This window comes from Ptychodera flava, chromosome 22, assembly GCF_041260155.1.
Source record: "Ptychodera flava strain L36383 chromosome 22, AS_Pfla_20210202, whole genome shotgun sequence".
Lineage (NCBI taxonomy): Eukaryota > Metazoa > Hemichordata > Enteropneusta > Ptychoderidae > Ptychodera > Ptychodera flava.
In genome coordinates, this window is record NC_091949.1 from 35,582,463 (window position 1) to 35,654,551 (window position 72,089).

General features: G+C 38.3%; 3 protein-coding genes and 1 long non-coding RNA gene across 5 annotated transcripts; all 4 read left to right on the top strand.

Annotated features, from left to right (window-relative positions):
- The first annotated feature begins 22,656 nt into the window (after window positions 1-22,656).
- Window positions 22,657-26,899, top strand: LOC139123291 (uncharacterized). Its single transcript, XM_070689434.1, has 3 exons — window positions 22,657-22,745; window positions 24,016-24,338; window positions 25,109-26,899. Exons 2-3 carry the CDS (start codon window positions 24,017-24,019, stop codon window positions 26,113-26,115), a joined length of 1,329 nt encoding a protein of 442 aa, XP_070545535.1. The 5' UTR covers window positions 22,657-22,745; window position 24,016; the 3' UTR covers window positions 26,116-26,899.
- Window positions 26,900-30,387: 3,488 nt separating this feature from the next.
- LOC139123292 (uncharacterized) lies at window positions 30,388-33,006 on the top strand. Its single transcript, XR_011549636.1, has 3 exons — window positions 30,388-30,467; window positions 31,350-31,687; window positions 32,430-33,006. It is a non-coding gene; the product is annotated as an uncharacterized lncRNA (long non-coding RNA).
- An 8,653-nt stretch (window positions 33,007-41,659) lies between these two features.
- LOC139123293 (uncharacterized) lies at window positions 41,660-54,435 on the top strand. 2 transcript variants are annotated; one of them, XM_070689435.1, is made up of 3 exons: window positions 41,688-41,757; window positions 43,821-43,972; window positions 48,793-54,435. In XM_070689435.1, exons 2-3 carry the CDS (start codon window positions 43,908-43,910, stop codon window positions 49,802-49,804), a joined length of 1,077 nt encoding a protein of 358 aa, XP_070545536.1. In that variant the 5' UTR covers window positions 41,688-41,757; window positions 43,821-43,907; the 3' UTR covers window positions 49,805-54,435. The 2 variants fall into 2 exon arrangements, with proteins under 2 accessions (XP_070545537.1, XP_070545536.1); XM_070689436.1 differs by lacking the exon at window positions 43,821-43,972 and having other exon boundaries at window positions 41,660-41,757.
- Window positions 54,436-60,340: 5,905 nt separating this feature from the next.
- LOC139123294 (uncharacterized) lies at window positions 60,341-65,241 on the top strand. Its single transcript, XM_070689437.1, has 2 exons — window positions 60,341-62,598; window positions 63,341-65,241. Exons 1-2 carry the CDS (start codon window positions 62,451-62,453, stop codon window positions 64,345-64,347), a joined length of 1,155 nt encoding a protein of 384 aa, XP_070545538.1. The 5' UTR covers window positions 60,341-62,450; the 3' UTR covers window positions 64,348-65,241.
- Window positions 65,242-72,089: the final 6,848 nt, after the last annotated feature.

Consider the following 72,089-nt stretch of genomic DNA (forward strand, 5'->3'; position numbering starts at 1 on the left):
CTCTCTCTCTCTCTCTCTCTCTCTCTCTCCCGAGAATGACCCACAAGACGCAACGTGTATAAGTAGAAGAGGCATGACCTGGGTCTAGATAGCGTCTGTTGCTCAAAATATAGTGTGCATAAAAGAGCGAACTTCGACGGTTATCCCGAGCTTGTTTTCACCTTTACGATTTTCCTTGTTAAATTTAGCGAAAGAAAACAAACGGAAGCCTTTGGACTATGTCATGACATCGAAGCAATATGGTATAATTGGGAAAAAATCCATTATGCCACAAACGGCTGTGTGTATGCAACTCTAGACATTCAAGATGTGCTGCGGCATTTTGTAATATGACGCATTTTGTAACAACTCACGCAAAATGTAATAAGGGTATCAGCATTTTGTAATAAAATGGTCTACGCATTTTGTAATAAGGGTATCAGCATTTTGTAATAAAATATTGTTTACGCGATTTGTAATAAGGGTATCAGCGTTTTGTAATAAACGCGTTTTGTAACATTATTAACGCATTTTGTAATAATTATAAACATCCGCTGATATTATATGTATTTCAAAATGCAAAAATGTAATAGCATATAATGACGTCGAGATTATATCTCACTACGTGCTAGGTTATCATAATAATGCCAGATAAGGGGGTCTGAGTTCAACTGATTCCCAGTATTAGTCCAACAATTATGAGTGTAATTGTCAGTAAAATAATCGTCCATTGACGTTGGTTTCCTTATTTATTGCTTATTCCATTATTTTCACATATATGAAGCGCGATGTCACGACATTTTGTTAGAAAAAGTTAATTTGACATAAAACGGCCGATTAAAGTGGACAAGAAACGAACGAAAGGTTGAAGTATTCTAAGCAACTTCTATTCGTATGATATGTGTTTCTCTAAAGTTGATTTTCGATAATTTACAGTAATAAGAGGTGAGGGGCACGTTAATATGTCAATGATGACAGCTGATATTTATCAAAATATACTGAAATAAACACTGACGTGAAGCAGTCAATTATAATACTGAATGATAATTTATTTTTAATCATCCCATAGATAAGAACAAAATAAAGCTCTATCGACAGACATGCCACTTTTTCTTGTATGTAAAAGGTGACAATTCATATCTACTGAGCCATGGATTTGTTTTCTCAGATCAATTTCTTTCCCATTGTGTTCCTCCTTTGAATCTACGCTATCGCCCAATGGTAAATTTGTCTAGCCAACGAGCTAGGATAAGCTGCCCTGCAATACTGTAATTAAGCTAAATTTGACTCGCTATCCTATTGGTTATACCTGCCAAATATCTGCCATTATCATTAAATGATAACAGCCATAGAAAGACAGACAGACAGACAGACAGACAGACAGACAGACAGACAGACAGACAGACCGATAGATAGATAGACAGGCATACTCAGGCACTCTTTCCTCCCTCCCTCCCTCTATCCCTACCTAGACATAGATGCTGAGATACATACATAGGCCTACATACATACATACATACATACATACATACATACATACATACATACATACATACATACATACATGCATGCATGCATGCATGCATGCATGCATGCATGCATGCATGCATACATACATACATACATACATACATACATACATACATACATACATACATACATACATACATACATACATACATACATACATAGTCAACAGGTCAGATATGCATGCATACATACATACATACATACATACATACATACATACATACATACATACATACATACATACATACATACATACATACATACATACATACATACATACATACATACATACATACATAGTCAACAGGTCAGATATACTTCCGCTTTTAATAGTAGCTAAACAAGTCAAATCACTATAACATGAGATTATTCTGACTATTGTAGTTTAGTTTTGTTTACTTTACTTTACTTTAGATTACTTCAGTATAGTTAAGGTTACGAAAATAACGCAAAGAATGTATAAAAGCACATGCATGTGGTCATTAGCCCGCGTTTATCGTGTCGGGCGATGCGTTGAACTGATGTCTGAGTGCTTACTTTGAGGTATTTTCGTAATTATTATTATTATAATTATACATCTCCTTTCTTATCAAGAATATATGCACCCCTCGTTTCCGATGCATTATTCCATACACATTAGAGGCATATTATGCATCGCTTTCTTAACTGCGAGCGGTAAAGGGTAAACGCCATCTTTGTTTGCGCGCTCATCCAACATTCGATGCACTAGCCGAGTAGCGATGTCGTGCCATATTTGTACAGTGCCGTCTCGATGAACAATTTCGTTATTACCTCATAATATTTTTCACCTTCAAACAGTCGTAAAACATTTACTTCTGTTTCTTTTATCAGAAATTATTTTCAAAGTACAGTATGGAGTTTCGTTCACAACAAGGAGGTGCCTGCCGGTGACAGACGTCGCGCTGGTGGTTTCCTCCGTGTAAGCGATTCCATGACGCAATGTTTATCATCAAATATGAAAATAAAGGGGTAATCGCATGCCCGTTACGTGCCCGCTTTTACGGAAGCTCGATTCTATTGTTTGCGAAGGCAGATGTATAATAATTTATTTTATGTTATTATATTTTATTTTATCAGAGTATCTGTTGATTGCTGGTTGTCTGCCATACATCAGAAACAATGTCGTTATCCTCTATTTAATAAATCAACTGAGTGTGTATACCAATGATTCTCTCAAATATATGACAATAAAGCAGTCAAAATCTGGTAGTTACCTGCCTCAGATGATCAGTCGGTAAAAATATCGATTGACAGCCATCTAAAATTAAGTCTTTCTAATTTGGAATGGAAGTCAGGGAGCAATCAATTTTTTGCACTTACTTACCGAGTAAACACACACTTTGTAATACCATTCCAAAATCAATAAAATATTCGTTAATGCTTTAAAACTTGGAAAAGTTTTTAAATTATTAAAAAATGCGTAAACTGTTATTACAAACTGCTAACAGCCTTGTTACATTTTGCGTAGACAATTTTTTATTACAAAATGCTGATACCCTTGTTACAAAACGCGTAGACTGGTTTATTACAAATTACTGCAGACGTTATTACAAAATGCGTCAGTTATTACAAAATGCGTTAACTGTTATTACAAAGTGCGATTTATTACAAAATGCTGATACCCTTGTTACATCATGCGTAGACAATTTTTTATTACAAAATGCTGATACCCTTGTTACAAAACGCGTAGACTGGTTAATTACAAAATACTGCAGACGTTATTACAAAATGCGTCAGTTATTACAAAATGCTGATACCCCTTATTACATTTTCCGTAAGTTATTACAAAACACGTCAGTATTACAAAATGCCGCAGCACAAGGCCAAACAATTGTTAGCGAGCGTATATGTACCAAGTTTAGCACACGACCTTCGCTCTAGGCTTAAAGTTCAAAGTCGCAGAATGCGTATCTCTGCAATTAGAAGTTCATGATCAGTAAGGATATGCTCTGTGCTAAAATGTGCTTGCCATTTGTAGACCAACAGCGACGGTAAGTACTGGTTCCCGAATATACGAGCTGAATGTAAGCATATCATGATTAAAACTATACACAATGCGGTGTTGTTTTCCTAAATACATGGAGTTGATGACAAAAACCATGGTTGAACTGGGCCTCGAGTGCCATTTTCATAGATTGGTAATTCAGACGAATTCTCTTCGGGATCGGACAGCGATTTTCCCAAATCCCTGTCAAAATAACGGTGGGCGTCCTATTACGATATGCAGCTGTTCCACAACGGAACGCTGCCACAGTCGGTGTTCGCAAAAGGTCAGTGCCCCTTTGTTGTCTGGCAGTGCCTATCTCCGCCGGTTAAAACTCCCGCTTTCGCTCTACAAACTATTTTTTCATTAACAAAATCGTTCAATATTTATTTCATTTCAAAACCACACTATGTGATTATTAGTTTTCCCCGACAGCACTGTGTTGAACATGTCGACAGACATATCATGTAAAACAACCCTGGACGCCCATTGTCTGAGTGTACAAAAAGCATATTTTAAAATCGGTCATTCATGTAAAAATAGAAGAAAACTAATATAGCAAAGTACCTGGAGGTTCTTTATAATACACAGTTTTTTTTGATCGTCAACAAGCTAACGTGTTTGCACACAGAGGGGCAAACCAAAAATTAAGTTTGTCTACAAGTAATCGTTATTTTATGCACTCCATGGGACTGTCTTACTGCCACCGACGGCTAAAATCGTTCGCCGCGATGCCTTTCACTTCAAAAGCGCCTGTCAAACGAGAAATTCGACCCGCATACATACATCACATAATAATGACACAATATGTCGCTGATTTGAGTCTATTCCAGACAGGCAATTGAAAAACACCACATGAATAACTTACCCTTATTTGTAACCCTGTAGCAATACGGACAAACCGACCTCGTTTCACGGTAATAGATGCACAATACCTCCGAATTTCCTTTCAGTACCGTATGTGATGTGTACTAATCCGAACTGAACTAGTTCATTGACAATTTTCCAATATCATCACTAGGCAGCTGCACCCTTTGGTTTACACGAAATTCAAGTGGGCTCCCTAGTTCAGGTAAAATGGCATCTGTCGCAATAGCACTGGCTTAGGGTGACAAAAAACTAAGGCACTGCAAAACGGATGACAGTGGAAAGCCAAGGTGAATAGGGGACTTGTCGTCCAACTTGAAGATAACCATCAAATTGAAAAATAAATGTGAAAAATGTATAGTTTTTGTTTTTGGGTTTCTTTGTTTCTTTGTGTTGTGTTGGTTAGGGTTAGGGTTATTGGGATTCAAAAATAGTGGTTGGTAGATTTTTTATTCACCGTATGAACTGTTATGAAAACTACCTATCCCTTTGCCCTTCATATCCCTCGGCTTTCCCCACAAAATCATGGTACTGTCCAAGAGTACAATTTATTTGAAGTTTGAGTAATCTTTCAAAATTTTTGGTTGTGTGTTTGGGTGTTTGATGATTTCTTTGGCAAGAGGAAGCACTTGGCTCAGTAAGAGTATCATGATATTGGTATAGGTGTAACCTGGAAAAGTTCAAGTACAAGGCATAAAATCTAAGAAAGCGTGTTTCTTCATGGGAAGGGGGATGTCACAAGTATTCATTTTTGACCAAAGACTGATATAAAATCACATCATTTTCTACAAAAATGAGTGATCAAACCACAGTGTCCTCAGACTTAATAAAAATAAGTGAACAAACAAACAAAAAACGTATGGATGAGAAAAATGAGAAAAAATGATAGAAATAATATGAGTAAACAAGCATAACTTCAAATAAACAAAAACACTAACATGCAGACTTATGGAAAAAATATATAATAAATGTGTCTTGGAGAGCAATTATTGGACTTTAAATCAAGGTGTATAAATTACCTTTCAATGGAACGGTCGTCTTTTCTAAATTCTCAAGAAAAGTAGAAACTTGACAGGGACCAGTCAGCTTTCCAGCACTCAATCTTGTGGGTTCCAAGGGATGCCCTCATTCAAATGAAAGCAACTTATTATCAGTGAAAACTCCTTATTACTCAAGATTCTTTAATATTCTATTCATAGCTGCAATTATCTGTTGCAAAAATCACCTAAACATAACCCTATTCTATGTGTCATCAGGCTCTGATTTAGTTTTTTTCACAAAGTCATATTTTTAGAATATTACTCACATGTAATTTCAAACAGTCCAAATCATCTGGCTTTAATCCATTTTCATTTTTTTGCAACATCACAGCAGAGCTATATTGATTTAAACATATTTGTTCAATGAATTAATATTGAATATTGACACAAAACCTATGGGACAGAAGAGCGAATGGGAAAACAATAACTTGGCATTATAAATGTAGCTAAGTGCCTGCTCAATAAAAATGTCAAAGTCCACCTGACTGCTATCACTCTATGTGCTCACTCTATTTTAGTAACATGATGGAGCAATTTCTCAGGGTTTTTTTTCAGAAGATTATATCTTCCATAAAATGTTAGTACTACACTTTCAGATGAGGTTCACAGGTTCACGGGGCTGACTTGATGAAATTTACACAATACCGGCCGGCCTTTAATTTCTCCTTAAACCATATATCGTCACGACATACCAATTTGCCAGTGACGAGGACGTGTTCTAGAAAAAATCTCGTTGGGTTGTATTATGAACCCTCTGATTATTTTAGTAAATTGTGACAGCTCTACACTGGAGCAGGCAACAAGAGACCATTGGATTTTATGTTGTTCTGGTTTTCAGGAATACCAGATAATGATATATATGCTTGTCCAGTAACATACATGTAAATGCTGCAAATGGCAGTTGCGTTTTCCTTTACGATAAAAATCAAGTGCTGACAAACTTTTATGCCAAAGCTAAACTAGATATCACAAGGAGGGGAAATGACCCGTAAAACTGTGTAAGAATAAAAGAATAATCGATCGCTACAACTGTGAAGTTATCTTCTGAGTGTCCAGGACTATTATAATGAGGTGCAACTAGTGGACTTGTAATGTATTGCTGTCTTCTGATACAGCTACGATGACCATTGATACGCTGTTTGAGGATATTAGTTGTATGGGGCGCCGAATGTAAAATAATTAGTTTACACATTTATAACGTGCATACTGCCTAGATACATACACACACACACATATACACACACACACATATAACACGTATACATACATACACTTGATACACACACACACATACAACATACATACATACATACATACATACATACATACGTACATACATACATACATACATACATACATACATACATACATACATACATGCATGCATACATACATACATACATACATACATACATACATACATACATACGTACGTACGTACGTAGGTACATATGTACACATCACACATACATACATGTTTGTATATGTAGACACATACGGACATAGATATATATATATATATATATACGAGCTAATGTACACATGGTATGTGTGAGAATACACGAGCACATATACATTCAGTACAGGACATCCAGACGACATTGGTGGAAGGTCGGCTCATGAGACATACCAACACAGGACGCACAATACACAAACACATTCCCACAATTACTGCACACTGTTAACGTTGGCGACGATACGTATCACGGAGACACATAGTGCATGCAGATTTCTCAAACACACGAGTGAGTTCAGCTTCGCGACACACATGTGAGCTTCGCTACACAAGTGAGCCGATACACACACAATTCAAAGATACAGATATCACTGAGACTGAATGCGCATGCGTTGAAACAGCGACGCATACAAGTGAATTTTCTCAAACACACAAGTGACTTCAGACACACAGGTGACGGGGGGTCCCACTCATATTCTAGGAAAACTGCAAAACACAAGTGACTTCAGACACACAGGTGACGGGGGGTCCCATTCATATTCTAGGAAAACTGCAAAACACACAAGTGACTTCAGACACTCAGGTGACGGGGGGTCCCGCTCATATTCTAGGAAAATGCTCTCCATAACATGCAAGTGAATTCAGACACACGAGTGACAGGGGTCCCACTCATATCGTAGGAAAATGCTCAGCCTGTTTATGTCACCGAAATTGAATACATTTGCGTCTTTGTGAACAGTGGCGTACGAGTGAGATTACTCAAACACACAATTATTGCAAGTGAGTTTCACAATATATGAGTATCCGAGGGCCTACTCATGGTTCTTGGATCCGGGAAATGTCTTACATCTGTGTCGTTCATCTACTGTCTATGATTTAAGTGGACGAAGAAATAATAACAATCGCCTGAACTTAACAAATGTCTATGTGTCGATGTGAAAGTAAACACTATGTTTTGTCACAGAGCTCCGGATGGTGGTACGCATAATTAAGACCGCGTTCAAAAAATGGTTAGGGGGCTGGAGGAATTCAGGGGGATTCGAAAATTTATGGGGTAGTCGAGGGGGGACTTGAAAGTTTTGCTCTGCCTATAGGGGGGACCTGAAAATATTTTGATTCCCAACAGTTTGATGTCGTCCAGTGGTTCTAATGTTAGTATAATTAAACAAAATCTAGAACCGTTTTTTTTTTGCATTTTATGTCTTTAATCAAAATGCACGTCACACATAGGGTGTGTTGGCAAACTGAATACTGGACAACTCAACATGCTGTAGGGAGTAGAACAAGAACGCAATTGTATGAACTAAACAAAATATTGTCAAAATAAAAAGTTAATACAACTACTGCCCTGCTACTACATACTGGCAGTGACAGTGATATATGTAGCTCTGACTCTGATGTAGTAGAAAAAGAAAATCCTCCCTGGAAGTAAATTCTGAACAGTCCCTAAAAATAACTTTGTTTCAAAGGTCGAATGTCGAAAGTCGAATGTGGCTAACAATAAACAGGAAATCTGGTCACATCGCAAACACAGTTCGCTACACGCGAATTTCATGGTACGGCATTCTTAATCGAGGAAACATCTTTGCCCCAACAGATCTTCGCCACCGACGCGCTCTAGGGCAGGACCAGGCAAAGGCGTACGGAACGGTTTCGTAGATCGTCGTCGGATGGCAAGTGACTGACACTGTGAGGCCGAAGGCCGAACTTCGGTACTGTATAAGGGAATATTATACAGTACCGAGGTTCGGCCTTCGGCCTCATAGTGTCAGTCACTTCCAATCCGACGACGATCTACGAAACATTCCGTACGCCTGTGGGACCAGGCATGTACGCGAAGGACTGGTTTTGTGTGCGAAGGTCAACGGACCACAGTGACCCTGCGATTGCAGACGCTCATATCAATTTGAAAGAACTCTACACAATCGTATACTGTTTGCTTGCAGGCCAGTGGATCAACTCTACATTGTAGTATATATGGACAATACTACGACGATGTATATGATAAACTCCGGCACGTCCCGCAATACTATAGCCACGTCCTGGCTAAGCGAACTGTTCTGGCTTTCGGCCCTTTCGAAAATCTATATGACAGCAAGATACGTCAACATGAACATTAATCTTGCGGACTCGCTATCGCACTTACGCGAAGTCAAACATTACTTCAAGGCCGTGGATATTCCACGTACTCGTGCACTCCACCCAGTACTCAGGCTACACCCCATTACTCAACTGGCTACACTAATTACGCAACTAGAACACCAGCTAACAAACGAAGAAACACACCAGTGTTCCCAACAAAGCCAGTATATGAGAACACAAGCTATAAAAACAACAATGTGCAAAAAGTGTAAACACATAGAAAGGACAAAACCTATGGAAACTATTCCCAAAATAATAGATAATCGCATACAGAAGAAATCCAAACATACGCGATGCACTGATACAGGCCAAAGTCCACGGCATTTTTGTATTAGGAACATGACGATCCAAACATAAATATTCTGGCTTCATTGCTAGAAGAACAGGAGATCAACAATATCGACGTGACATAAAACAAAAAAGATATACATATATCTTAGGCGACTGAGGAAGAGACCGCTCTGGTTTCGAAACGTGGGGATAAAAAAGAGTCAAGGTTGTCAAAGATGCATCTAACTACGCCCACGTCTCGCCATGGCTTATTTTAAAATTAACGATTCGTTTGTTAATTTTCACACTAACAGCCAAAACATTTAAGACACTAAACACACCAAAGCACATACAAGACGAGATGAGTGATGTGTGAAGCCACTTTCCCTTTATTACACTTCAATTTCGGTAACATAAATAGCTAAGCATTTCCCTACGATATGAGTGGGACCCCTGTCACTTGTGTGTCTGAATTCACTTCTATGTTATGCAGAGCATTTTCCTAGAATATGAGTAGGACCCCCCGTCACCTGTGTGTCTGAAGTCACTTGTGTGTTTTGCAGTTTTCCTAGAATATGAGTGGGACCCCCGTCACCTGTGTGTCTGAAGTCACTTGTGTGTTTGAGAAACTTCACTTGTATGCGTCGCTGTTTCAACGCATGCGCATTCAGTCTCAGTGATATCAGTACTTTGAATTGTATGTGTGTCGGCTCACTTGTGTAGCGAAGCTCACATGTGTGTCGCGAAGCTGAACTCACTCGTGTGTTTGAGAAATCTGCATGTACTATGAATCTCCGTGATACGTATCGTCGCCAACGTTGACAGTGTTCAGTAATTGTGGGAATGTGTTTGTGTATAAGTTTGTGCGTCCTTTGTTGGTATGTATCATGAGCAGACCTTCCACCACGGTCCCTCCAGGAGGGACTGTTCTTCCACCAATGTCTTCTATATGTCCTGTACTGAATGTATATGTGCTCGTGTATTCTCACAGATACTGTGTGTACGTTAACTCGTATATATGTGTCTACATATACAGACATGTATATGTATGTATGTTTGTGTGTAAGTATGTATGTGTGATATATGAACGTACGTATATGTATGTATGTATGTATGTATGTATGTATGTATGTATGTATGTATGTATGCATGTATGCATGTATGTATGTATGTATGTATGTATGTATGTACATGTATGTGTGTGTATCAATTGTATGTGTGCACGTGTTATGTGTGTGTGTGTGTGTGTGTGTGTGTGTGTGTGTGCGTGTGTGTGTGTGTGTGTGTGTGTGTGTGTGTCCAGGCAGAGACTATGATGTGATGTGTAACTAATTATTTTACATTCGGCGCCCCATATAGTTGTCTGTCCGACGTACATTTGTTTACATTTACTACAAATTATGCAATAAACTACCCATGATGACTTGCAGGTGAGATCGCCTATATATTATATACATATATATATATATATATATATATATATATATATATATATATATATATATATATATATATATAATTATCTATGATAGGGAAAGGACTAGGCAATCTCTACACAGAGATTGAAGCGCCGTGTGGCAGCTGTGCGGCGGGGATAATTCTAACCAAGCAAGAGAGTCTCTGAGTCGTTGACAGCGCCCCCACCAGTCTCTGCTGCTGGCAAATTTAAATTATTTCAAACCGGGATTTCATTCGGTCCTGCGCGTGCCCACGATGTGGCGGACACTGATTTTGATAGGAGCTGTCCCGCTGGAGATCGCACTTTCCGTACACTGGTACAATGATACATTTATATAAACTAGTAAAAATAATAGATAATCTGCTAACACTTTGACAATCGCTTCTGCAAAGCTGACATCCGTTGAGCCATAGATTTTGGATCATCAATTCACATCCATGTAATCTAGAGCAGGGTGTATGTTTCGCAGAGTTCACTGAATCGAGGATTGATATTGAAACCGGCGTATTCTTCATTTATCTAATTTTTTTTGTTCGAAACATTATATATAAAAAGACAGAAAATGTATATTTTCGAAAACGCACAATACCCAAAACAAGGTGTAAAATGTCCGATCCTGTGGCAGACTGGTGTGGCTTCTGCTGAGACTTTAAAGCTAGGTTATAACTATCCACGCCGCGCTACAATCTCTGTGCAGAGACTGGGGGTGACTGAATACATGGGGGTGCTCTCGCAGCAGGAGACAATTTACGCTCCTGGTGTCGGGCAAACTATCACCTGCTCTTGGACACATAAACCCGTGTATTCAAGCAATAATATACTATTATATTAGTCAGAATTTACGTTGATTTAGTTATCTGAAAGCAATTCAAAGTCTGATCATGAGCTACTGCTGGCCTTTCCAGTTCCTTCCTTACAGGACGGAATGTTGACTGAGCGAGGTGTAGTCTATATTGAGCGGCTGTAATTTTATAGAGATTCGTTCAAAAAGGTAGTGTGGCCAGATTTTGAAATATCCTTCTTTGATTACTACAGAAAAGAATGATTGTGCTCATAATGCCACGGATTCTGGGATCATTCCTTTATTATGTGTCCTAACAAAGGCAAACCACAAACAATATTTAATTAAAACTCTTACACCTTCTGGAAAGGAAAGGGAGGGATATCGATTTATTTTTCCACCTTCTAGCAGTACCCAGGGGTTGGTTTCCTGTTATTTCCCCCGTATTATTTTAATCTCACTATTATCTGTAGATATTGATAGCCCCACAGCCCATGATTGGGCCATGCTGGGAAATTATGAAGAGGTTAAGTAACTGTTCCTATAGGTCACACGTATGAACGTTTGAAGTCGCAGGCCACGAAGGTATAAGCAGAAGTCGTCTGGTCGGCAACATGTTTCCTTAATATATTTCAAAAGATTATTTCAGGATAGAAAAATCCTTTGCTGAAGGACACGCATCAATGTTTTGAGACGTTGGTAAGGGAGGTACATGTAGTTTCCCTCTGGCTGCTATTTATAGTTCTCCAGTGTGTTTGTGAAGAATAATATTGTTTTCCTATAAAAGTAGATTATTTAATACAGATCGCTTCTTTAGCTGGGTTTGGAGCATACCTCCAATCCCAAAAATGTTACAGACTACTGTCAAGGAAATACCATACCGTAATCAGAAATTCTACAAGGCCTTAATCGGTTTCATATTGGATCAGTTTCAAAAGTGCAGCGTTGCTGTTTTTTGCTTAGAATGAGAAAAAAAATTACAAAAATTTACATTTTTAACACTTCTGTCAGTTGAAGAATTTTTAATAAAAGGTATCGAATAAGCAAAAAACCCCTAGGTTTTAACAAATAATAGGAAAATTGGCCGAAAAACTTAACATCCTCATATACATCATCTTTAAGTATTTAAAATATAATTTCAAATTTATCCGAAGTTCGAAAACACAACTTTTTCAATCAGAAACAAAATTGATGATCATGTATGATCATCTTGAAACTTTTAGACAACCGGTGCTATAGTTTTTTTAAACTAAACAAAATAATTATTTTTATGCATGCGTACAGACAGTACAGACATACTGTAAAATTATGTGAGGACGCTTTCCCTTCCTCGAGATGTAGGTCTTCGTTTTCTTCCTCTTCTTCAAATCCACACGTTTGCGAGAACAGACGTAACAGTTTATTACTTTATGTAAGGGGTAATTCGTCAATTATGACAGATATGTATATAAATCGGACGAGTTCTAACACGTTCCTATCGACTAAACATTGTCCACAGTCCCGAAAAGCCAATTGTTTAATATGACATTGTGTATTATCCAAGTTCTATGGACAAGGCGTGATATGGATTAATTTTTGTCTCGGAATATCATCTCCCTTTTTTAACATTAAAACGTGAAGAGTTGGTGATTACTAGTTTAAAAATGCAATAAATAGCAACTTCGAAACAGAGAAGTCTTTGAACCCTCTTATTTGATTTCACATCGGACATTCCTTTGATGGGTGATTACAATACAGCAATTTGTCCCCTTTTACTTTATAAAATATGAAAATGTCGTAATTCAACTAGTAAAAATGACATGAAAATAACATACACAAAATTTTTACCATATCAAACTTTGTCACAAAGAATCCAGCTACGCTTCCAGACTGGTGATGTATAGACTGAGAATTGTCACACGTCCACTTAGAAGTCCTCACCGGACAAAGTCCGGAACGGCGACTTACGAATTTGGTCGCAACCCTCTGTGCATCCGGAGCCGTTACATAGACCGATTTATCTCAAAACGGGTATAGGAGACAACACAATAAGGTATGCTGGTGCACGTCGATTTATTTTGTCTTATGGTCCTATATGGTTTCCCGACGACTATGTTGTGCGAAGAGCTATAATTTAATCATGTCTTGACTGGTTTTATTTAAATTTGGCACAAAGACAGTACAATATGATTTAAGCTTATATATGGAATTTAATATTTTTGCGACGCGGTCACATATTAGCGATTGGTGGCCATCTTGTTTTGATTTATTGTCGGTTTAGAGCCAGTATTCTGGCATGACAGGACCGATTTCGATCAAAGTTGGCACAAGGACCTAATACTGTGACATACAGCTCCACATCAACATGTTTTCGCTGTACAATCGAATATGTGTACCTGATGGCATTTTTGGATTAATATTTGCTGGTCTCCAGCCAGTCTAGATATTCCTAGCTAGATCGTTTGTCATTTGTTGCGCCTGTACCTTTGAGGAATGTGAGTTAATATATCAGTCTACATTGTAATGCTTTCAATAGCTGTTGCTGATTCCTAGGTTGTAGGTAGTGAACACCACTTTAGGTCTTTATTACAAGATGGCAATCTCATATGATCCTCAAAATCTCGACTAGTCTCGTTCTACCCTTGTAAGAAGACATACAGACACACATCAGTTTTCTTTTTGAGTGATATTTAATATGCCATGGCCTTCAGGAGGTCATTATGTTTTATTTTTTTCTGTCCAGAGCCTATACTCAGAAATTCCCTCACCGATTTCAAATAAACTTTGCACAAGCCTAGAAATACAGATGCACGTTAATTGTTTTAAGTAGTATGATTGAATATGGTCGTCTGGCGGCCATGTTTTTCAGTCTTGAGATATAATTAGGACATACTAAGGCAATATTACTTAAACTTGACACAAAGACCAAGTACTATGATATATGACTGTATACCCATGTTTACCAGTCGTACATTGTAAGTGATTCGTTATTTTGACTTCAGTTACATCTAATCAAATCACATAATTAAAGTTGGGGACAGTGTCATTTACAATGACTTGATGAATATTTGCTCTTTGACTATATATAAGTTGTAGGTTGAACCTTTGCTTTTAACCTTCAAAATATATTGTATCTGGTTTGGATACTCTAATGAATTTTACGCTCTGAGAGAGAAAGAGTTATCTTTACAAACATTAAGCCGCAAAGGGAATACTTAAATTGCCTTTTTGAAATGCTCTTGTTCGCAGCGAGTATCAGTCGGTCGATACACAATGAGCAGACTGCAGGGGACAATACACGCTGAAGTGACGTGTACTTCTGAAGTGTTTAAGCTTTGAAACATAGGTCAAAGGTTACATGCAGGACGTCTCTACTTTGCGACTTTTTCCTGATCCCAAAAGTGTTTGAAATTATCCACGTTGCTGCCACAGCAGTAGATGTTTGATGCGGGTCAACTCGGGTACTTGCTGCCTTTCCTGAGCCTGTGATTGTAAAATCATTATATGCAAAGTTTTATTCTACAAGTTGGTTATTTACAAGGTTTACTCTAAGCACACACTTTGCTATAAGTCAATATGTTTTCCCGAAAAGAACATATATATAAATATAATGTACACCGCACTTCTGCAATTGGTTGTCCATGGATGTTTTCGTGAGTATATAACACAAACGTCACTTACTGCATATTCATATGCTAAACGTTTGGAGGGTTACAAGCTAAAGTACCCTACGTCATTTTTCCTGGTCAACTGCTTCCCCTTTTAAGACGAAGGCAAACAAATTGTAAGAAGGGGTTTCTATTTTGGTTTCCGTTCTTAGTTCCCCTTTGTGCTTGACAAAATTACCGTCTGTTGCCCAACAGCAATGCCATTTTTCAAATCAAGTTACCATCGCTCGCTCACTTGTTAAACTCTGTAGACTCATTGTTGTGTTTCAGTGCACTTTTGATTAGAGCAAAAGACACACGACTAACATAGTGTACCCATTAACTAGAATTTTACTTTATAAACATAATCTCATAAGTAAACTACACGTCATTGGTTACTATTGGATACTTGAGATAGTGTCTCATCCTGGTGGCTTCCATCACTTAACACTTGTATATAGGGTGAATACACTACATTCCTCCCCGCTATGTTTATATGTCCGGTCAGAGTTCAGAGTTCATGAAGTAGAGTTCATATGAGTTCAGTCAATTCCTAACTATATGCTAACTAAAATAAAATGCAATCTACTATGCCGAAATATGAGGCTTTGAGGTAGACTACTCGCTGCCTCTGTGATTGTTAGGGATTATTCTGCCCTTGTCACAGTACAATCACTTTTGTTTTGGAAACTACAAATCTAATATATCTGGTGCTTTTCTATTCCGTACGGGATATCTTCTTTCCATTGGTTTAGGTGGTGGTGACACAATGGTTGCTGGATCCTTATTCATGGTAGCACTTCCTGATGTTATGTTGGCTGGTGCTGTATTCACTACTGGCGCAGAAGTTATAGGTGTTTCAGATGCGTCCGTTCCCCCGATGTTACTGGGTTGGCGGCTGCAGGAGAGGTAATGACCTCATCCCGGACATTCTTGTCCTGGTATGTTGCCATGGGAACTTGTGATCGATGGAGTTGATCGATGTGGCAACGTCTGACGTCATCTGGAGATGCTTAAACTTTGTAGGATACTGGTTCGGTTTTCTCAGTGACTACTCCAGGTATCCATTTCTCATTTCCGCGATAATTTCTGACGGAAACTCTTTCTCCTATGTCAAGTTGACGATCATGTGCAGTCTGTCTGGTGGCTGCTTGATCTAGTTGTTTTTCTTGCACATCGCGGCGTAGATCTGGTTTCAGGAGATCTAGTCGTGTGCGCATTCTTCAACCAAAGAATAACATCGCTGGTGTTTCTCCAGTGGTAGAATGTGGTGTGTTTCTTTCTGTATGACATCAGGTATTGTGCTAATTTCTTCTGCACTGTTCCTTTCTCTTCCTTCATGGCACGTAATGCTTTCTTGAATGATTGTACAGATCGTTCTGCAAAACCATTCGTGGAAGGATGGTATGGCGCAGAAGTGATGTGTTTGATGCCGTTATTCTTCATGAATGTTTCAAACTCATCTGAAGCGAATTGTGGGCCGTTGTCGCTTACCAATACTTCTGGGATACCATATCTTGCAAAAATGGTGCGCAGTATTTCTATCATCTTTTCAGCAGTAGTGGACGATGTAGGAATTACTTCTCGCCATTTTGAGTGTGCATCGGTAATCACTAGATACGACTGTCCTTGGAATGGACCCGCGTAGTATATGTGGATGCGTTGCCATTGCAATGTTGGCCATTCCCATGGGTGAAGTGGTGCGACCTTTGGCATGCTCTGGTTTTGTTGACATCCAGAACATTGCTTGGTTACTTGCTCGACAGCGTTATCGATGCCTGGCCACCATACATAGCTTCTTGCCAAGGCTTTCATTTTCACTACGCCTTGATGACTGCTGTGTAGTTCATCTAGAACTTCTTTCTGCAGTTTGCTAGGTATTATGACTCTCATTCCCCACATTAGACATCCATTGAATACAGTTAACTCACTTCTACGGTTATAGAATGGAGTTAGATTCTGATCTTTGTGAGACCATCCATTCATAGTAGCTTCGTATACGCTGGCTAGAACAGGAACCCGGCGCGTCTCTTTTCGAACACAAGCGCTTTTAACAGGAAGACTGTCGAATTGCGAGATGTGTAGCACTTCGATCGCGTCTTCCTTCTCTTCAGAACTGGTGTCAAAGGGTAATCTCGATAAACCATCTGCGTTGCAGTGTTTCTCGGTATTCTTATATTGAATATCATAATCGAAACCGGCAAGATATATTGCGTATCGTTATAATCTTGCTGCAGTTGTTGCTGGAATTCCTTCTTCTGGGTGGAATATACCAGCGGTTGATGGTCTGTCAGCAGTGTGAATTTTCGACCATACAGGTAGGTGTGAAATTTGTTCACTCCCCATACTATTGCGAGCGCTTTTTTCTCTATCTGCGAATAATTCTTTTCTGCCTTTGTTAGCTATCTTGATGCATAGGATATTGCTCTTTCTTGCCCATCTTCCATTGTGTGGGAGACCACTGCTCCTAATCCATATGGTGAAGCATCGCACGCAATTTTGATCGGCAGGTTAGGATCACAATGCGCTGGCACTTTCTCTGATGTGATGAGCTTCTTGGCTTTCTTGAAAGCTTTATCACAGTCATCAGTCCACTTTAACTTTCGATTTTTGTCCAACAGTCGGTTCAGTGGATGCAATACCGTTGCTAGGTTTTGTAGAAATCGTTGATAGTAATTTATCAATCCAAGGAAGGAGCGAACTTGACTGACGTCCTTCGGTTCGGGTGCATCGGTCACGGCTTGGACTTTCTCTTTCGTCATGTGGAGCCCATGTTTGTCGATGACATGTGAGCAGAACGTGGTTTCATCTCTGAAGAATTCGCATTTCTCCAAATTGACTTGAAGACGTTTCAATACTTCTTCAATATTGGCTAAATGTTCGTCGTCATTTTCGCCTGTTATGATCATGTCATCAATGATGCATTTCGTGCGAGTAGCTCCTTGCAGTACCTGATCCATGGATCGCTGCCATATTGCAGGTGCTGAGGCGATACCAAACACCAATCTATTGTATCGGTATAACCCTTTGTGTGTGTTGATGGTGAGATACTTCTTTGAGTCTTCATCCATCTCCATCTGATGATAGGCTTGACGCAAGTAGATGCGTGTGGATTTCTTTCCACCTGCTAGGTCTGCAAAGATATCTTCAATACGTGGTAGTGGGTACTGATCTACCTTCAATACTGGGTTGACTGTAGTCTTAAAATCTCCACATATACGTACTGCGCCTGATTTCTTGGGGACTGGTACAATCGGCGTTGCCCAATCACTGTGTCTTACTTTAACAAAATACCTTCACTTTCAAGTCGGTCCAACTCTTTTTCCACTTTCGGACGTAGAGAGTATGGCACTTGGCAGGTTTTCTGAAATTTGGGCGCCGCATTCTTCTCTATCAGTAGCTTTGCCTTGATTCCTTTCATAGCTCCGATGCTATCTTTGAAAACTTGTGGATATTTGTGTAGTATTGCTTTCAGCTTTTCATCAGTTGTTGTCTTTCTTGTCTTCTTTTCAATTTTAACTGCGTTTATTGCTTGGCGGTTGATTTCTTTAATTTTCTTCCAATTTATCTGTATTTTGCATAACCAGTTTCATCCCATCAGAGGCTTGCTTTTTGTCTTGCAGACATACAGCTCTAATGTGGACTTCTGGTCTTCATATTCAACCGTGATATCCAAGATACCCATGATGCCTAGCTTGTGCCCTGTAATGGCTCTCATGTTTACCTCGGCATCTTTCAGCTTTGCTCCATTGAAATACTTGTCATAGTCATCTTTTGACAAGAGAGAGATTGGGGATCCGGTGTCTATTTCAATGTTGATAAGTTTTACATTTACTCGTGGCGTTACTCTTGCAGGTTGACTGCCTTGTTTGTTTAAAGTCTTAACACTTGTGAGGCTTGAAACAAAGTCGCTGTCACTGTTACTGTCTTCTTCTACAGCATGCGCCTTCTTGCTTTTGCTTTTCTGGAATTTGTTTTGCTTTCTCCCTTCCTTTGTTTAGAACGTCAAGCACTTTGAATGTGTCCAGTTTTCTTACAGTTGTTACACTCATCATCTTTGAATCTGCAGTCAGCTTGATAGTCTCCGCAGTTCATATGCGTATGCCTTAATAGATTAGCTTTCTTTTTGATTTCTATACCAAAATGTGAATCTTTCATGCACCAACAATGGCTTCTGTTCATAGTGATTTTCAAGAATGTCAACAATTTCCTCAAATTGCTTGGATGTTGGCAATGCTGGAAATATCAAATTTTCTAATGTACCATATACCGTTGGTCCCAATAACAATAATAGGCACGTAACTTTCCTGTCTTCTGGTATCTCGTTGGCATTGAAGTAGTGTGCTAGCCTCCTGCCATAAGCTGACCAACTTTCTAAACTGCTATCAAATGCATCTATGTATGAATGTACATCCATGATCTATGTTCTGAAGATGGACTTGCCATTTGGGCTGGGTGGGGGAGCAGGAGAAATACTTCGACCTGGTGTTGATGGCTGATTGGTAACTACGGCGTTGTGTTCCGTCTCACCCATATAGTATGTAGCCCACCAAGTAACATTACTGACCTCTGTTCAACAGGGTGTGGCTCAAGTTCGACTCAAGGCAACTTTTACCGTCTTCCAGATGAAACTTCGCAGGACTTGGTTACGCAGAGGTAAACTTCACTCAAGCTGTGCAGGGTGTCTTCTTTCACACACTTGTGCATCAAAAGAGCATCCAATGATGTTGTGTTTTAGTGCACTTTTGATTAGAGCAAAAGACACACGACTAACACAGTGTAGCCATTAACTAGAATTCTACTTTGGAGATTTAGCTGAGCGGTTCCCTTTGTGGCCTCTCCGCTAGGCGACTGATGCCGTATGTTGTGGTTTCGAACCCGATTGAAAACTAGCCGTATTATTAACATAATCTCACCAGTAAACTACACATCATTGGTTACTATTGGATACTTGAGATAGTGTATCATCCGGAGGCTTCCATCACTCAACACTTGTTGATGTATATAGGGTGAATATACTACACTCATTACCTGCCGCCCTGATTAACATCTGGTCAGGTTGGGAACGAATCATCATCCGTTTATCATGTCATTGAAGGGTAAGCTCTATAGAGTGGACTAGACCCATGCTTTTGCACACTTCAATAAAGGTATGTGGTTTTGTGAGAGAGGTTGTTCTACGCCTTAGATAGCTGCTTCGTGCATATTGTATCTAGCTAAGTCACTGATACCGCTCTGCTTTGATTATTTAATATGAAATTTTGAAGCAATCTTGATAAGAGGATTCCTGGGGACAACAAATCACCCTGACAGGCGTAAGTAAAGTTGCACCGAAGAGAAAGATGGTTTCACATTGAGTAGGAAAAATCATTCTTCAAGCATATAAATGCACATTTTCAATCAAATGCCGAGCATTACGTATGCATAATATATAGATATATATATAAATATTATATATATATATATATATATATATATATATATATATATATATATATATATATATATATATATATTATGCATACGTAAATATTATGTAAAATTTCGTATACATACATGAACATAAATTTATGTAACATATATAGACGTAATTACGTAACATTTCGTATAAACAATGTTACGTAATTACGTCGATATATGTTACATAAATATAGACGTAATTATGTAACATTTTGCATAAACAATGACAACTGTTGAACAATGACCAGTGTTTGACCAAATTGCATACCTTTATTTAAAGGTTGCCCCTGACCTTTGACCCTCATATCATACTTTACCTCATTAATTATGCATATTTCTAATTCTAGGCTAGCCAATAGAGCCAATAGAGCCAGAGGTCTGACAAGTATGAGAGTCAATTTTTACAAAATTGTCACGTGATCAGAATGAATTTTGACCTAGATTTCACAAATATGTCTATAAATCAGTAACCGTAAGTGCTTTATCCTCCATATTTGGCAGGAAGAAGCACCGAGCCATCACACCATGCTTCTAATTAATTATGCACATACCTAAATCTGGGCTAGTCCAAAGAGGCAGAAATACGATTTTTGTGGATACGTCTAGAAGGGGAGCAACGTTTTGTGACAAAATATCAGCTGATCTAGATGACCTTTGACCTCGATTTCACAGATATGCATATAAATCAATAACCAAAAGTGCTACAGCGTTCATATTTGGTGCCATGAAGAACCTTATGGCACCACATCCTGTACCTTATTAATTAATTAATTATGTACATGTCTAATTCTGGGCCAGCCAATAGATCCAGCACGACCCTTGATCTTTATTGAACAAATATGCCCATAGCTGACGAGCTACGTCCATATCTATTTCTATTCTTTCCATATGCATTTATATGTCTAGAAATCCTGCAATCGCTGTATTTCAATATTTGAGTTAGTACTGACAGCGATGATATTTCGATACGACAATCAGACATCCACAAATATATATATATATATATATATATATATATATATATATATATATATATAATATATATATATATATATATATATATATATATATATATATATATATCCCAAGGAAAAAAGTCAAGAGACGAGGCACTTTATGTACGTTTTTTCTTTCCACCTTCAAATGTTTAAGTTGATTTTATTCATTACGCTTAGAAAGGGTAATGTGCACTAAAATTGCCATTTTTCACCGGTTTGTGTGTCATTGAAAATGACATAGTCCCCGCTTGTATTTTTGAAGTTAGTGGATGTAAATAACTAAATCATCTAATGCAAAAAGGGAGGCGCAAAGTTGTATGCAAATGAGCAGCTCGAATCTTGCAGTGTATGAACTGAAGTGAAGTTAATATGATCCACATGAAAAAGAAATGAGGGTGCCAAAGACTTTAATCGTCTGCCACTGATGCCAACATTGGATTGTACTGTAAACAAATAGACATTAGTATGAACGGCATAGGGTTATGTCCTTTAAACAATTTGGACAGAATTAGATATGCCATGTACTGGCTTTTGAAATGTTAAGATTTAATAATCTGCAAGAAACTGGTCAAGGCATGCCTGAGTAATGCTCTTAACAATAAAAAAATCAGAAGGCCAGATATGAACAAAGAATCTCCCCATGTTCACTACAGCGGAGACTTGCTATAATTCGCCATTGATACTGCTAAACGCCTTTCTTGACTGGTCAATCTTTGTATTATCAACAACTGCAGCAAGTTTCGTCAGATTTGCGGGGACTAACACTGGTTCAAGAGGTTAAATGTGAAACTTCTCCCTTTGGTTGGTGTTTGACAATCGATTATTATCAGGTTTTTGCTTCGTACTCCTCGTTTAACGATTATTACAAACGGATATCAATGAGATGTTATTGCATCAACAGACGACAACTTGAAGTTACAAGCTTTAAATAGTTACTCTATAAATCACACATTGCTATAAGTGATCAATACGCATGTGTAAGGAGAACAAATCACGTGACACAGAAATGTTTGCGTGGTTTGCCTTTATTTTCTCTGTAATTGATGCTTATTTAAGTTGGAGCGTGTACATAGAATCAGTTGCACACTACACAATTCACGGTTCACAAATACCGGGAAGGTGTTAAGACGAGGTAAAGTGACTTACGTTATTTTGTCGATCAAACTGGTTTGTTTTGACGCATGAGAAAACAGTCTGCATTCAGAGGGGTTTTTTAAAGCCGATGTTCCTATTTCTCCACTCTGTTCGATAAAGTTAGTGATGCTTTACCCTGGACGAAGCACATCAAATAATAATATCACTTACTCTCCAGTTGAGCTTATATTAGAGTATTCGTTATTCCTAGTACCTCGCCAACACAGAGTCAAGTTGGGTTCGGATTATCACACGCCATTTTATCATATCATTTATTTGGAAGCTGTAAATGCCTTATTGAAACCCATGCTTTTGTAGGGTAGGGCGAGGTTCTTTCCACTGCATATTGTACCCGACAGTTTCACTTCCTCTTGTAAGGTATTCAAAGTAATTGAATTGATTTCATTTGGTAACAGTGGTATAGGCGCCTTGCATTCCAATGAAAGGGTAAAGCGGCCGATACCACTGTATTTTGATTTTTTGATGAAAATAAGTAAATTAAAGAATGGAAAATCCCACCAGCATGTAACTAGGAAGTCACTCTGAATAAATATGACATAAGCAATCTCTGTAAATTTTTAACTTGTACTTTCGTCTTTGACCTAAAACATAATCGTTATTCCCATGACATCACTAAATTTTTTCGACCACTTGTGCATGATTATACTACTCGTCAAGTCCTTGCTGGAAATGTTTGTATCCCAAAACATAATCTCACACTCACACAAAATCAAATTACGTTCGCTGCTGCAAAACATTGGAACTCACTTCCCTCCTCAATTAAACAGACAACATCAACTCAACTGCAAGTCAAAGCTGGGGTCGTTAATCATTTGAGTGACCGAGGTGTCGTATTCGGCAACAAATTCGTCATATCTACCATGGGACTTTTAAAAGTTCAATTAGTCTTTTTGGTGTGTATCCCTGTCTAACAAGCTTTGATGCCAAAACATTCAACTAACAACATTTTCAAACACCAAGAACCTGTAAATAAATATTGAAAGCTGTCGGATATGTGGTATGAGAGAGCAAGGTATTGAGATAAGAATGCGAACAAGTTTAGATGTCTACACTCATCACATTTCATCCCTGATTGAGTAAACTTGAAATCAACCATCCCTAGGAAGTCTTTGGGAGAGGGATAAACGAAAAAAGATAGTAATAAAAGGACGTGTGAAAAAGATTTGTCATAAACTCTCTCTCTCTCTCTCTCTCTCTCTCTCTCTCTCTCTCTCTCTCTCTCTCTCTCTCTCTCATAAATATTAAAGTATGGAACAATCGATGCAGATGCAACAACCACTTCTTGAGCGCGTAGACAAACGACCTCACGGCTGCAGTCATTGGCCACTTGTTGTAAGATTCTTTTTATCAGTGCTCAGCTACCCAGTGACATGCCCAAATCGAAAGTGCATTGAGCATGCGTCAATGTCCCTTGACAGTACAGAGTTTAGAGAGACGCCATTGGTGGGACGTTATGACTCCCACAGTATCAACGAGACTGGTAATGCATCGCATTACGGTTCTACTACTAATGCTGAAAACTGCCCTGTGTGTCAGAGTCTTAATCCACCATGCAATTCTAGTATTCAAGGTAAGGACAAGTTTAATTTTTCACTGTTCCTCGTTCCTTGCCTATTTACTTGATATATGATTTTGCAACTGAATATGAACTACATTACAATAAAAGAGTTCCTGTAAATTTCATGTGAACGGAGTGTTGACATCTCATTCGACGCGACCAGATGCCAATAACTGGACGTAGAGAAGAGCGAACCGCTTCCTTAATTTCTCACAAAGTCATTTCAGTTAGTCAGCCAGTATCAGCACGGTCTGTAAGTAAGAAAGTCATCGTATTCAGACAGTCAGTCAGAATGCTAGACCATCACTCAGTCCTGAAGTTAAATAGTTACAGAATACATCCTTATCATTATTCATTTCAATATTTTACATCACTATAAATGGAAATTAATCGTGATTTAATTAGCTCTTTAAGGTAGAATGTGCCTCAGAGACAGGTAATTGGACTCTCAAACTTTTCCAATTCTTTTCTGATCTACTGCTTTGCAGGCCCAATTTTGAAGGCCTTGAAGAAAGAAAACTTTCACTGTCTTAGTTTTTTAGTAAATCAAAAATATTATTTTTCTCCACAGAGCTAACACAGAGATGGAAGCCAATTATAAATTATGAATATCGATAAATCTTGGGTAATTTTTTTTCTCCAGTACCAGACTTTGCTCTGTGACTCCAATATTCATCCTTGATTTTGAAACAGAACGGTTGACAAATCCCTTAAGGAAAGTTTGACCATACTTCCTGAACATGTTATGGTGACTACAACTTTTTTGATTTTTTATTCCATAGCCAAGGTACGTGGAAGAGCTTGGAAAATCCGTATGCTGTGGTTTGCAGTGCTCTCTGCTCTATTAACCATCAATTACGTGCAACATCTTGTCATCTCGTGGGCCAAGTTAAAGTTCGCCCTCTACATACTATCATATTCTTCATATTTCGGACCGATAGTCGTGATTGTCGTCTACCGTCTGATAGCCTGCCTCATCAGATGTCCTCCAACCGGAACAAAATCGTTTTATGCAATGACCGATGAAAATGTCTTAAGTCTCTTGCATCGCGTAAATCTCAGAGATATGAAGCTTCATGGCTATTGTTTCTTTATTGGCCCAACGATAAATGCCCTGCTTCTCACGGCGTTCCAAATTTACCATGTCTCAACAAATTGCCCAAAATTTGACGGTTGGGGCATGGTCGCATACATAAGTGAAGTCATCGGTTTCTTCGTCTTTGCTGCGTTCTGGTACCTGGTTTTGCTCATGCGCAAAGCCCTACAAAGAGATTTGAAATCAACGTGTGCCTTTCTCAAATTACATGCATCGGACAATTCTGTTAGTAGGCACCGCCTTATGGAGAGTTTTGTCGAATATTTAAGACTAGATCACTTAATTTCGGGTTGGATGATTTTCCAAATAGCCATAAACACTTTCAAATTTTCCTGCCACGTGTATTGGAGCTTTCACTTGAACAGCTACGAGGGTCAGTTAATCGCTCTCAACTTGTTGAGTATACAGATTTGGTTCCAGGTTTCCATGTATTTTTTATTTCCCCTTGTTGCTGCTGATGGTCTGAATATCCAATACGTTTGGTTGAAGTTTATGGCTTTAGTTGAGTACGAACAAGGCGAACGTGGCTACTGGCCCTCCTTTAAGATGCTCAAACACCTGAAACCGGTCAAGAGCAATGTTATACTTACTCTAGCCTTTTCAATCTTAGGGGCGTTTTTGTCCCTTCACTTGACTGACCAGTGGGCGAAATTCTGGACAGCAGATTCAATTTGTTACACTATAAATGACTGAATTGTTTATGAAGGTTATTGTCAAATATCTTCCCATTACAGTTGTGTGAGAGACTAATCTCGTACCTTATTGACTATCAGGGTCTGTAAGACACAGGGTGTGAGATAGTGATCTGACCCTCCTCTCACAGCGCCATCATTGAAATAACAGAATTAAACTAAACCGTAGCGGTTAACAGCTACATCTGTCTGGGTTTTTTTTTAAATATAGTTGTTTTAGTCCTCCAATTTGGTGTTAAAATGTAATCCACGATTTATTTGGGAAAACCGAGACAAGCATAAGAACTTAAAGTTTTTTCTCTTGTAGTGCATTTGGTCAGAAACTTTCAAATTTCAGCAACTAAAAGTATAAAACATGAGATTTCTAACACAAGATATGATGCACTAATAGACAAATAGACGATTATTTTATCATTTAGATAACTGATATTGTACTAGACGGCAAAGGAGTTGTTTTATCGTAATGTAGTTTTGATGCTTTCAGTTTTAGTTAGAATAAGACCTGCGTTTGGTGAGCTGTAGGGAACCATAATATATTAAATTTGTGTAGAGTAATGTAAGGTATCCATCCTTCAGAGACTGACAGTTAATCCCTTGTTGCTTTTACTTTCGATTCTTGACTCTATCGCAGCGCACAAATTCTACATCTCCTAGATTGTATTGTACATGTATTTTACTACTTGATTTTTAATTTAAAATGTTGAATTACTCTACGATGCATTGTATCTTTCTAACATACCGTGACGGATTTGCCAATGTTTTACAATAAACATGCAGATAGTTGATATCCGAATCTATTTTGTGTACATGACTTTTACCCCTCGATCCAGGGCAGATTAATGTGTAAATTATGTATACCATACTGCCTCGGTTCCTATTGAATGGAGGCACGAACAACAATACAACAGCTATTAATGTACATGAGAAAACAAGATGCGTCTACAATTCTTTCAGTACTACACGGGTACTTTTAAAACTTGATGGTTGTCACATCTTTCTAACATACCGTGACGGATTTGCCAATGTTTTACAATAAACATGCAGATAGTTGATATCCGAATCTACTTTGTGTACATGACTTTTACCCCTCGATTGAAGACAACCACTTACAGTATGGTTGCTAAAGGAGACTCATAAAAATGATATCATATTGTCTCGCTTAACATGCGTTAAGTAAGTAAGCGGATATCAGGAAGATATTTCTTCTTCTATAGAGTTCACAGAGCGACAGTATAAGTCGCGATCCATGATTCACTTCAGATGTAGTCAGTATAAATGAGCGATAGTAGTCGAATTGTAGAAATATCCGAGCTAACCTATAATTTTTCTGACCTGCGACCCCTCCATACGATGTAGAGTTCATGAAGCACTTACCACATGTCACAAAACTTTATCGAAGACGAAAGACAGCCTCAGACAGGAAAATACGGGTATAAAATTCAGTAAATTCTCCGCGTATAGATCCTAACTCACAATGTACGGCACCTCGTGGCCTAGCGAAGACAGCACAGTCCAAAACGGTCAGTTAAATCCCTCCCTTTGAAGAGTGTGGTTCTATAGCCAAGCTTAGTTGTCACAATTGTTCTTAGAGCGACTCCTACACACGCCACTGTAAAGACAATTTATAGAGAACAACGAAAACAACATTGTACATTTAAGCAATTATAGTAAACTCTCTCCAGGTCAATTCGGACGAAAGCAAATTTTGCACAACACAATGTAAGATGCGAAGCCGACTACACTATGTCGTACAAAGTTTGCTTTCGTTCTTTATGGGCCGGGATTCGTTAGTGGTATTGTTTTATAGTTTTGACAATACCTGGAAATTAGTAGACAAAGAAAACATCTTGGGCCACAATGTTTGATAATCGGATACATTATCAGTAATAGTCTTGGGAATGACGTTACATAATCCATTGGTACTGACAAGGCTATAAGATAATATTTAATTTCATAATGATCGGATGAATATAAATGTTAGCAGTGGGACAGCCAATGTCACAATAACAACATTCGCATCATGATTTCGATCAGCACCTAAAATTTCAAGGAAATGGATGTATTAAAATGGCATAATATCTTTGAAGAAGCACATTTTTGAAATTAACTATAAAATATCCTACGATATTAGGTGGTGTACATTTCGCAAGATTAACTTAAGCATTGTCAGCCTAACTATTTGTGAAGGGCGATCTGAAATGGGCCACAGTAGTTGCAATTTTAAGATTCACTATAGGAATAAATAGAATTAGTCACAGGATCCAGACTGACATCATATCGTGCAGCTAAGTTCGTGTGTGATTTTTAGAGGTTCACAACCATAGTTTTTTCTCCAGTATATCATGTCTCTGCATCTTCATTTTACAACTGTTACAATTAAGTGTCATCAGTATTTTACAACTGACAAACATTGCAGGACAACTTACAGTGTTTCTAATAGTATTTATAACATCGGCTCATTTGTAAAATAGTTTGAGTATTAACAGAAATGTGTAAGTATATATAATAATATCTGTTACTTAAGTTTCAAGCATCTTGCAATCTTCAGAGAGAACTAAAATGTCCTTAGCTCAGCACTCTCTTTTATATGGTTGGGACGTACCATGGTATTGTTTTCTATATAGGTAGAGCGTTTATTTAATAGCTTAGATTTGTCAGCATTGATAATGTGTAGCTTTTCTGATGTACACAGATTACATCGCTTGCTTATGTCAAAGTAACTCGATGCCTTGTCAATAATTAACCATGACACGTCAAAGACCCGGTCCAAGTTCTTTAACAGACCAATTAAACTTTAATAGTTAAGTGCTGTTCCCATACTTTTTGTTACGGAAAGATTGCATGTGATTATCTAAGCACGTCTTGAAGGTGTTATCAGTGAGTCCGATGTAAACATTCTTCTTGTTGACTGTTGACTGTTAACCTGTTGAATGACGTAATTGTGTTACTTCTGTGTCGAATGGCTGTTTATATCTTGCGACAGTGCAGTGTATGATTGGTACTAGCCTACCAAAAATAGATCGTTCGACTATTCTGGGAGGAATACTATTATAAGGTAACGTTACTTATGTTATATTGTCAGTCATGACTATGGAGGGCGTTATTAACTGCCATATGTGAGCTAAGGGCATGATCTCTCATGCATTTAACATATTGCCCTGTACATTTCACATATTTTCCTAAGCATTTCACATTTTATACAGGGCACTTAAATCACTTAAATGCTGTTCCTCGCATTTAGGATGTTCGGTCCTGCGCATGAGCTATGTTATAATGTGCATTTACAGTGCTGTCTTGGGCATTAAATATGATAGGATGGTCGTCCGCACTTATAGCAATACCGCCTTTGAAAATGAAATATTTACTGAAAACGAAAACATGTTCTGAAAATAGCAAATTTCATCATCCTTTGACGTAAACCAACGTTCTAAGGTCATTGCATGAACTTTTCCTGATGTTTTCGATGTTTTCGTCAATATCTCAAAACAATTTACCATATTCATCTTTATTAACATCGAGAGAATACGATAGTAAGCGCACACCAAAACGTCCGCTCTCTTGAGATGAATGGTGATTTCATAGTTCGTTCTCTTCAATATTTAAATCAGTACATACAGAGGTGATATTTGATACGATGAGCAGACCACTACAAATACATGTACATACAGTACAGTAACAGGATATACCCCAAGGAGAAAAAGTCAAGTAACTAGGACAGTTTGTTTTTTGTTTTTTCTTTCCGCCTTCAAATGGTTATAAGTCGATGTTATTTCCGATTTGCACTGTTCTATATTTAGACATATTTTCGTTCCGCCTACAAAAGGAAATGAGTACTAAAGTAGTCATTTTTATTTGCGCCTTAAGGGTCACTAGTTTGTGGTGCTGGGTGTGTATATCAATCATTCAATTACCACGTAATCAATTGCGTGACCACACATAAAGCAATTATTGTCACGTCAAGCTATTGGTGCAGTAAGTCACACCGGTTTATGTTTTAAAAATGTTTCAAGTGGTTAAACATACAACTTTTTCCTCTGATTAGTGTTTGGCAATCGCTCATTTTTTAGGTTTTTGGTGCGTACTCCTTGCTTAGCAATTATTACAGGCGGCTACTGGTTATAAATAATACTACACAAGCAGACAAGTTACAAACTATAAATAGTTGATCTGAACCTAGCTTTACTTAAAGTCAATACGCAAAGGAGAACAAATCACATGACAGGGAAATTGTAAGCGTGGTTTGCTTTTATTTCCTCTTTGAATGCTTCTTATTTAAGGCGAGGCGAGTACATATAATCAGTTGCACACTACTCAATTCAAGGTTTACAAATACCAGGAAGGTGTCGAAACAAGGTAAAGTGACTTACGTTATTTTGTTGATCAAACTGGTTTGTCTTGAGACGTAAGTAAAACAGATTGTAAGCAATGGTTTTCTCCTTGGTTGATGTTCCCATTTCTCCGTTCTGTCCTCACAGCTCACCAAAGAATAATAATATCACGTGCTTGCCTGTTGGGCTTAGAGTATTCGTTATTCTTGTTGCCCACCAACACAGAGTTAAGTTGCGCTAGGATTGTCACACGCCAATCTATCATATCATATATTTGGAAGCTGTAAATGCCTGAGTGAAAGCCATGCTTGTGCACATTTCAAAATCGATGGGGGCTTTTTCTTGCTCTTTTTATGACTTTTCTCTACATATTGTACCCGGACATTGCACTTTGTCTTGTAAGGCGTTAAAAGTAATTGAATTAGATTTAATTGGTAACAGTGATATAGGCGCCTTACAATCAAATGAAAAGGCAAACTTATCGGTCTATACCAATGTACTTTGATTTTTGAAGGAATAAAGAAAAATCTAAACCTTGAAAATGCTCTCGGTGATATTACTTTGAATAAATCCGAATAACAACATTTCCAGACACCGATTGTCTACAAATCAATATTGAAAACAGTCAGATAGGCGGTGTGAGAGAATAAGGTATTAAGATAAAAAGTGCGAAAAAAAGTTGAGAAAGCTGTCTAGACTCATGACATTTCATCACCGATTGAGCAAATTTGAAAGTGGCTATCCCTAGAATGTTGTTGAATAGCAGTAAAGATAAAGACAGTAATGAAAAGCATGAGTGAAGAAGATTCATCATACACTAATTTTCCCCCTCTCTCTCCCTCTCTCTCTCTCTCTCTCTCTCTCTCTCTCTCTCTCTCTCTCTCTCTCTCTCTCTCTCTCTCTACAGATTATATAACAGCATGGAAGAATCGATGCAACAACCACTTCTTGAGGGTGTAGACAAACGACCTCAAGGCTGTAAACACTGGCCACTTGTTGTTAGATTCTTTCTATCGGTGCTCAGCTACCCAGTGGCATGCCCAAATCGAAAGTGCATTGAACACGCATCGATATCCTTTCACAGTACAGAGTTCAGTATGGAGCCATTGTTGGTACACTCTGACTGCAACAGTAACAGCAGTAACAACGAGACTGGCAATGGATCGCATTACGGTTCTACTACTAATGCTGAAAACTGTCCAGTGTGTCAGAGTCTCAATCCACCATGCAATTCTAATGTTCAAAGTAAGGACAAGTTTTTCTTCACTGTTCCTTGTTTCTTACCTATTTACGTTACACATGAACTGTTTAACAAAAACTGTTGCCGTAAATTTCCAGTAAAGTTATTGTTGACATCTCACTTGACTCGACCAGATGACAAAAAATGTCAGAGAGGAAGCGGACCTGTTTCTTCATTTGTCACAAAGTCATTTCAGTCAGTCAGTCAGTGTCAGCACGGTCTGTAAGTAAGTAACTGCTAGTCGTCGGTCAGTCAGAATGCTAGACCATCACTCAGTCCTGAAGTAATTTATTTTAATTTATTTTATTTTCATCCATCATTACAGTTGAGGTACCCATTACCCGCTACCCAATGGAGCAATGAGGACTAACGTGCCTTTCTCAAGGGCACAACACCGTGCTGGAGTCTCCGACAAACTCACCATCCTCTAATAGTGAGTTCGTTACTCCAGCACGGTGTTGTGCCTTGCTCAAGGGCACAACACCGTCCTGGAGTCTCGAACTTACCATCCTCTAACAGTGAGTTCGTTACTCTGGACTTGCTTGGTCTCGAACCATCCTCCGATAGTGAGGTACTCTAACCACTACTCCATGGTGCCTCCCATAAAAGTCATGTTGTTCCAGACTTTGTCCTCAACAAACTCATATATGTCCACGTTTTACATCAATATGAATGGAAAATACTCGTGGTTTTAATAGCTTTACCATGTCATGGTTAAGAAAACTTTGTTGGTCTCTTTTTTCACAGTCCAAGGACGTGGAAGAGCTTGGAAGATCCGTATGCTATGGTTTGCAGTGCTCTCTGCTCTTTTCACCATCAACTACGTGCAACATCTTGTCATCTCGTGGGCAAAATCCCAGTTTGTCCTCTACATACTGTCATATTCTTCATATTTCGGACCGATAGTCGGGATTGTCGTCTACCGTCTGATAGCCTGCCACATCAGATGTCCTCCAACCGGAACAAAATCGTTTTATGCAATGACCGATGAAAATGTCTTAAGTCTCTTGCATCGCGTAGATCTCAGAGATATGAAACTACACGGCATCTGTTTCTTTATTGGCCCAACGATAAACGCCTTGCTTATCACGTCGTTCGAAATTTACCACGTCTCAACAAACTGCCCAAACTTTGACGGTTGGGGCATGGTCGCATACATAAGTGAAGTTATCGGTTTCTTTGTCTTTGCCGCTTTCTGGTACCTGGTTTTGCTCATGCGCAAAGCCCTAGAAAGAGATCTGAAATCAACGTGTGCCTTTCTCAAATTACATGCATCGGACAATTCCGTTAGTAGGCACCGCCTTATGGAGAGTTTTGTCGAATATTCGAGACTAGATCACTTAATTCTTGTTGGATGATTTTCCAAATAGCCATAAACACTTTCAAACTTTCTTGTCACGTGTATTGGAACTTTCACTTGAACAGCTACGAGGGTCAGTTAATCGCACTCAACTTGTTAAATATACAGATTTGGTTACAGGTTTCAATGTTTTTTATATTTCCCCTTGCTGCTGCTGATGGTCTTAATATTAAATACGTTTGGTTGAAGTTTATGGCTTTAGTTGAGTACGAACAAGGTGAACGTGGCTACTGGCCCTCCTTTAAGATGCTCAAACACCTGAAACCGGTCAAGAGCAATGTTTTTCTTAGTCTTGCCTTTTCAGTCCTTGGGGTGTTTTTGTCCCTTCAGTTGAAAGGCCAGTGGAAGAGATTTTGGACAGCGGATTCAATTTGTTACACTATAAATGACTGAATTGTATATGAAGGTAATTGTCAAATATATATATGTTACATTTGTGTGATTGACAAATTTCATGCATTTTGGATTGTCATGGTCTGTAAGACGTTGTTTTGAGATGTTGATTATACCCTCCCCTTAGAAGTCACAATTGTAAGTAACAAAATTCAAATAAACCATAGTGGCTTACAGGTAAATCTGTTTGTTTTTGTAACATAAATGTTTTATTCCTCCTCCAAGACAAAATTGTTAGATGTAAAAATTAATTTCCATAATGTATTCAGAAAAAACGGGATATGCAACGGAACACAAAGTTTCCCTTGCAGAACGTATAGTTTGAAACTTTCGGGGCGAAGATTTTAATATTTCAGCAATTAGGCTAAAATATGACATTTTGAACACAAGATACGGTATTAGCAGTAGATAAATAGACAAGTACTTCCATTTAAGTACTTCCATTTAACATTAAATGAATCGTGTACTCAAAGGTAGGGGTGTTGCTTTTTTACTGTATCTTAAATTGCTGCGGCAGTTTTTGATTTGATGCCTCCGGGTTTGGCTAGAGTTAAGCAAACTTTGTAGGTGATGATCTGCAGGAAACCACTATATTAAACTTGTGTAGAGTAGTGTAAGATAGTGCATCCCTCAAGAGACTTGTAGTGCAACGATTGATCCCTTGTAGCTGTCACTTTGAATCCTTGACTATACCTTAGCGCATGTATTCAACATCTCCTAGATATTTTAATACGTGAATTGTATATTAAATTTACGATGTGTTGCATTTTCGCTATCTTTTTTTTTGCATATTATTGTAGTGTTATTCGTCAAACACGGCGAACTTTTGTAAGCTACGAACACCAGTTATAGCCGTCAATATTTCACGATTTTCCGTCATTTTCTTAAACTTTATGTGAATACGTATACACTTAAATTACGAATACCCTTAATAAATATAACAAGAAACATCCATTTGTTAGTACGTTTTCTTGATGAGAGCACCCTACGTGGTAATACAAAGCTGCATCTGAAGTTCCGAGGAGTTCAACCAAAGATATGGGAGATTAAATGAGTTGAATGCTAAAATTCATATGTGAATTTAAAGTTTGCATACCATGCTGCGAATGGTCCTGTGATATGGAGGCACAAACAGTAACACAGCAGCTATTAAAGTACATGATGAAAAAAGAGGAGTCTGCAACTCCTTCTGGAATACACGAACACTTTCAGTGATCTTCAAATGTTGGGAATTTGTCCATGTTTCACCAAAAGAAAAAGGTAGATACTTTAAATCAGGCTCCACTTTTCGTAGGTAACTTTAGCACCTCGCACTCACGATTACAGTAGAACTGCTAAAGAGGATTTGCCACGCAACCAAATCATAAGAATGATAGCACGATCGTCATGTCTTGCTTAAGAGACGTTATTTTAAGTAAGTAAGTAGGCTGATAGAATAAAGCTTTTTCTGTTTCGATTTGCAATATACTATTAAAGCGACAGGAATTGGCAAGATCGCGATGTGACCGTGAAAGTTGCGAGCAATGAATCAATTCAGTGGAAGTCGGTGTACTCTAAATTTACTGGTTGCTAACAGCTCCAGCAATAGGCATTTTATAATGGTAAAAAATAACATAAAACAGCATTGAATGTGCTATTGTTTTCTTCCATTTCAAATGGCTGTATATTCCTGGCGACAGTGCAGTGTATGATTGGTACCAACTCACCACAAAATCGATGGTTAGACTATACCGGGAAAATGTTAAAAGGTAACATTACTTATATTACATTGTCAGTCATGAGTATGGAAGGCTATAACTGCCTTAAGTGAATTAAAATCATGACCTCATTTCACATCTTGTCAGGTGCATTTCACATTTTGTCCTTTGCAATTAACATGTTGTCGAGGATACTTAAATGTTGCGCTTGGCATTTAGGATGTTTTCTAGTCCATGTACAATGTTGTATATCTGTGCATTTACAAAGTTCTCCTGGGCATTTATCATGACTGGTGGAGGTCATCTTCTTGCTCGTGCATCCAATTTCAGAGCTATAGCGACACAATAATATTTTTACTGAAAACGGGGAAATAACCTGAAAACGCTTTCCAAGTTACATAATCTTTTGTCGTAACCAAAGCTATTGCACGCAAGTTTCCAGTTTTTTTGAAAGACATATTTAAAATCTAAATAAAGTTTATCAATTAAACTTTTGTTAGGTGGATATGTTTACAAAGGAGAGAATAAGATGGTAGGTGCATACTTAACCGTTGACCAAAGCGTCTCCTCTCTTGAGATATATCATGATTTCATAGTAACACATATTTAATATCTAAATCAATACAGTCTGTGAAATTTCGACACTATATGAATGTACAGTTACGGTAAGTAGATATATTCAGATAAACTAAAGTATTAAGGTGGTTTATATTTTTTGTTTTTGTTCCGCCTTCCGCCTTCAAATGGAAAACTCGATTTAAATCATTTCCGCCTTATTATATATTTATGTTTATTTTCTTTACGCCTAGAGAATGTTATGTGTACCAAGTTGTCATTTTTATTTGCGCTATAAACGGGTTATTTATACCGTATTTTCCGACCCGAAAGGGTCACTTGTTTATGGCACTGGCAGCTGGTTGTATATATATCAATCATTCGATTACTATACAATACATTTATTCGACTACACTTGAAAATTATTTAATGTCAAACGGTTTCTACGTAGCTCACACTTGTTTACTTTTAGAAAATTACTCAGAGGTCAAAGATCAAACCTCTCCCTACCGGGGTGACAGATCGCTCATTTGTCAGGTTTTTGGTGTTAACTCTTCCTTTCACAATTATAGATGGCTATTGTTGAAATATTATTGGACCAGCTGAAAAGTTACAAGCTCTAAATAATTGCTCGGAATCACGAGTTACTTTAATTCAACATGCATGCCTTTGGAGAACAAAGCACATTACTCATTAACTGTATGCGTGGTTTGCTTTTCTTTTCGCCGCAAATGGTTGAAAGATCCGTCGGTCGATGGCGCTCGCTATGGTCCCTCTGTTGAACGAGGGGAGGGGAGAGCGTAGACAGCGCCCTCTAGCGACGAATCTTTCAGTCTTAGGTGAAGCGTGTGTATAAGAATCAGTAACTCACTTCTCAAACTGTTCACAAATACTAGGAAAGTGTTAACACAAGGTAAAATCACCTTCTTTATTTGCCGATCAAACTAGGTTTATTTACGCATGAGAAAAACGGATTGTATGCAGAATTTTTTTGCTGATGTTCGAGATTTTCTGCTGTATTCGATAAAATTATTGATGCTTTCCGAGCAGCACATCAAATATTAATGATGCCAATCGCTTCCTGTTGGGCTCCTGGTAGTCGTCAGTCCTGCTACCCCGCCGACGACGAGCCATGTCGGCTTTGGATCATCACGCACCAATCTATCATCAAATAGGAAGCTGTAGATGCCTGATTAAATTCACGCTCATGCAAACACCGTGCAAATTTAAAAATCGATGGTGGTAATATTTTTCTATGTTTTTAATGACTTCTCTATACGCAATGTACCAAGACATTTCACTTCCTTTTGTGAGGCATTCAAAGTAACTCAATTGATTTTATTTTGTAACACTGATGTGTGCGCTTTTCAATGAACATCCTACGCGAACGATACCGCTGTACTTTGATAATTGAAGGAAATAAAAAAATCAAAACCTGAAATACCTTACCCTCGTGTGTCCGTACACAAATCCGATCAACAACATTGCCAGATACCAGAAATCAGGCATCTACAGCGTCCCATAGGCGGCATCATTGGCCAGTGGCTAGAACAGTGGACGCACGATCACAGGATGGAGAGTTCGGCATGGCTATGGCGTTGTGTCCTTGAGCAAGGCACTTTAGCCTTATTGCTTCTCCTCACCCAGGAGTGATGGGTATCCGGTAGGAAAGTGGCTTAATGTAAGCGTTTAGCTTAACTGCGCTGATTGGCTACACATGTGAGGTGCTGTTTGCTCCCCAGAGTTGAGCGGTATCAAATTAAGTCCAGTGACAAGGAATAAAACACAATAGTAAGCATAAGTACTTGTGGTTATGTGTGCTATATAAGACCCATTATTATTAACCTACCGATCAATATTCCAAGCCATTGAATAAGTGGTATCAGATAGTAAGGTATTTTAACAAAAATGGGGAAAAGTTGTCGTAAATGATGACATCTTCTCTTTAGCAAAAGAGAGAGGCCATCCCTAGAAGTTTGTCAGGAGCGGCAAAAGAATAAATGACAATGAAAGCCTGTATGAAAAAAAACAATCATAAACTCATGCTCTCTCTCTCTCTCTCTCTCTCTCTCTCTCTCTCTCTCTCTCTCTTAGACGTATGCACATTCCAGCAATCTATGCAACCATCACTTCTCGAGAGCGTAGATAAAGTACTTCAGGCTGCAGTCACTTGCCACTTGTTAGATTATTTCTATAAGTGCTCAGCTATACATTAGTATGTTCTAATTGGAAGTGCGTTGAGCATGCGTAGATGTCCCTTGACAGTACAGAGCTTAGTATAACGCCATTGGTAGTAAATTGTGACTGCAATAGTAGCAACAAGACAGGTAATGGCTCGCATTAGGGTTCTATCATTAATGCTGAAAGCTGTCCTGTGTGTCAATGTCTCATTCCACCATGCAATTCCAATTGTTCAAAGTAAGGACAAGTTTTCTTCACTATTCCTTGTTTCTTACTTATTTACTCATCACTTATGACTTATTTATACTACAGTATAACAAAACAGACGTTTAGGTATTGCTGACATTGAATTCGCCCCGATAAGATGACAATGATTATGATGTTGAGAGAAAACGAATGAGTTCCTTTATTTCTCAGTGTGTCATTCATTTCAGTCAGTCAGTGTCAGAGTCTGTAAGAAATTTTCAGCTAGTCAGACAGTTGGTCAGAATTCCGGTCAGTGGCTGAGTCCTGAAGTCACATCGTTATACAGACCCAACGTTTTCATTATTCGTGGCAACGTTGTTTTCAGTGTAACATACTGACGAATATTTTTCTATGATTTCAGACTATACTTCAAGTAGAGTAGACAAATGACGACAAAAGTACCAGAAGATATAGCAGCCGATGGTAAACGGGGATTTCATTTCGACTTGGCGGAATTGGTCCTCATCAAACTTATATAAGCTCATGTTTCACATCAACATATTCGAAAAGTATTCGATTTCAAAAGCGTTTGAACATTTCATGGTTAATAAAACATTGTTGGGTCTCTTATCCCACAGCAGAGACACGTGGAAGGGCTTAAGATCCGCATACAATGGTTCTCACCACAGCAAGAATTTGAGATAGTGTGATCTCATAAATGCCTTAAACACCACTGTATTTGCTGTCATGGCAAATAGTTCTGTTTGTTCGTGAAACTAGCTAACCTCATTTATTTTAATTTTTATACGTTTCTGGCATTACCTGCCTGCATCACCTAAAACTTTACTAAAATTTCTGTAATCTTAAGTGTTTTAGATGCAGAAATCCACCACATTGAAAACATGGTTGACCGACTGAGACGTGTATGACACAATATCACCCAGTAATAAGTTCTGTGAGGGGTTGTTTAGTGACGATGATCTTACACATCACCTTTCCAACTTAATTATTGAAAGAACATGATTCAGCTGAAACATAGTTGCAAAAAACACGATTGGAACTAATTTTAGATACTTGGAAGGTGAAGTAATGCCGATTTAATCTACAAATCAATCTCATTTGCTTTTCTTTTTATATTACACACTTGTTTTTATGAGTAAATTGTATTATTGCAACATTCAACTATCTTCCACTTTTGAGAAATTTAAAAAATATAAAAATCCTATTATCCCAAATTAGTTCCAATCGTGTTAAACTTAAGCAGTAACTTGCCAATTTTTCGTAAAATATTGCAATCGTTTATTCCTTCTTGCAATTTTATGACGATGAATATCTCAAAGTGTTTGCTAAAATAGATTACGAAGTAAAGAGGAAAATCAAGATTGAGATTGGAATCTCAACTATTTCAGTATGTGTAATCTAGTTAACATTGGAGCTACATGTATTTCGAAAATAAGCAAATACCGTAGAAGTAGTAGTAAAGCTTTCCTGTTTATCATTAATCACATTACTGATATGTACCGGACAATACAGCTGTTCTTCTCTTGACAATAGGCCTATATCACATTGTCTTAAAAATTGAAACATTTAATTTCGGCAAAATCGTTAAAATGTCACTTTCTAGTTTTCTTGACGCGACAACAGTGCATTAATGCAACTGAGATTGTATTTTAGGCCGTCGGCTAGAGCGGGTCTACGTGCACCCCACAGGATAATAAACCTATGGGGTATAGGGTAAGTTTTGGACATATTCCATGAAAAACTATACAAGATATTACATACTACAATATGCCATCTCAAAGAGAACAAAGTGCTTTTTACTAATGATACCAAAGAAGCCTGGTTATGTTCAAAAACTAAGCTCAGCATGCGACTTACAAGACGACAGGTTTGACAACATTGCACGTATTTAAGTAACAGCTCAGGGTGAGAATGAGTTTGTTTACATATAAACAAATTACATCATACTCATATCAATGTGATTCGGCTTTGGCTTTCATCGATGAAATCACGCCGCCACATTTTATTTCCACACAAAATCTCAAAAAATTACATTTTTTACAATATTTAGCGACAATAAGGTATATAACAAAACCTCTAGTAGGATCCTGGTAGGGGTTCCGCGGAACTCTATCGTACGTGTTACGGGCCCTCGCACGATCGGCCTGTCCGCTGTACAACCTCCGTCCGCGAAACCCGTATTAGGACAGTAAGAATCATTGTAAACCTACAATTCGTACAATCGGTCTACTTCTCCTACGGAAAATATAGCACACACTGGCACCATCACCTTGTTTCAAGCATGTGGAAAGCCCGACTTTCTCATGTGTAAGCAAGCAGGTGGTAGCAAGCTCTTTGTGTTTGGATTTGTCACAGCAATATCTCATATATAGGACAGTTTTTTTCCATTCAAATCGACCCGGACGGAAAAGCTTGCGCAGTCCCGATGGAAACGGTTTATGATTCGACCCAATCCCTTATCCTGCCAAGTACTAGTCATCATCAGGTAAAGTTGGTTAAAATCATGCTATCATAACAAGTTTATGTCCCATTTGGTGTCTTTAAACATAGAGAAAGATAGATAGTCTATATGTTACTCTGTGCTTTAAACAAAGATCTAAGGTCCCAAAAAAGTCGAAACCCTCTGTGACATATGTCAAGTAGTTGAATATACTCTAGGCTTTGGCTCAACACTAATTTTATTTCCTTACTTGTCAGATATTGGAAAGTGACACTGCCTGGCAGTATATGCACTGAAACTGTAACAATTAAAACTCGTTCATTAAAATCCAGCGGTGAAATGCGCCATGCAGAGAGAGAGAGAGAGAGAGAGAGAGAGAGAGAGAGAGAGAGAGACTGCGGACAAAAGGTAAGCATATCAATGCAAGAGACTACAGCGAGATGCGTTTAATGACATTGAAAAGATCAGAAACTTTGGAAATTAGACGTTAAAATACCTTTTTTATGATACTCAGAACAATTTTCAAAAACTGAAAATTTTTGTGTAGCACCACTTTTTACGTATCATATTTTGAGTTGCCCCTCCTGATCAGCATATTTTGAGTGACCCCTCCAATTCTTCCGACTTCCCCAGTTAGGGCGACATTTTTTATTTTTGTGTTTCTCATCTTCCGACCGACCGTAAATTTCAGCTCCGACATGAAAATAAAAAAAACTTTTTTATTTGCGTCGCCTCTGAGGCGATCATCTTAGCAACAGCACCACCATAATCAAATTGTGAGATTGCAGCGACTCAGACTTAAAGGGCAGAGAGCGCAGAACACTGAACTGAAAGACAAGAAAGTGAAGTGACTGAATAGACAGAACATTGAACTGAAACAAATACCCCTTTTTGTACTTAAAAATTGTAGAGACTGAATGGACAGAACATTGAACTGAAACAAATACAGGGGGTTTTTTGGTATTTGTTTTTTTATTGCGACCGCCCGCCCTGCCCGAGTATTCCTCTGGAGATGAGAAACAAAAAATAAAAGGGTCACCCTTACAAACGATGACGCGCTACTTAAATAACAGAAGGTCAAATTCGTACTGACCTCGAACGACCATGCCAGACGGGATGTCTGACACGGTATGCAAATAAATAAAACGAGGTCAGCAACACCAAACGACCTCATTCACGATTAAAAACAGACAGGGGACATGCTGATTGCTAGGTTTAAGCTCCTGGAACCTGACCTACTGGGTAAGTAACAGTCGAAAAACACCTAAAACATGTTCGAAAGTGAAGTATTTGGCAAGGCTACTGCAGAGATCAGTGATTCGAACGAGTGCCCAATTTTCATACGACCACCACTTGACGATCATATTCACTCTGTCTGGTTAACTGATCAAGTCCAATACACAGTTTGATGTATTCGGAATAACAAGCAGCAATCGACGATGACCATTACAAGCGTTTACGCTTCATTGTTTTACACACCTAGTGGAATGAGCTTTGTCATTTAGCCATAGAGGCATGGCAGACCACGATCCCTCTGTACGCTTTATTGTGAATTTTAATACACGAGGTCACTCATCCATTGCAGAAAAACATAGAGTTTGTAAGTAGACCCATGGCAGCGCCCATGGATTTTTGTACATCCATGGTAGGCCTAAGTAGTTTCATAGGAACCAGTTTGTAAGTAGTATAGCAACAAACTGATGATGTCAAATCGCCGTACACAAAACACAGACGCCTTGAAATTATGGCACTGTGTATTGTGTACACGATTTGACGTCATCAGATTAATTACCACTTATACCAGATATGAACTGAAAATGCTCACGTGTTTCATTATATATTGCATTTATGTGCAAGTTTGAGCCTTTGCTACATGCTTTGCTACACTTAAAGTGTTATGATCAACACAATGAATTTCACCACAGATCAATTCTAAAGGTCATTAAGTATTCAAATATGTAATTAGCTGAAATAAAAATAACTAATTTCTTTGAGTACTGTCATTGTATCACAATACAGCATGTGTAATTACCTTTGGTCAAGTCCTTCAAGCTCTATATGCCAAACCGTGAAAGCTTGTTAGCTATTTATGCAAATTATGAATTAGCTGACATGAAAATGCAAAATGACTTTCAATACTGTTATAACCTGGTATAATGATCAATGTACACAGCATGTTTCGCCAAATTTTATCAAGTAAATGCCAGTATATATCCCTAATTTGGAAGGTTCATTAAATATGCATATTGGGAATTGGCTGAAAAAAATGTCAAATGACTTTCAATAATCTTGTATCATAGTATCTTTAATGTACATAGCAAGTTTTGCCAACTTTGGTCAAGTCAAAACAGATAAATATCGCTAATAAATGCGGGATATCGGACCGCAGGCGGGCGAAGATTGCATTATAAGCGCGCCAACCCAAACTCACTGCATGGACATCACATTTACGAAATCGAAGTCCAAAGTCAACTACGTCATTGTTAGAATAAGAGAGGTTTTCCATCACACGGGAGCATACCACCACAAATTTTGCACAGATGGCGTTGCACTGGCATTGAAAAAGGGTGCATGGGAGCATGGGAACGCGGGCAGTTTCCCTCGCTGTGGGTAGGAAATGCATTGAGCAAGACACACTTCCGGGTTCGCAAAAAAACGAGGATCCCATTTACGGGGCGCTCAAATATAACTATTTGCTGTGATACATAGCAGAGGCGTATATGTTTGTGATGCTGAGAGAATAACATCAGTAAATAAATGACGGGTTTTAAAAGTTGACGTTTTTTGCGATGAAACAGACTTCTGAAGGTAGCTCGCTTGGGGAACACGTCATCCCGGCCGCTGTCCGCTTTGACCCCAGTAATTCACACTGGTTTTGGTCGGCCCCAGGTACCCAAGTCACTTCGACCCCGTCACACTTTTGCCTACATGTCCACGGAGACGATTCAACATGTTCCACAACAAAGCCAAGACAAAAATTGAAAATATCAATAAAATGGCTTCACAAAGGCTGAAATACACGATACTCGATGAAGTATGAAGTTTATGAAATGAAATCAAAATTGACAACACAAGTGTTTGTCTCGGGTAATACCACTTGAAGTTGTTTTTCCATACAGTGCAGTATTTGTCAGTGACAAATTAATCTTTGCAATACATTTTTTTGCGATGAGCTGGAAATTTGATTAATATCGAGTTATGTACATAAATATTCCGTTATTTACTGGGACACGTTTATTTTCTCGATCCGCTATCTGCGGACTACGTGCTGAATTTCATGTCAACGATCGTTTCTCCCTCTGCAGAGTTTCTGTATCCCGTTCAACAACGCTGTACCTCGATCACACGATAGTGACGCTATGTAGCTGTGCAGTATTGAAACTTATCATAAAATGGCCACCTCGTCTAACAGTAACACGTATTGTCGGGATTATCGTACGGAAAAAAGACTGCAAAAGTAAGACTTATGAATCTTCATCAGAATTGAACACATCATGATTGTACACGAGTATCAACCGCGAATGCACGTTGAGCTCGGCAGTTACACAAGCATGGTACGCTACATGCATAGCCCTACGAGTATGGCGACAGTGTCCGGCTTTGGCTACGCCGCCTACCGGAGGTGGGAGGCGGCGTAGCCAAAGCCGGACACTCTCGTCATACTCGTAGGGCTAGCTACATGCACTGCCGCGATGCCGATCGTATGCATTCCAAGGCCTATCCCGGAATTTGTTTCACAAACAACCTCAAAGGAGAGCAAACATACTTCTATGGACAGTGACGAACACGTTTCTTGGCGAAGCAAATTCAAAACAGTGCAGAAGTACATGAAGTAGGTCATGGCCTTGGACTCTGTGCACGAACCTGATTGGACACTTCAATACCTTTGACCCAAAGTTATTATTCATCAGCACTTCCATGCCATGAGGCTAGGTAGAGAACGTATGTACTCATTCTGGCGATCGAACAGCGAGGGAAACAATCAATTACCAAGGATAAAGCTAATTTGCTAAACGATATTTTATCTTGAATAGTGAGTTGAATGAGTAATAAAATATCATATTTTTAATGTTCAATACGAGGTTGAAACACGGAGGGACCGTGGTTGAAACCAGTGCTATCCAGCTGTAGCCAACCTGGACAAGCACATTTCACAGCGCCCTCAAACAGTCGATTGTTTCACTTGTCATACGCGGCGTAACAGAAAAATTAAAACTTTCATAACTTCATTAATATCCAAGCCACGCCCACCAAAACCTTTTCAGTTCTAGCCATTTGAATTCTGAAGATGTCTACCAAATTTGACTGAAATACGTTCAGCCGTTTTTGAGAAAATGGACCAACAGACAGACAGACAGACAGACAGACAGACAGACAGACACACAGACAGACAGACAGACAGACAGACAGACATCGCTGCGACATATGCTCACGTGTTCACACGTGAGCAAAAAATGGTACCGATTCAAAAGGCAGGTTTCAATCATGAGTAATTGAACCACGATCACACTTTGAATATATAAATACCCTTAGTGGAGAGAAACCAATTTTCCAGTAGTGCGTTATCAACACATAGGAATTTTCACCCCAGCCAAGGTTTGTTAGTACTTCTACCATTGGGATAAGATAGGGGTAAAGTACCACAAAGGAACATTTAGGGACAGACCATTAGATCTTTGGAGGTGGGGTGGTCACAATCAGATTGTGATTTTTTTTTCACAATTGAAAATTTTTGGAATTTTTTTCCAAGTGGGTCATGATGTGCTAATTGTTTTTTTTCTAAATAAACTTCCAGATTAACAACTTTTTGAGTACTGATTTTATTTTTTTATTCTGCAAACTAGTCTGAAGATTTGTTCCTACCTTTTTGCTATGAATTTTTTTTTCTGTTTTGACCACCCCACAAGATTTAATTGGCCATCCCTTGTCTCGAAACCTTTTGAATTTGTATTGTTTGTAAGCCACCAGAGAAATGGCGGAATAACTCTAAGGAGTTCACAATATGCATCCATGGAGGTAGTACCATGATGCATCAATAGATTTCTATCGGTGTGTTGCTCTGTGGAACACAGGATCGCAGTTAAGCAGCCGGGTAACAGTACTCGGCCTACATCGGCAATTTGGGAACTGAAATGGGCCATGCGTATTGTGCAAATGAATGCGGGTCGACGTGTCAGGCCCGTTGGGACAAACAAATGCATGCATTGACAACGCTTCATAATGGATGCCCGTATAATATGTCTGGAACCCTAATGATAACGTAAAGATCAATAAAGTACAACCTATATAATTGCACAGTACAGACATATCACTTATTACAAGAGCTAGATTTTTCATCAACGAAGATCCTAATTTTTCTGTTGACAAATCCGTTAAAGTTTAATGAGGGTGAGGATATTCTCATTCACAAAGCAGCTTGCATTTAATGGATTTCACTATGTGTTGCATACACTAATCATAACATTTTCGTTGGTATCAATTAATTATTCATACCGAGAGGATGGCTAAACGCATTTTATTGGATGAGAGAGCTGTTTTAACATAAGCTAAACAAAACTATCCGTTTCAATCTTAACAATGTCGACACGTACTGTTCACCTGTTTGATGTTTGACAATCATAAACTTACCATGTAATAGGTTAAACCAGGAATTCGAATGAGCCACGGTACAAACCCACGTGTCTGAGCAAACGCGCATAGAAGTACGTGCATTCCTGTGCGCGCTTATACACATGGGTTGGTTTAACCGTCTTCACGTCATCCCTTGGACGTTGAGACTGTGGCCTGGGACAAGTACACCTAACGCCGAGAACGGGATGTCACAAAGTGATCACGTTGAACTTAGAACAAAGGCCTTTCCGATCCCTATTGGATTATTAGTCCCAGGTAGAACACACAGTCCGGAGTAGAACCATTTTGGTGCCCCAGAACCGGCGAAGAAGTGAGCACTGAGCTGCAAGAACACATGCTGAGTTCCCCCAAGCAGCGTAGTCCCTTCATTCGCGGATGGGCCGTGGTGTGCTGTGGGGAAATACGTATCTATGTGTATATATCCTGAAGCACGGAAATTATTTTTATATTAATCATCAGGGTTCATAAAACAAGAAAAGGGGAAATCTGATCACTGAAAAGGTAAGAATACCTATCGAATACCGAACTAAAAAAGAAAGTTTCTGTCTCACATTTTCAGACCAGAACTGTTAAAATCCTGGGATATGAAACAATATCCCGTTACTCTATTCAACAAAGACATAGCTGTAACTTTATTTGATATCATCTCTCCCTCTCCAACATTATAAATAAGGGGGTAACTATATTTCTGAAAAAACGTAACTCATTGTTGAAATCTTTTAAAAAAGGATATGTGGCAATTTTGTGCAACGATTAGGGACAGCTTCAAGCAATTATTCGCGTGTCACAGAAGGGCAATACACACGTGGGTTTAAAATTAATTCTATTTGGCTCGAATATTTATAAATGTTTTGTATACATGATCACGTATGATGAATGATGACACAGGATGTAAAATACATTATGTAAAATATATAAGGTGTAAAATATATTGTGCAAAATAGTTTTATGTAAATACTAGTATATACTGACTATGGCAGCGAATACGCTAGCGGCGCGCTACCGTGGGTATCGATTGCACTCGGGTCAGGGGGCCATCGCCACAGACAAAGACGACCCCTGACCCCGGCCGAGCGCGATGGATACTCCACAGCAAACTTGTGTTTTCACAGCTATTAAAGACTAACTAACCTTGCCCACAATGTTGAAAATTCGGCAACTCAATGAAACAAAAGAGGAGTTCTGTGAATGGCAAATCCACTGTTTGTGAGACCAGGAAGGCATATCTTACGGTTACAGTAGAACGAGTGCAGCATAAAAGGGCCCCATTCACAAGTCGTTCATAGTTATCTTTATTATAAATAATGCAAGGTCAGGTATTCAGCCCGGGTATTCAGTGAGTGACTGAAGACCTTGTCTATTCATTGCAGGAGATGCAGACAGGGAGACTGATAACAAAGCACGTCGGCCGAAATCTACATGGCTTGCACATGCCTTTACCAGGAGAACCCAAAATCTTTAGATGTTGGTTGCGATTTTATAGTTGACATGATCACCAATATTCTGACATTTTGTGAAACTTAAAACTTTATGCGCTGTCGCCTCCGGGCCCCCTCGCTTTTGTATTAGCCATGGATAATCAAAACGCGCGCACGGTAAACGCAACAAAGTGCGTTTGGCCGCACACCCCCCCCCCCCCCCCCCCCCCCACACACACACACACTCCCATACATCAAAACACGCGCACGGTAAATGCGTTTGGTCTCACCCCCTTCCCTAAACGAAAGTTTGGAAAATGCAAAAATCCTACCAAACCTCATTCTGTATCAGCATATCTACAATCCCTATGAAACGACGCATACACTACCCCCCCCCCCCCCCCCGCAAACACTCTCTAAAATCAATCTTTGTTCAGCGCCAATTCGACAAATAACGCAACAAACAGTATGGAATGACTGGAAACAGTGTATCCAAAATGGTTGTTACGTTATTTTACTCGTACGCTGCACTACGGTCCCTCATGGAGGGACCGTGGCTGAACCGCATACATGTCAAATGAATTGCTGGTGCAGCGCCGGTGCCGCACTGGCCTGGTACACACCAAATAATATAGCGCGATATTTTGCGATGATACATAAAACATGTTAGTGCGATTTTTGCGCACGGTAGGGAATCGAAATACAGCCAAACCTCCTCCCCCTGAACACGTGGCGTTTTAATTATCTACGGCACCTAAGTTTGTATGTTGCCTTTTAGCTGGTCTTTCCCGTTCCTCGCCTAACAATGGTGGCGTCCTTCAATGTACTAGTATATCGTATTGCGGGGGAGAGCGGAATACTGGCTAACACTGTGATACTATCACGGTTAAAAATCTGACAAATTATTTTTTCATTGAACACAGCATGTAGGCTATTTTTGTCGATTATTTACATCCTTTTTTAAATCTGCCAACCGTCATGTTAACATTTTCCGAAACCTAAAAATGTTAAGCAATTGTTGCCCCAGAGGATGAACACAGAGACGGCGCTATTTTTTATTCCAAGTATTGTATATCGGGCAATTTGTTTTGTAGAACAAAGTTTGCATAGCGACCCCTGATTTTTATTTTTGATTTTCAAATGGAAAGGTTCAAAGTTTTCATGAGAACATTTGGGCAAATAGGGCGCGAACTTCAACTTAAATTATTATTTTAATTGTCTTTTTCAGATCGTTCACGATATTTGTGATGGCTAACGACAGAGTAATCTGGAAGATTGTATTTGCGTGTTTTACTGTGTCTTCCATATGCTATGTGTTGTACTCAAAATCTAGTACTAGTACCAACCAAAAGGGTTTCCCAGCATGGCCGCACAAAAAGTCAAGCCCTTCAGGACTCACTTCCTACAGAGATGTGTTTGAGGGCGCTCTCAAAGCCACCGATTTCGTCGTTCCTAATATCGCTCATTATATCTGGTTTTCCTGTCATGAGTTCGGATTCATCAATTTGCTGAGTATTCTGAGCGTGTACAAGATAATGAAATCTGAAAGAATAATTTTCCACACGGATTGCGAGCCAAATGGAAAATGGTGGGCTGAAGCGAAGAACAAGGTACCTATCCTTGAGGTTTGGTATATCACAGCGCCGGACAATGTTTTCGGACAAGATTTGAATTTAAACTGGCCAGAGCATCAAGCCGACGTTGCCAAACTACAAATCCTCGCCAAGTTTGGTGGAGTGTATCTCGATCCCGACGTCATCGTTGTCACCCCACTTGAATCCCTGCGCAAGTATGAATACGTCATCAGTCTAAACGGCGACAATAGTGTCGACAGTGGATTGATAATCGCAAATAACAACTCGGAGTTTTTGAGGCTTTTCTACGCGAGTTATAAGGACTACAAAAATAAATGTTGGATATGCAACTCAGTTGAAAATCAAGAAAAATTAGCAAGGGATAACAAACACATCGTACATATCCAAAAATCCATGACAGTTCGCCCAAATTTTGACAAGTGGAAGACGTTGTTCTTTGGTAAGTTCCCTTGGCGAAAAGGACAGTATGCATTTCACATTTGGACCCCTGTATATAAACATCTACGAGACATAGATACAGGTACTTGGCCAGAAGACTTCACTCCAGAATATATAAAAAACCTCGATTCGACATTTGCTGAAATCTGTCGCATTCTGTACTTTGACATTGGTTGTCTAACAACAGAAATGTCCAAGGGACAATAAGAACCGAGGTGAGGAGAAATTGGAGTAACAATCGTATTGTTACAACGGACGATTCCATTCAATAGCGACCGACGAGCTTCGCTTCGCTGGGAATCTAGCGATATCTAGAGCTTGGATCTTCATCGTAATCACGGACAGGTGTACGTTTATGTGATGATGCCATGGTACAGACTGTGATTTCTCACATTCCTGGTCGCTGGGAGTGCGGGATCGACGGTGTGGGAAAAATCGATCCCACACTCTGCAGTAAATAAAACACGGGCTCTGATTGGATGATAAACAGTCTGTTTCGTTCCACGCGCAAAATGTTATCCAATGGCACGACGAGTAACGCATAGACCAGAACTACAAAGTAAGCAGGTCAGAGTACAGTGGCGGACGACCGAGTTGTCACGATTTTGGATAATGTTGTACGTGTCCAATGTGAATTTTATGCATTTTGTGGTCATGTGAGAAAAAGAATCTCACACACCAAGGACCTGGCATCAGATTTCTCACACTCGTTGGGGATATTTTGTCTCACACTCGCCTGCGGTTCGTGTGAGACAAAATATCCCCAACTCGTGTGAGAAATCTGATCCCAGGTCCTTGGGGGTGTGAGATTCTATTAATCTCCTTCAACGTCCCAGTGTTGGGTTTGTTAATAACAACTTAGTTATGTCCAGAAACTTCACACATTTCGAGATAGTCCGTATGACTCAAAGTCACTATATATTGGCCTTTATGTATTATGTGCCCATATATACGGATAAATAGTTTTTTCTTATTTACAGTACGATATCTTAGTGTATATGTACATCAGCGACGATACATTTCGAATGTCTCTCGTTCGAGTAACACTTTCCCATGTGTATGATATCTGCGTGTAGTGTAGTGTATTGTAGTGTACATGTCATTAATACAGCATTACGTGGACCAACAGAAAGTTGAGTAAACGGAATAAAATATGCAAAATTGTAATCGTCATTAAATCTATCCTTATTCATAATTCCCTCCACAATCATCATCATCATCATCATCATCATCATCATCATAATCATCATCATCATCATTATCACAACCACCACCACCACAATCACCAACATCACTGACACCATGGAGTAACTATCATGCCAGATCACTTTTCAGTGACAAACATACCATCACTGTCGTTTTCCCACCGATTTCCCATTGGTTGGTATTTCTGTTTGTGTCATGAATGAAGGTCTTTATCAAGTAATATAAGGCCTTCGGCCTATCATACTTTACGTAAAGTATTGAAACTAAATAAAATGAAAGGAGAATGAAATATCACATACTATGATATTTTTATGTTTTTTACATATCATTCAACTCAGTCGCATTGAATGAAATACATATACAGCTAAACACAACAAAGTGGCTGTATCGTCAGTCATCATCAATTGAATAAATTTTCTTCCAGACCTTGGTTTAAAATACTTTACAGGAATGTATTTACTTCTCTGATTTTTAAACAAGACAAATCAAAAGGAAGTGGTGTGCACCATTTCTGTTGTGTCGCATAGAAAATAAAAGATCAGAATGGCCATGATGATTAAGAAGATAAAGTAATTGATATGTGTCTTCGAAGTGGTGAGTTCACCATTCGGATAATGCCTTTTTCAGTAACGTACACTAGATGTAGTGCTCAGCAGTAGCGGAGTTAATTTGTAAGAATTTCACAAGGTTTGTGTAGTATTTGTAGGACTTGCCCTCTTCCGTGCTTCACCCACTTTTGTGCTTCATCTATTCCAATTTTTCGATCCATCTCAACCAGTAAATAAGGGAAAGGTGCGAAACCTTGCAAGCATATGCGCATATGCGGTGATTTTCACAGAAAGCAGACACTTTTATGGGTCATGAAGGATTTAAATTGTCTATATGATGTCTACTTATCGAGTGAATAAACTTCACTATATCACCTGTCATACGGGTACCTTTTGAATCTCTGAACAAATGTTTAGAGAAAGGAATAAATATATTTCTTGTCTTTCCCATACATTATGTAAATTACGTAGATGAAACAAATTTTAACATTGTGTACCCATGTTGGTTTCATATAACATATAACTGTTCAATGGTATAAAGCATGTTGCAGCATTTCTTTGGGTATCAACTTTGAAACATTTTCAGAAGTTTTGTCCATTTATGCAACGTTTTGACGCGTATAAAAATTGATATCCACTACATTCTCCAACAATTACAACATTTGGTGCATTTCCAGCCACTCCTTGAAATTACGACAAGCATACTAGTGAATTATCTCCAAACTGCCATGTTTCTCAAAACGCCAAACTTCTGACCCATACTTCAAAACACGTGAAATCATAGTGTCGAATATTTTAAGAAATTGTTGTATTATAAGGAAGCATACCAATTTTCCTGTTAACCTTACAAATACCAAAAGCTTTACGTGATTGCTGAGCTAACGTTTTGGTTGCCAAACCTACATGAAAACATAACACCTAAATATCCGTTGGAATACCATTTCCGAGCTTTTGAAAGGAAACCACCTGCTTTAAATACCATGTTTGTTTTAGCAAGGTTCACAGACAATGTCCATGTTTTACAATATGACTCTAGACAATAAAGTAGACGTTGAAGGCCAGCAATTGTGTTTGAGAATAGCACAACATCAAATAGTAAACAAAATATTTCTATTAAATCTGGAAAAAGTTGGATGCCTCGATAACCGCTATTTTGTATTACACTAGTTAATTCGTTTATAAAACGAAGAGTACAAAAACGGACTCATACATACAAGCTTGGCGTGCGCCAATAGGGCAATCAAAATATCTTTTACCCGTATACATGATTTAGCACCTTTGTACGTTGCATGTAGTATCTTAAACATCTTTCCTTTGATTCCACCTCGTAAGAATATATTCCAAAGTCGTTTGAGCTCAACCGAATCAATTGCATTGGAAAAATCGACAAATGCACAACAAAATTTGCCTCTTTTATATGATAAATATTTCTTGATGATGGCTTCGAGAAAGAAAATATTGTCGACGGTCGAATAACCACCCAATTTCAAAGACTTGGGTGCCGTAATTTCAGAGTTATATACCTAATTACAGAGTTCATTAATTATGCAAATGAACACTTAATTAATTTCACACTACTGAATGCTTTACACTACAGTTAGATATCAGTCGGATCAGTATCTGCAGCAGATTTAATCACATTTACCACTGCATAAAAACCCTATAATACTTACTGTATTAACATGGATTATTGCCTGTATTTTAGCTGAAGAGTGCATATACAGATGAATGCAGTAAAGAATCCATTTTTAGCTCACGTGTGTAAACACGTGGGCTATTGTCATAGCGATGTCTGTCTGTCTGTCCGTGTGTGTGTGTGTGTGTGTGTGGTGTGTGTGTGTGTGTGTGTGTGTGTCTGTCTGTCTGTTTACACGATAACTCAAAAACGCCTGAACGGATTCAAGTCAGATTTGGTACACAGGTACCATATGCTACTTGCAAGAACTGATTAGATTTTGGTTAGTGTGGCTTGCATATTTATGAATTTATGCAATATTGTTTTTTTCCGTACAATGGTTTCCCTATGGAGACGGTAATGACAGTGTAGACATATATCAAGAAATACTGCACCAAATTTCATGAAACTTTTCACACATGACAATCTACGAACATTATGATGATACTGTGAGTGTCATGTCAATTATCTTCTCATTTGCATATTTAATGAACTTTTGTTATTAGTGAGATAACTCTGAAATTCCTGCACCAAACTAGATGATACTTGCAGCAAATATTGATCTGATATATATCTTATTATACTTAGAAGCATTAGGCAGTGTCAAGTCAATAAGTAGCTCATTTGCATATTTTATGAAGGTTTGTAATTAGTCATATAACTCCGATATAATTTTACCAAATGTGACGAAATCTGCTACAGATACTGATCCGATTTTTATCTAACTGTAGTGTAAAGCATTTAGCAGTGTGAAATTAATTAAGGGTTCATTTGCATATTTAATGAACTTTGTAATTAGGTATATAACTCTGAAACTACGGCACCCAGGTCAGTTAAATTGAGTACAGATATTGTTTTGATAAATATCTAAGTGTACTGACAAGCATTTGGCAGTGTCAAGTTAACAAATAGGTCATTTGCATATTTTATGAAGTTTTGTAATTAGTGAGATAACTCCAAAATAACTGCACCAAATGTGATGAAATCTGCTGCAGATACTGATCAGACAATTATCTAATTGTGGTGTAGAGCATTTAGTTGCGTTAAGTTAATTAAGGGTTCATTTGCATATTCAATGTAATTAGTGATATAACTCCAAAATTACAGCGTTAAATTTGATGAAACTTGCTACAGATGTTGATCTGATAAATATCCAATTGTACTGAGAAGCATTGAGCGGTGTCAAGTTAATAATTAGCTCATTTGCATATTACATGAAGTCTTATAATTAGTCATATAACTCCGAAATAACTGCTTCAAATGTGATGAAAACTGCTGCACATACTGATACGACAGATATCTAACTGTGTTGTAAAGCATTTAGTACTGTAAAGTTAATTAAGGGTTCATTTGCATATTTAATAAACTTTGTAATTAGGTATATAACTTTAAAATTACAGCGTTAAATTTGATGAAACTTGCTACAGATGTTGATTCGATAAATATTTAATTGTGCTATGAATCATTGAACAGTGTCAAGTAAATTTAGGGTTTATTTGCATATTTAATGAGCTTTGTAATTAGTGACATTACTCTAAAATTACAGCATTAAATTACATGAAACGTGCTACAAATGTTGATCTGGTGAATATCTAATTGTTCCATAAAGCATTGAGCAGTGTCAAGTTAATTAACAGCTCATTTGCATATTAAATAAAGTTTTGTAATGAGTGATTAAACTCTGAGAGTACTGTGCGAAGTTGAAAAACCAGCTACATACAGTGATAACATATATCTCATTGTTCTGTGAAGAGTACAACTATTAATGAACCTGTTGTAAAACACGTGAGCATATTCAGTTCATATCTGGTTTTGTATTCAGCAAGCCTGTATTCATGTGGGTTCATGTGAATTCATGTGTATTATTCTATAATACATGCAACTCATTAATGTGAATTTATCTGAATTATTGGGTTTTCATGCAGTGTACACACGTGAGCTAATAACAGAATTAAACTAAACCATAGCGCTAAATCTGTCTGTTTTTAGCTCACGTGTGTAAACACGTGGGCTATTGTCATAGCGATGTCTGTCTGCCTGTCCGTGTGTGTGTGTGTGTGTGTGTGTTAGTGTGTGTGTGTGTAGGTGTGTGTGTGTGTGTGTGTGTGTGTGTGTCTGTTTACACGATAACTCAAAAACACCTGAACGGATTCAAGTCAGATTTGGTACACAGGTACCATATGCTACTTGCAAGAACTGATTAGATTTTGGTTAGTGTGGCTTGCATAGTAATGAAGTTATGCAATATTGTTTTTTTTCCTCACAATGGTTTCCCTATGGAGACGTAAATGACAGTGTAGACATATATCAAGAACTACTGCACAAAATTTCATGAAACTTGTCACACATGACAATCTACGAACATTATGATGATACTGTGAGTGTCATGTCAATTATCATCTCATTTGCATATTTAATGAACTTTTGTTATTAGTGAGATAACTCTGAAATTCCTGCACCAAACTTGATGATACTTGCAGCAAATATTGATCTGATATATATCTTATTATATTTAGAAGCATTAGGCAGTGTCAAGTTAATAAATAGCTCATTTGCATATTTTATGAAGGTTTGTAATTAGTCATATAACTCCGATATAACTTCACCAAATGTGATGAAATCTGCTACAGATACTGATCCGATTTTTATCTAACTGTAGTGTAAAGCATTTAGTAGTGTGAAATTAATTAAGGGTTCATTTGCATATTTAATGAACTTTGTAATTAGGTATATAACTCTGAAATTACGGCACCCAGGTCAGTGAAATTGAGTACAGATATTGTTTTGATAAATATCTAATTGTACTGAGAAGCATTTGGCAGTGTCAAGTTAACAAATAGGTCATTTGCATATTTTATGAAGTTTTTTAATTAGTGATATAACTCCAAAATAACTGCACCAAAGGTTATGAAATCTGCTGCAGATACTGATCCGACAGATATCTAATTGTCGTGTAGAGCATTTACTTTTGTGAAGTTAATTAAGGGTTTATTTGCATATTTAACGAACTTTGTATTTAGTGATATTACTCCAAAATTACAGCGTTAAATTTGATGAAACTTGCTACAGATGTTGATCTGATAAATATCCAATTGTACTGAGAAGCATTGAGCAGTGTCAAGTTAATAATTAGCTCATTTGCATATTTCATGAAGTTTTATAAGTAGTCATATAACTCCGAAATAACTGCATCAAATGTGATGAAAACTGCTGCACATACTGATACGACAGATATCTAACTGTGTTGTAAAGCATTTAGTACTGTAAAGTTAATTATGGGTTCATTTGAATATTTAATAAACTTTGTAATTAGGTGTATAACTCCAAAATTACAGCGTTAAATTTGATGAAACTTGCTACAGATGTTGATTTGATAAAAATGTAATTGTGCTATGAATAATTGAACAGTGTCAAGTAAATTTAGGGTTTATTTGCATATTTAATGAGCTTTGTAATTAGTGACATTACTCTAAAATTACAGCATTAAATTAAATAAAACGTGCTACAAATGTTGATCTGGTGGATAGCTAATTGTTCCATAAAGCATTGAGCAGTGTCAAGTTAATTGCATATTAAATAAAGTTTTGTAATTAGTGATTAAACTCTGAGAGTACTGTGCGAAGTTGAAAAACCTGCTACATACAGTGATTACATATATCTCATTGTTCTGTGAAGCGTACAACTATTAATAAACCTGTTGTAAAACACGTGAGCATATTCAGTTCATATCTGGTTTTAAATATAATTGCTTGATTCCTCCAATTCGGTGTAAAAATGTAATCCACGATTTATTTGGGAAAACCGAGACAAGCATCAGAACTTAAAGTGTTTCTCTTGTAGAGCATTTGGTCTGAAACTTTCAATTTTTCAGCAATTAAAAGTATAAAACATGATATTTCGAACACAAAATATGGTGCAGTAATAGACAAATAGACAATTATTTTATCATTTAGATAATTGATATTGTACTAGAGGGCAAAGGAGTTGTTTTATCGTAATGTAGTTTTGATGCTTTCAGTTGTAGTTAGAATAAGACCTGCGTTTGGTGAGCTGTAGGGAACCATAATATATTAAATTTGTGTAGAGTAATGTAAGGTAGTCCATCCTTCAGAGACTGACAGTTAATCCCTTGTTGCTTTTACTTTCGATTCTTTACTCGATCGCAGCGCACAAATTCTACATCTCTTAGATTGTATTGTACATGTATTTTACTACTTGATTTTTAAGTTGAAATGTTGAATTACTCTACGATGCATTGTATTTTTGGCGATCTTCAGGGCAGATTATTGTGTAAATTATATATACCATACTGCCTCTGTTCCTATTGAATGGAGGCACGAACAACAACACAACAGCTATTAATGTACACGAGGAAACAAGAAGCGTCTACAATTCTTTCAGTACTACACGGGTACTTTTAAAAATTGATGGTTGTCACATCTTTCTAACATACCGTGACGGATTTGCCGATGTTTTACAATAAACATGCAGATAGTTGAAATCCGAATCTACTTTGTGTACACGACTTTTACCCCTCGATTGAAGACAACCACTTACAGTACGGTTGCTAAAGGAGACTCATAAAAATGATATCACGATCATCTTGTCTCGCTTAACAGACGTTAAGTAAGTAAGCGGATATCAGAAAGATATTTCTTCTTCTATAGAGTACATAGAGCGACAGGACAAGTCGCGATCCATGATCCACTTCAGATGTAGTCGGTGTAAATGAGCGATAGTAGTCGCATTGTAGAAATAGCCGAGCTGACCTACATTTTTTCTGACCTGCGACCCCTCCACACGATGTAGAGTTCATGAAGCACTTACTACATGTCACAAAACTTTATCGAAGACGAAAGACAGCCTCAGACAGAAAAATACGGGTATAAAATTCAGTAAATTCTCCGTATATAGATCCTAACTCACAATGTACGGCACCTCGTGGCCTAGCGAAGACAGCACAGTCCAAACTTGTCAGCTAAATCCCTTCCTTTGAAGAGTGTGGTTCCATAGCAGAGCTTAGTTGTCATAATTGTTCTTAGAGCGACCCCTACACACGCCACTGTAGAGACAATTTATAGAGAACAACGAAAACAACATTGTACATTTAAGCAATTATAGTAAACTCCCTCCATGCCAGGTCCATTCGGACGAAAGCAAACTTTGCACAGCACAATGTAAGACGCGAAGCCGACTACACTATGTCGTACAAAGTTTGCTTTCGTTCTTTATGGGCCGGGATTTGTTCGTGGTATTGTTTTATAGTTTTGACAATGCCTGGAAATTAGTTGACAAAGTAAACATCTGTGGCCAAAATGTTTGATAATCGGACACATTATCAGTATTATTGGGGATGACGTTTGATAATCCATTGGTACCGACAAGGCTATAATATAATATTTAATGTCATAATGATCAGATCAATATTAATGTTAGCAGTGGGACAGCCAATGTCACAATAACAACATTCGCGACATGATTTCGATCAGCACGTAAAATTTCAAGGAAATGGATGTACTAAAATGGCATAATATCTTTGAAGAAACACAATTTTGAAATTAACTATAAAATATCTTACGATATTAAGTGGTGTACTTTTTGCAAGATGAACTTTAGCATTGTCAGCCTAGCTCTTTGTGAAGGGCGATCTGAAATGAACCACGTTAGTTGCAATTTTAAGATTCACCATAGGAATAAATAGAATTAGTCACAGGATCCAGACTAACATCATATCGTGTAGCTAAGTTCGTGTGTGATTTTTAGGAGTTCACAACCATAGTTTTTTCTCCAGTAGAAACATCATGTCTCTGCATCTTCATTTTACAACTGTTACAATTAAGTGTCATCAGTATTTTACAGCTGACAAACATTGCAGGACAACTTACAGTGCCTCTAATAGTATTTATAACATCGGCTCATTTGTAAAACAGTTTCAGTATCAACAGAAATGTGTAAGTATATATAATAATATCTGTTACTTAAGTTTCAAGCATCTTGCAATCTTCAGACAGAACTAAAATTTCCTTAGCTCAACAGTCTCTTTTATATGGTTTGGACATACCATTGTATTGTTTTCCTATAGGTAGAGCGTTTATTTAATAGCTTAGATTTGTCAGCATTGATAATGTGTAGCTTTTCTGATGTACACAGATTACATCGCTTGCTTATGTCAGAGTAACTCGATGCCTTGTCAATAATTAACCATGACACGTCAAAGACCCGGTCAAAGTTCTTAACAGACCAATTAAACTTTATTATATTACCATGCCCTGCCCGTCGCATTTTGATTGGTCGAGCTGAACCACGTGACTGACCACAAATACACAATAATGGTTCGTTTACATGCCCGTGAATATGAATAATAAGATTAACAACTCAAAGTATCGTAACTCTACAGCTCAAACATAAATCATAATCAATCACAAAATAAAATGGAGCACTTGTATGTCAAGTTGTGATACTTTTTTGAAAACATTTCCGGATTTGCCAATTTTTTACGGCGCGCGTTACAGTGCGTCGCGTATTGCTCAGTTTCTGGGGCCCAGTTGTCGTTCGCTCCTGAAATTTTCGGAAATTTTGACGGTTTTCTTGGGTTCGTTGATAATATAATGGAAATAACAGACTCCGCTCTGACCATTAACGTTTATTTGTGGGCGCGGGCTCGAGGAAAGCCAAATTAACGGGCTCGGCAAGCCTCGCCCGTTAATTTTTGGCTTTCCTCTCGCCCTTGCCCACAAATAAACGTTAATGGTCAGCGCGTCGCCCGTTATTTCTATAATAATTCAGTGCTGTTCTCATACTTTTTGTTTCGGAACGATTGCATGTGATTAGCTAAGCCCGTCTTGAAGGTGTTATCAGTGAGTCCGATGTAAACATTCTTCTTGTTGACTGTTGACTGTTAACTTGTTGAATGACGTAATTGTGTTACTTCTGTGTCGAATGGCTGTTTATATCTTGCGACAGTGCAGTGTATGATTGGTACTAGCCTACCAAAAATAGATCGTTCGACTATTCTGGGAGGAATACTATTATAAGGTAACGTTACTTATGTTATATTGTCATTCATGACTATGGAAGGGCGTTATTAATTGCCAAATGTGAGCTAAGGGCATGATCTCTCATGCATTTAACATATTGCCCTGTACATATCACATATTTTCCTAAGCATTTCACATTTTATACAGGGCACTTAAATCACTTAAATGCTGTTCCTCGCATTTAGGATGTTCGGACCTGCGCACGAGCTATGTTATAATGTGCATTTACAGTGCTGTCTTGGGCATTAAATATGATAGGATGGTCGTCCGCACTTATAGCAATAGCGCCTTTGAAAATAAAATATTCACTGAAAACGAAAACATATTCCGAAAATAGCAAATTTCATCATCCTTTGACGGAAACCAGCGTTCTACGGTCATTGCATGAACTTTTCCTGATGTTTTCGATGTTTTCGTTAATATCTCAAAACAATTTACCAATTCAACTTTATTAACATCGAGAGAATACGATAGTAAGCGCACACCAAAACGTCCGCTCTCTTGAGATGAATGGTGATTTCATAGTTCGTCTTCTTCAATATTTAAATCAGTACATACAGAGGTGATATTTCGATACGATGAGCAGACCACTACAAATACATGTACATACAGTACAGTAACAGGATATACCCCAAGGAGAAAAAGTCAAGTAACTAGGAAGGTTTGTTTTTTGTTTTTTCTTTCCGCCTACAAATGGTTATAAGTCGATGTTATTTCCGATTTGCACTGTTCTATATTTAGACATATTTTCGTTCCGCCTAAAAAAGGAAATGAGTACTTACGTTGTCATTTTTATTTGCGCCTTAAGGGTCACTAGTTTATGGTTCTGGGTGTGTATATCAATCATTCAATTACCACGTAATCAATTGCGTGACCACACATAAAGCAATTATTGTCACGTCAAGCTATTGGTGCAGTAAGTCACACCGGTTTATGTTTTAAAAATGTTTCAAGTGGTTAAACATACAACTTCTTCCTCTGATTAGTGTTTGGCAATCGCTCATTTTTTAGGTTTTTGGTGCGTACTCCTTGCTTAGCAATTATTACAGACGGCTACTGGTTATAAATAATACTACACAAGCAGACAAGTTACAAACTATAAATAGTTGATCTGAACCTAGCTTTACTTAAAGTCAATACGCAAAGGAGAACAAATCACATGACAGGGAAATTGTACGCGTGGTTTGCTTTTATTTCCTCTTTGAATGCTTCTTATTTAAGGCGAGGCGCGTACATATAATCAGTTGCACACTACTCAATTCAAGGTTCACAAATACCAGGAAGGTGTCGAAACAAGGTAAAGTGACTTACGTTATTTTGTTGATCAAACTGGTTTGTTTTGAGACGTAAGTAAAACAGATTGTAAGCAATGGTTTTCTCCTTGGTTGATGTTCCCATTTCTCCGTTCTGTCCTCACAGCTCACCAAAGAATAATAATATCATGTGCTTGCCTGTTGGGCTTAGAGTATTCGTTATTCTTGTTGCCCACCAACACAGAGTTAAGTTGCGCTAGGATTGTCACACGCCAATCTATCATATCATATATTTGGAAGCTGTAAATGCCTGAGTGAAAGCCATGCTTGTGCACATTTCAAAATAGATGGGTTTTTTTCCTTGCTCTTTTTATGACTTTTCCCTGCATATTGTACCCGGACATTGCACTTTGTCTTGTAAGGCGTTAAAAGTAATTGAATTAGATTTAATTGGTAACAGTGATATAGGCGCCTTACAATCAAATGAAAAGGCAAACTTATCGGTCTATACCAATGTACTTTGATTTTTGAAGGAATAAAGAAAAATCAAAACCTTGAAAATGCTCTCGGTGATATTACTTTGAATGAATCCGAATAACAACATTTCCAGACACCGATTGTCTACAAATCAATATTGAAAACAGTCAGATAGGCGGTGTGAGAGAATAAGGTATTAAGATAAAAAGTGCGAAAAAAAGTTGAGAAAGCTGTCTAGACTCATGACATTTCATCACCGATTGAGCAAATTTGAAAGTGGCTATCCCTAGAATGTTGTTGAATAGCAGTAAAGATAAAGACAGTAATGAAAAGCATGAGTGAAGAAGATTCATCATACGCTAATTTTCCCCCCTCTCTCTCCCTCTCTTTCTCTCTCTCTTTCTCTCTCTCTCTCTCTCTCTCTCTCTCTCTCTCTCTCGCTCTCGCTCTCGCTCTCTCCCCTACAGATTATATAACAGCATGGAAGAATCGATGCAACAACCACTTCTTGAGGGTGTAGGCAAATGACCTCAAGGCTGTAAACACTGGCCACTTGTTGTTAGATTCTTTCTATCGGTGCTCAGCTACCCAGTGGCATGCCCAAATCGAAAGTGCATTGAACACGCATCGATATCCCTTGACAGTACAGAGTTCAGTATGATGCCATTGTTGGTACACTCTGACTGCAACAGTAACAGCAGTAACAGCGAGACTGGAAATGGATCGCATTACGGTTCTACTACTAATGCTGAAAACTGTCCTGTGTGTCAGAGTCTCAATCCACCATGCAATTCTAATGTTCAAAGTAAGGACAAGTTTTTCTTCACTGTTCCTTGTTTCTTACCTATTTACGTTACACATGAACTGTTTAACAAAAACTGTTGCCGTAAATTTCCAGTAAAGTTATTGTTGACATCTCACTTGACTCGACCAGATGACAAAAAATGTCAGAGAGGAAGCGGACCAGTTTCTTCATTTGTCACAAAGTCATTTCAGTCAGTCAGTCAGTGTCAGCACGGTCTGTAAGTAAGTAACTGCTAGTCGTCGGTCAGTCAGAATGCTAGACCATCACTCAGTCCTGAAGTAATTTATTTTAATTCATTTTATTTTCATCCATCATTACAGTTGAGGTACCCATTACCCGCTACCCAATGGAGCAATGAGGACTAACGTGCCTTTCTCAAGGGCACAACACCGTGCTGGAGTCTCCGACAAACTCACCATCCTCTAATAGTGAGTTCGTTACTCCAGCACGGTGTTGTGCCTTGCTCAAGGGCACAACACCGTCCTGGAGTCTCGAACTTACCATCCTCTAACAGTGAGTTCGTTACTCTGGACTTGCTTAGTCTCGAACAATCCTCTGATAGTGAGGTACTCTAACCACTACTCGATGGTGCCTCCCATAAAAGTCATGTTGTTCCAGACTTTGTCCTCAACAAACTCATATATGTCCACGTTTTACATCAATATGAATGGAAAATACTCGTGGTTTTAATAGCTTTACCATGTCATGGTTAAGAAAACTTTGTTGGTCTCTTTTTTCACAGTCCAAGGACGTGGAAGAGCTTGGAAGATCCGTATGCTATGGTTTGCAGTGCTCTCTGCTCTTTTCACCATCAACTACGTGCAACATCTTGTCATCTCGTGGGCAAAATCCCAGTTTGTCCTCTACATACTGTCATATTCTTCATATTTCGGACCGATAGTCGGGATTGTCGTCTACCGTCTGATAGCCTGCCACATCAGATGTCCTCCAACCGGAACAAAATCGTTTTATGCAATGACCGATGAAAATGTCTTAAGTCTCTTGCATCGCGTAGATCTCAGAGATATGAAACTACACGGCATCTGTTTCTTTATTGGCCCAACGATAAACGCCTTGCTTATCACGTCGTTCGAAATTTACCACGTCTCAACAAACTGCCCAAACTTTGACGGTTGGGGCATGGTCGCATACATAAGTGAAGTTATCGGTTTCTTTGTCTTTGCCGCTTTCTGGTACCTGGTTTTGCTCATGCGCAAAGCCCTAGAAAGAGATCTGAAATCAACGTGTGCCTTTCTCAAATTACATGCATCGGACAATTCCGTTAGTAGGCACCGCCTTATGGAGAGTTTTGTCGAATATTCGAGACTAGATCACTTAATTTCTTGTTGGATGATTTTCCAAATAGCCATAAACACTTTCAAACTTTCTTGTCACGTGTATTGGAACTTTCACTTGAACAGCTACGAGGGTCAGTTAATCGCACTCAACTTGTTAAATATACAGATTTGGTTACAGGTTTCAATGTTTTTTATATTTCCCCTTGCTGCTGCTGATGGTCTTAATATTAAATACGTTTGGTTGAAGTTTATGGCTTTAGTTGAGTACGAACAAGGTGAACGTGGCTACTGGCCCTCCTTTAAGATGCTCAAACACCTGAAACCGGTCAAGAGCAATGTTTTTCTTAGTCTTGCCTTTTCAGTCCTTGGGGTGTTTTTGTCCCTTCAGTTGAAAGGCCAGTGGAAGAGATTTTGGACAGCGGATTCAATTTGTTACACTATAAATGACTGAATTGTATATGAAGGTAATTGTCAAATATATATATGTTACATTTGTGTGATTGACAAATTTCATGCATTTTGGATTGTCATGGTCTGTAAGACGTTGTTTTGAGATGTTGATTATACCCTCCCCTTAGAAGTCACAATTGTAAGTAACAAAATTCAAATAAACCATAGTGGCTTACAGGTAAATCTGTTTGTTTTTGTAACATAAATGTTTTATTCCTCCTCCAAGACAAAATTGTTAGATGTAAAAATTAATTTCCATAATGTATTCAGAAAAAACGGGATATGCAACGGAACACAAAGTTTCCCTTGCAGAACGTATAGTTTGAAACTTTCGGGGCGAAGATTTTAATATTTCAGCAATTAGGCTAAAATATGACATTTTGAACACAAGATACGGTATTAGCAGTAGATAAATAGACAAGTACTTCCATTTAAGTACTTCCATTTAACATTAAATGAATCGTGTACTCAAAGGTAGGGGTGTTGCTTTTTTACTGTATCTTAAATTGCTGCGGCAGTTTTTGATTTGATGCCTCCGGGTTTGGCTAGAGTTAAGCAAACTTTGTAGGTGATGATCTGCAGGAAACCACTATATTAAACTTGTGTAGAGTAGTGTAAGATAGTGCATCCCTCAAGAGACTTGTAGTGCAACGATTGATCCCTTGTAGCTGTCACTTTGAATCCTTGACTATACCTTAGCGCATGTATTCAACATCTCCTAGATATTTTAATACGTGAATTGTATATTAAATTTACGATGTGTTGCATTTTCGCTATCTTTTTTTTTTTGCATATTATTGTAGTGTTATTCGTCAAACACGGCGAACTTTTGTAAGCTACGAACATCAATTATAGCCGTCAATATTTCACGATTTTCCGTCATTTTCTTAAACTTTATGTAAATACGTATACACTTAAATTACGAATACCCTTAATAAATATAACAAGAAACATCCATTTGTTAGTACGTTTTCTTGATTAGAGCACCCTACGTGGTAATACAAAGCTGCATCTGAAGTTCCGAGGAGTTCAACCAAAGATATGGGAGATTAAATGAGTTGAATGCTAAAATTCATATGTGAATTTAAAGTTTGCATACCATGCTGCGAATGGTCCTGTGATATGGAGGCACAAACAGTAACACAGCAGCTATTAAAGTACATGATGAAAAAAGAGGAGTCTGCAACTCCTTCTGGAATACACGAACACTTTCAGTGATCTTCAAATGTTGGGAATTTGTCCATGTTTCACCAAAAGAAAAAGGTAGATACTTTGAATTAGGCTCCACTTTTCGTAGGTAACTTTAGCACCTCGCACTCACGATTACAGTAGAACTGCTAAAGAGGATTTGCCACGCAACCAAATCATAAGAATGATAGCACGATCGTCATGTCTTGCTTAAGAGACGTTATTTTAAGTAAGTAAGTAGGCTGATAGAATAAAGCTTTTTCTGTTTCGATTTGCAATATACTATTAAAGCGACAGGAATTGGCAAGATCGCGATGTGACTGTGAAAGTTGCGAGCAATGAATCAATTCAGTGGAAGTCGGTGTACTCTAAAGTTACTGGTTGCTAACAGCTCCAGCAATAGGCATTTTATAATGGAAAAAATAACATAAAACAGCATTGAATATGCGATTGTTTTCTTCCATTTCAAATGGCTGTATACTCCTGGCGACAGTGCAGTGTATGATTGGTACCAACCCACCACAAAATCGATGGTTAGACTATACCGGGAAAATGTTAAAAGGTATAACATTACTTATATTACATTGTCAGTCATGAGAATGGAAGGCCATAAGTGCTTTAAGTGAATTAAAATCATGACCTCATTTCACATGTTGTCTGGTGATTTTGTCCTTTGCAATTAACATGTTGTCGAGGATACTTAAATGTTGCGCTTGTCATTTAGGATGTTTTCTAGTCCATGTACAATGTTGTATATCTGTGCATTTACAAAGTTCTCCTGGGCATTTATCATGACTGGTGGAGGTCGTCTTCTTGCTCGTGCATCCAATTTCAGAGCTATAGCGACACAATAATATTTTTACTGAAAACGGGGAAATAACCTGAAAACGCTTTCCAAGTTACATAATCTTTTGTCGTAACCAAAGCTATTGCACGCAAGTTTCCAGTTTTTTTGAAAGACATATTTAAAATCTAAATGAAGTTTATCAATTAAATTTTTGTTAGGTGGATATGTTTACAAAGGAGAGAATCAGATGGTAGGTGCATACTTAACCGTTGACCAAAGCGTCTCCTCTCTTGAGATATATCATGATTTCATAGTAACACATGTTTAATATCTAAATCAATGCAGTCTGTGAAATTTCGACACTATATGAATGTACAGTTACGGTAAGTGGATATATTCAGATAAACTAAAGTATTAAGGTGGTTTATATTTTTTGTTTTTGTTCCGCCTTCCGCCTTCAAATGGAAAACTCGATTTAAATCATTTCCGCCTTATTGTATATTTATGTTTATTTTCTTTACGCCTAGAGAATGTTATGTGTACCAAGTTGTCATTTTTATTTGCGCTATAAACGGGTTATTTATACCGTATTTTCCGACCCGAAAGGGTCACTTGTTTATGGCACTGGCAGCTGGGTGTATATATATCAATCATTCGATTACTATACAATACATTTATTCGACTACACTTGAAAATTATTTAATGTCACACGGTTTCTACGTAGCTCACACTTGTTTACTTTTAGAAAATTACTCAGAGGTCAAAGATCAAACCTCTCCCTACCGGGGTGACAGATCGCTCATTTGTCAGGTTTTTGGTGTTAACTCTTCCTTTCACAATTATAGATGGCTATTGTTGAAATATTATTGGACCAGCTGAAAAGTTACAAGCTCTAAATAATTGCTCGGAATCACGAGTTACTTTAATTCAACATGCATGCCTTTGGAGAACAAAGCACATTACTCATTAACTGTATGCGTGGTTTGCTTTTCTTTTCGCCGCAAATGGTTGAAAGATCCGTCGGTCGATGGCGCTCGCTATGGTCCCTCTGTTGAACGAGGGGAGAGCGTAGAGAGCGCCCTCTAGCGACGAATCTTTCAGTCTTAGGTGAAGCGTGTGTATAAGAATCAGTAACTCACTTCTCAAACGGTTCACAAATACTAGGAAAGTGTTAACACAAGGTAAAATCACCTACTTTATTTGCCGATCAAACTAGGTTTATTTACGCATGAGAAAAACGGATTGTATGCAGAATTTTTTTGCTGATGTTCAAGATTTTCTGCTCTATTCGATAAAATTATTGATGCTTTCCGAGCAGCACATCAAATATTAATGATGCCAATCGCTTCCTGTTGGGCTCCTGGTAGTCGTCAGTCCTGCTACCCCGCCGACGACGAGCCATGTCGTGTTTGGATCATCATTCACCAATCTATCATCTAAGGGACCGTTCAGTTTTTACGGCCGAAGGGGGGCGGGCAAAATCCAGGGGTGGGTCATCATAATTTTGGAATCCACGAAGGGGGGGGGGGTCATCACTTTTTCACTGGTAGGAAAGGGGGGTCACCACATTTTCAAAAACATAATACCTACAATAAAGTTCACTTTATGTCATGGCCATGATCGACCCTCTTTACCGGCGGGCCGCCTTCGGCGGCCCACTACAATAAATATATACTTTATGTATTACCCATGACCCTCTTAACGGGCAGACGCCTTTGACGGCCCACTCCAATTAGGTTTACTTCATGCAATGGCCATGATCGACCCTCTTTACCGGCGGGCCGCCTGCGGCGGCCCACTACAATAAATTGACTTTATTGTAATACCGCATGACCATCTTAACGGCCGGACGCCTTCAGCGGCCATGGTCAGTAAAGTTTACTTCGTGCAATGGCCATGATCGACCCTCTTTTTACCAGCGGGCCACCTTTGGTTGCCCAATAGAATAAAGTTGACTTTACGTAATGGCCCATGACCCTCTTAACCGGAGGGCTGCCTTTGGCGAACCACTCAATTAAAGTTTACTTTGTATAATGTCCATGGACATAAGTTTATTTATTTATTTATTTATTTACTGGCTGGGAACAACGGGCTTTCGCCCAATTACAGTTCCAGCAAAAGAAAAAGAAACTAACAAAGAGCACAACAATGAAACAAAGACAGTAACAACAATTAAAAAAACAATCATTGGTAAAAAATACAGATCTAAAAAGAATAAACATTATTAAATAAAAATCTGCGAAATTGCCCATAGTTACAATTAAAAATATCAAAAGTCTCATTGTTTAAAATACTATTCAAATTTTTCATAGTTCTCTGTAAAAATGCTGAGGAATGAGCAATGACTCTTGATACATTAGGTTTAAAATGTTGTTTTGAGCGCAGAGTGCGAGAAGGCACATGCAGACAGATACGCTCTAGAATTTCGGAGCTGTTATAAAAAGAGAACATACATTTGTAAAAGAAGGTGGCATCCATAAAACACCTACGCTCTTGTAGAGATGGGATTTTGAAGAAGGTACAGAGTTGGTTGTAGTAGCCAGATGAGTAGGTTATGCCAGTTTTACCGCACAAGTATTTGAGAAATTTACACTGAACTCTTTCGAGACGGTGAATGAGATACAGCTGGTGTGGAGACCATACTTGACTGGCATACTCAAGCTGGCTCCGGACAAGTGTTATATACAGGGTTTTGAGAGTGTTGACATTGCTAAAATTACGTGAGTTACGTTTTATAAAACCTAGCAGCTTGAAAGCTTTTACAGTAATTATATTAATGTGCGCAGAGTAGTTTAGATTTTGGGTGAGAAGAACACCAAGGTCTTTAACTGATGTTACTCTGCATAAATTGTCACCATTAATACTATAATCATACATAATGTGAGTTTTCTTGTTCGTAAAGGAAATAACCATACATTTTTTAAAATTCAGTTTTAGTTTCCATGTCGTGCACCATCTCTCAATGTGGTTAAGGCCTTGCTGGAGAGAACTGCAGTCCGAGTTGTTAGAAATTTGCCTAAACAATTTTGAGTCGTCTGCATACAATGACATGAAACTTGAAACTGAAGAACTAATATCATTAACATAGAGAACAAATAGAAGCGGACCTAACTGAGACCCTTGAGGTACACCAGAAGTTACTTTACTCCATGAGGAGAAGTGCCCATTAAGTACCACACGCTGCACTCTATTACTAAGATATGAGTAGAACCAATTCAAAATGTTACTATGAATGCCAAAGTGGGAGAGTTTATGCAGTAGAAGTCTATGATTGACTGAGTCAAAGGCTTTACTGAAATCAAGGTAAATAGAATCAACTTGGCCACGATCATTAATAACTCTGGATAAATGGTCTGTGTAAGAAACAAGGTTGGTGACAGTGGAGCGCCCCCTGACAAATCCGTGCTGATTGTCGGCCAGTGCATTTTGCACGTGATTATAAATGTGGGGAAAGACAGCTTTTTCAAAAACTTTACTAAAAATAGGGAGAAGTGAGATTGGCCGGTAATTACAGGCCTCATTACGAAGGCCAGATTTATAGACCGGAACAATATTACCTCTTTTGAACAGAGACGGAAAAACACCAGTCTGAAGTGACTTGTTAAAAATCAACGTAAGCGGTAGGGCAAGCGGTTGTGAACAAGTACGAATGACTCTGGCGGGTATCCCATCAGGACCTAGAGCCTTATGAGGGTTTAAGTTGTTCAAAATGTTAGTCACTTCATCAACAGTAATAATGACATTGTTTAAACAATCGTTAACAAAAGGTTCGCATTCAGGGACAACATCACAATTATCAGTACTAAAAACAGACTTAAAATACCTATTAAAAAGTTCAGCCATATCGGGTGGTGTAACAGCACTGATCCCGTCATGCGTAAGAGACGTTGGGAAAGAACGTTAATTGCGTCTATTATGTATGAAAGACCAAAAGCGTTTACTATTTGTTACTATTTGATCTTGTACGTCATCGAGGTAATCATTGTATGCAAGCTTCTTGGCTTGTTTAAATTCCTTTCGTAGTGTTTTGAATGCTGTGTACGCGTCTTCCGTTTTTTATGCTTTGTATCGTTTGTGTGCTTCATTTTTTTCTCTTAACAGACATATAATATCAGATGTAAACTAGTGCGGATATTTTCTTGGGCGAATTTTAATTTTTGGAACGCAGTCGTCGATGCACGCAGTCAACATGTCGTAGAATAGATCTGTTGTTTCGTCGATGTTGTTTGTTCCTCTGAGTTAAATCCATGGACACATGCTGATAAGATCCCGAAGATGGTCAAAATTAGCTTCACGATAATTATGTATCGATCACTCCGGACATTTAACACCTTTTGCAGTGTCAGGTATGTTGATGGAGCAAGATAATGCGAGATGGTCTGATGAAACAGCTGGATCAGTTGTAGAGACCTGAACGCAATCAGGGTCGTTACACAATACCAAATCCAGTTGATGGTTATTGCAAGTGTTAAATGTACTGACTTGGAATAAATTATATTCATTGAGCATTTCAATGAAAAGGTTGGAGTTCCGACTACTCCAAGAAGAAGGTTGAATATTATGGCCGCCATTAGTCTTGTCCCAAGTAATGTCCGATAAATTAAAATCACCACAAATGAGGACTTGGTCATCGGGTTTGCAAAGTGAAAGTACATTTTCAAGTGATTTCTCCAGCTCATCCAGCACTGACGACGGTGAATTTGGTGGAATGTACACAGCTGCAATATACATGTTGATCTTACGTAGAGCGACTTGCACCCAGGCAATCTCCATGTTAGTTTCGATGTCCATTCGACGGATGGAAATGAGATCATGTCGGATGGCTAACAGTACACCACCACCCCGTGTCTTTTTGCTGTTATCTGCTGATCTGTCTCTTCTGTGGATCAGGTAAAATTGATCCATTATTTCTGAGTCAAAGATATCATTCCGTAGCCACGTCTCCGTCAGTATAACTATATCGAAGTTGTGTTCACTGAAATGGACATTCACGTCGTCAAGTTTTTGTACAATGCTACGACAGTTCTGGTAGTAGAGCTGCAATTTCGGGCGATTACTGTTACTTACTGGACCAGGGTTTTGTTGAATATCACCACTAAGTAGGAGACGGAAACTTGCACAGTGATTTGCATAGTATGGCAGTGGCCCACCATACTTACATGTACTTCGATAGCGCTGTTCGATTCCCGTACATTGCAGAATTACCAGTTGGTTGGTATAAAAGTTTGCATCACCAGGAACTTCTTGCCAGAAAGTTACCCATTTGTCAGTATTTACCGTGCATTTTACGAAACATAAAACGATGAAAAAGGCGGAAAGTGTCAGAGCCTGACTGGGTGCGTGTCGACCCGTCGACGCCATTATGCAAAAAAAAAAAAAAAAAAAAAAATGTCCATGGAAATGAAGTTCAAAATTGCCTTACAGTCGTCCTAATGAACAGACGTTTGCATGGATGTGGCTGAGAAGTTTGTGCACTTTCATCTCTGCTACACGAATAAAGTGCGCTGCGTACCGGAGTTCAAATCCAAACCGTGCGGGTAAATTTGACATATGGGTTTGGTTATTTTTCAGCCGGGCCGGGGGGGGGGGGGGGGGTCATCAAATTTTTTCGTCTGACAAAGGGGGGTCATCATTTTTTCGCGAAAAATTTAGGGGGGTCTATATTTTTTTGAACACCGGCGACAAGATTTTGCCGCCCCCCCCCCCAGGCCGTAAAAACTGAACGGTCCCTAATAGGAAGCTGTAGATGCCTGATTGAATTCACGCTC

Excerpts from the sequence above, each read along its gene's own strand:
- LOC139123293 (XM_070689435.1), top strand. The coding sequence starts at position 43,908 with ATGGCCACCTCGTCTAACAGTAACACGTATTGTCGGGATTATCGTACG. Across the intron at positions 43,973-48,792 it reads ACGGAAAAAAGACTGCAAAA|ATCGTTCACGATATTTGTGA; the intron begins GTAAGACTTATG and ends TGTCTTTTTCAG.
- LOC139123291 (XM_070689434.1), top strand. The coding sequence starts at position 24,017 with ATGGAACAATCGATGCAGATGCAACAACCACTTCTTGAGCGCGTAGAC. Across the intron at positions 24,339-25,108 it reads ATGCAATTCTAGTATTCAAG|CCAAGGTACGTGGAAGAGCT; the intron begins GTAAGGACAAGT and ends TTTATTCCATAG.
- LOC139123294 (XM_070689437.1), top strand. The coding sequence starts at position 62,451 with ATGATGCCATTGTTGGTACACTCTGACTGCAACAGTAACAGCAGTAAC. Across the intron at positions 62,599-63,340 it reads ATGCAATTCTAATGTTCAAA|TCCAAGGACGTGGAAGAGCT; the intron begins GTAAGGACAAGT and ends CTTTTTTCACAG.